This window comes from Pan paniscus, chromosome 5 (genome assembly GCF_029289425.2).
Source record: "Pan paniscus chromosome 5, NHGRI_mPanPan1-v2.0_pri, whole genome shotgun sequence".
Classification (NCBI taxonomy): Eukaryota; Metazoa; Chordata; class Mammalia; order Primates; family Hominidae; genus Pan; species Pan paniscus.
This window is the reverse complement of record NC_073254.2, coordinates 47563441-47633172: the sequence shown is the minus strand read 5'-3', so window position 1 is coordinate 47633172 and position 69732 is coordinate 47563441. Positions and strand designations below refer to the sequence as shown.

At 43.3% G+C, this 69732-nt stretch overlaps 2 protein-coding genes across 2 annotated transcripts in view; both read right to left on the bottom strand.

Annotated features, from left to right (window-relative positions):
* Positions 1–14017: 14017 nt before the first annotated feature.
* LOC100994561 (HLA class II histocompatibility antigen, DP beta 1 chain-like) lies at positions 14018–42431 on the bottom strand. Its single transcript, XM_055113460.1, has 4 exons — positions 42335–42431; positions 37679–37945; positions 21765–21808; positions 14018–14107 (listed from the first exon to the last, which is right to left on the bottom strand). Exons 1-3 carry the CDS (start codon positions 42429–42431, stop codon positions 21768–21770), a joined length of 405 nt encoding a protein of 134 aa, XP_054969435.1. The 3' UTR covers positions 14018–14107; positions 21765–21767.
* Positions 42432–67960: 25529 nt separating this feature from the next.
* LOC100995226 (HLA class II histocompatibility antigen, DP beta 1 chain) overlaps positions 67961–69732 on the bottom strand; it is a 10794-nt gene continuing 9022 nt past the window's right edge. The window contains exons 3-6 of the mRNA XM_003808595.5: positions 69504–69732; positions 68846–68956; positions 68493–68516; positions 67961–68196 (exon numbers count right to left, since the gene is read on the bottom strand). The exon at positions 69504–69732 is cut by the window's right edge and continues 53 nt beyond it. Coding sequence (XP_003808643.2) covers positions 68497–68516; positions 68846–68956; positions 69504–69732 — 360 coding nt within the window. The 3' untranslated portion in view covers positions 67961–68196; positions 68493–68496. The remainder of the gene's footprint in view (positions 68197–68492; positions 68517–68845; positions 68957–69503) is intronic.

Below are 69732 nucleotides of genomic sequence, written 5' to 3'. Positions count from 1 at the left end.
CAGTGAACCGAGATCATGCCACTGCACTCCAGTCTGGTAGACAGAATGAGACCCTGTCTCAAAAAAAAAAAGAAAAAGAAAAAGAAAAAAAGGAAATAAGCAAAGATGGCCGGGTGTGGTGCCTCACACCTGTAATACCAGCACTTTGAGAGGCTGAGGCGGGCGGGTCACCTGAGGTTAAGAGTTCGAGACCAGCCTGACCAACATGGAGAAGCCCCATCTCTACTAAAAATACAAAATTAGTCGGGCATGGTGGCACATGCCTGTAATCCCAGCTACTTAGGAGGCTGAGGCAGGAGAATCGCTTGAACTTGGGAGGCAGAGGTTGCGGTGAGCCAAGATCACGCCATTGCACTCCAGCCTGGGCAACGAGAGTGAAACTCTTGTCACAAAAAAAAAAAAAAAAAAAAGAAATAAGCAAAGGCACAGAGTGGGAAAGGCAACCAAATGCCCTAGGTCTGAAAGGGCCTCCTGGGACCTGCTGCATCCAGCAGAAATGCTTGCAAGTGCAGGCCCAGACAACTCGAAAAACAGGGGCTAAAATAAACAGGAATTCATTTTTCTCATAAGAAATCTGAGGATGACAGCTTCCAGCGTTGGTTTGAGCATTTAATGATGCCATCAGGGTTCCAGACTCTTCATATGTTTACACTCCACCCTCCTACAATGTTACCCTTACATATTTTCTTTGGCTAAACTATAAGCACGTTTTTCATAATAGCTGTTCCATTTACATCACTGTCAAACATGACATTCACCAATAAAGAAAAGACGCATGAGACGTGTTCGGCACCCCTTAGCTGTAGAAATGCCTGCCACCACTTTGCTGTCATGAAAGAGCCATTTTATGGCTATTGCAAATGCTTTGAAGATACTAAGACTTGTACCTGGCAGCTATAGATGCAGTGTGGGAAACTGGGAAGTATAATTGCCACTGAATTGTGTTATTGATTTATTACTGCAAATAAATCTATGCAGGTCCCTTCTGAAATTGAGATGGTTCTGAACTGAACAAATGTCTTATTGACATTCATAACAGTGGCTGGTATTCCTTCTTTATCCTGTTTGTCAGTTTTTGGAATTCACTGATTAGATAAATAAAAAGAATCTCACTTGCTCCTTACTAATGAGCTCCACGGAGGGGCATGATGTTGGAAAAGGCACCATGCAAGGCATGATTACTAAGAAGACAAAGGGCTTGTCGGGGAGCTGTTAGGGAGGGTCCTGAGCCAGGGCTTGGGAAAAACATCTCATCATTTTACTGTATCTGATGCTTGGAAGTGACATGTGCTTTGCAAACTCTAGTTTATGTTTTGATGACTTTGTGCTTGTTCTGCTTGGTTAGGATTAGCTTCAGCTGTGAGAAACAGAAAACCCTGAAAACAACAGTGTCTCCACCAAGATAGAAGTTCATTTCTCTCTCACATGCAACCCTAGGGCTGGTGTAGTGTTTAAGTGTCAGAGACTCAGGTTCCTTCTATCTATCTTTTTCTTCCACCAGCCTCAACATAGCTCTTCTCTCTCAGGTCCAATATGACTGCTTGAATTCCAGCTTTCATGTTTGTGTTCCAGTCAGCTGAAGGAGAAAGGGGAAATAAGGACAACCCCTCTTTTTTTTCTTTTTTTCTTTTTTTTTTTTTGAGAGGAAGTCTTGCTCTGTCACCCAGGCTGGAGTGCAGTAGTGGATCTCAGCTCACTGCAACCTCTGCTCCCCAGGTTCTAGTGATTCTCCTGCCTCAGCCTCCTGAGTAGCTGGGATTACAGGCATGTGCTACCATGCCTGGCTAATTTTTGTATTTTTAGTAGAGATGGGGTTTCATTGTGCTGGTCAGGCTGGTCTCAAACTCCTGACCTCAAGTGATCCACCCGCCTTGGCCAATACCTTTAGGCAAAGCATTATAGCAGGAGTCTAAAAACAAATGGGCTATTTTGTTTTGCTCGGAAATCTCTCCCAGAAGGATTGTTTTGTTTTTTGAAGTATTGAAGGCTGTTATAAGTATCTAGAGCTTGTGCTCATGGAGTAGCTGCCCCCTTTCCTCTTGAGGCCACCATTAGTTACCTTTCCATATATGTCTGCCTCTGAGGTGTCTGGCTGTCTGAGGAGGCCTCTGGCTTTGTTAGTACACCACTAGGATATTTGCAACGTGGATCAAGACTTTTTTATTTTATTTTATTTTATTTTTTTGAGACGGAGTCTCTCTCTGTCGCCCAGGTTGGAGTGCAGTGGCACAATCTCAGCTCACTGCAACCTCTGCCTCCCAGGTTCAAGCCATTCTTCTGCCTCAGCCTCCCAAGTAGCTAGGATTACAGGTGCCCGCCACCATGCCTGTTGCGGGAAGTCAGGGACCCCAAATGGAGGGACCAGCTGGAGCCGAGGCAGAGGAACATAAATTGTGAAGATTTCATTTTAATATGGATGTTTATCACTTCCCTAATAATACTCTTATAATTTCTTATGCTTGTCTTTACTTCAATCTCTGAACATAAACTGTGAAGATTTCATGGACATTTATCAGTTCCCAAGTAATACTCTTATAATTTCTTACTCCTGTCTTACTTTAATCTCTTAATCCTGTTATCTTCATAAGCTGAGGATGTACATCACCTCAGGGCCACTATTGTACAAATTGATTGTAAAACATGTGTGTTTGAACAATATGAAATCAGTGCACCTTGAAAATGAACAGAATAACAGCGATTTTAGGGAACAAGGAAAGACAACCACAAGGTCTGACTGCCTGCGGGGTTGGGCTAAAAGAGCCATATTTTTCTTCTTGCGGAGAGCCTATAAACAGACTTGCAAGTAGGAGAGATATCGCTAAATTCCTTTCCTAGCAAGGAATATTGATAATTAATACTCTGGGAGAATAATTACATTCCTGGGGGGAGGTCTATAAACGGCCGCTCTGGGAGTGTCTATTTTATGCGGTTGAGATAAGGACTGAAATACGACCTGGTCTCCTGCAGTACCCTCAGGCTCACTAGGGTGGGGAAAAACCCCAACCTGGTGAATTTGAGGTCAGACTGTTTCTCTGCTCTCGAACCCTGTTTTCTGTTGTTTAAGATGTTTATCAAGACAATACGTGTACAGCTGAACATAGACCCTCATCAGTAATTCTAATTTTGCCCTTTGCCTTGTGATCTTTGCTTTGTGTTTTGCCTTGTGATCTTTATTGCCCTTTGAAGCATGTGATCTTTGTGACCTACTCCCTGTTCGTACACCCCCTCCCCTTTTGAAGTCCTTAATACAAACCTGCTGGTTTTGTGGCTCAGGTGGACATCATGGACCTACTGATATGTGATGTCACTCCCGGTGGCCCAGCTGTAAAATTCTTCTCTTTGTACTCTTTCTCTTTATTTCTCAGACTGGCCGACACTTAGGGAAAATAGAAAGAACTTACATTAAAATATTGGGGGTGGGTTCCCCTGATACATGCCTGGCTAATTTTTTGTATTTTTGTAGAGACAGGGTTTTGCCACATTGGCTAGGCTGGTCTCAAATTCCTGACCTCAGGTGATCCACCCACCTCAGCCTCCCAAAATGCTGGGATTACAGGCATTAGCCACTGCGCCTGGCCATCTCAAGATAGTTTCAATGGTTAGAAATATCAGCCAATTGAATTTTCAGAGGCATATGCCACCTAATTTTGTATTCAATACTTAAGTCATTAAACTCCAGTGGTCTATATACCTGTTTGGCCTCTAAGACAGTTTGGCCTCTAAGTTTGTTAACACTTTCTGTGATGATGGAAATGTTCTACATTTATGCAATTTAATGTGGTGGCCACTATTCACATGTGGCTATCGAGCACTTGAAACATGGCTAGTGCACTAAGAAACTCAATTTGAAATTTAATTTTAATTTTAATTAATTTAAATGGCCACAGGTAGCTAGCTAGTGCCACCATATTAGACAGCACAGCTCTGAGGCTCTTTTAAGGACCCACATAATTCAATGAAGAGACCCAAGTTTAATACAGATGTGGGATATGCAGTCTTCAGAATTCAAACATGCCAATTAATTTCTGTTCCTCTTTTGCAAGTTGGGGGGTTTCAAGCACAAAGGCTTTTGCCTGGTCTCGGGCAGAATTTTTCTCCCCAAAATTTTACCAAAATTTATGCTCTTTTATAGTCTGTTCCTTTTAACTCATAAAATTAATAATGGAAGACAGAGGTTTTTGGATGCAGTTGCTTTAAAAAAAAATGAGGTTCAGGCCAGGCGCAGTGGCTCACACTTGTAATCCCAGCACTTTGGGAGGCTGACACGGGCAGATCTTCTGAGGTCAGGAGTTTGAGACCAGCCTGGCCAGCATGGTGAAACCCCATCTCTACTAAAAATACAAAAATTAGCTGGGCATGGTGGTATGTGTCTGTAATCCCAGCTACTTGGGGCTGAGGCAGGAGAATTGCTTGAACCTAGGAGGGGGAGGTTGCAGTGAGCTAAGATTGCACCACTGCACTCCAGCCTGGGTAACAGAGTGAGACTCCATCTCAAAAATAAATAAATAAATAAATAAATAAATAAATAAATTAAATAAAATCAGGTTTGCTGAGATATAATTTAAATACAGTGAAACCATAGCTGTACAGTTGTTTATGAGTTTTGACAAACATATTCATTGTGTAACTACTACTACAATGAAGATAATATTTCTATTACCCTAAAAACTTTCCTCATGGACACAGTTTTTTTCAAGTCACTCCTGGTTAATGTGTCATTAGGGTAATAAAACAATGTTAATTCTTGAATTGGATTTAGGCTGTTTAAATTTTGCTCAATGGATTGTACCTCAGGGATGGGAGAATTTACTCTGGCAACTTAGTAAAGGTTGGGGCTGCCAAGTGAAAGCAGACTGTTGGTGAATATAATTTATTGGGATTGAAAAGGATACATCAGCCAGATTGATGCATGAATGCTAATCAAGGGTTGATTTAGCAAGATCTTCTACTAAGGAAATAATATCATGTACAGTGCTAATCACATTTTATTTTTCATAATTGAGTTAAATATTTAAAGTGATTAGAATAGTCACTGCCACTACTTCAGAATTAGCTGCTTTTCTTAATATTGGTGTAATCCACAATTCACTTCCAAGCTCCACCTACCTTTTGGCTGGCCAAAATGAGTTGTTTAAAGAGTCCTACTGGTGGGATTATGTCAGATTTCTCTAACAATGTTATCATAATTGTTATTTTACATATTCTCCTAGAGATTTGTCACTATTTCATATTACGTTGTTTTGTGGGGAAGTGGAATTCCAGAGGTTCTTAAGAGCTTTTCCAGCTCCCAGAGTTGCAATCTTAAGTTCAGATAACATGCCCAGGGGCAGGAGAAATCACCGTAGAAATTTTCTTGGTTCTCTGTATCTCCCATTAACGTTTCATAACCTTCCACCTTGATACTTTCCTCTCCACATACCCCAGTATTCAAAATAGCCCTTCTTATTAGATTGGGTTTTCCTAATTAAAAGTTGCCATTGATGTTATATCCCAAAGTTTCTGGAATTCCTAAACATTGTCCTTTGTCTAAACTGTTTTAACATGAATGCAGAGTGTCTTCAGACACAGGCTGGAACAGATCTGAAGGGAAGAACATTGGGGCTGTTTGTCCCATCGTATGAAAGGATCTGGTTTTAGGGCAAAGCTCTTTAAGCTTGGAGAATGAATCAAAGGTGTGGAAGTGCCCTGTTTCTGTATGTACTAAGAGAAATGTGTTCTTAAAGTTTATAAGCTTTTTGTCTTGGCATTCTCCTTCGGTTCAGTTCCTAGCACTGTTAAATTGCATGAGTTGAGGGTTTGCCAAAACTACTGCTAAATTTGTAGCTTCTGTATCTGCTAAAATTGGACTATTTTTGATACTTCCTTTAACCTGTTTTGTAATCTTGTTAATTTTCTAATGATCCCATTGTGCTGTTGGGATTCTGATATCCCCAAATCTAATGAGCCATGACCATACACTTTAGCTCCATTCCCACTGGCTTCTCACATTCTTTTTCATTTTTCCAATCCTCTAGCACTTTCCCTTATAGGTGGTTCTGCCTTAATTTGAAATTAAATGAAAACTTCAGCCCCTTCGTCTCACCAGCTGCTAGCATTTTAAGTGCTCAAGAGCCACCTGTGGCTAGTGGCGGCTCGGTTGGATAGATACAGAACATTTCCCTAACAGCAGAACGTTGTATAGGACAGCACTGCTCAAGGGATTGCTCTCTGATGATCACACCCACTTTACAGATACTAGGACTGTCTAACTATGTACACTTTCTTTCTTGCAAATATGATGTCGAAGGCTTTCCCTCAGTTTGTAACTTTTAACAAATATTTTAGAATCTTTATTGATCAATCATACATCTGTGCAACAAAAATATATGTATTCATTTAATTCTTTGTTTAATTGACAAAAATTGAATCTCTTTATGGTATACAATATGATGTTTTGATATATGTATATATACACACACACACATTGTTTAATGGCTAAATCAAGCTAATTAATGTGTGCATTACCTTACATATTTTTTGTGTTGGGTGAGAACACTTAAAATTATTCACTTAGCAATATTCAAGTACACAGTACATTGTTATTAACTAGAGTCACCATGTTGTACAGTACATATCTTGAATTTATTCCTCCTGTCTAACTGAAATTTTGTATTCGCTGATGTTAGTTTGTTTTTACATTCAACTCATTAAAAACATAATTAGGTCACAGAGGTTAGGAGGTTTTGAAAAAAACAAAAAACCAAACAAAAAAATGTAATTAGGTTTGTTTGGCAATCTAGCAATGCTTAGTGTGCAATGCTTTTTACAGCTGCTGCTAAAAGCATAGCAAAACCATAGAAATCTATGTGCTGCCAAAACCTATGTATTTGGTCGTATTTATTTTGACTTGTGTTTTTTTGTGTGCTTAACTTTTTCTCTAACTTTTTTTTGTAAAGAATGCTGGAGTATTCCCAAATTGTTGACAAATTCCCTTGTTTCCTGTTCTAAGCCCAGATTTCAGTGTTGGCCACTAGGTGGGGATAGGATCCTATTTCTCTATAGCCTTAACATGATTTTGAATTTCGAGGCTTTGCAATGGATAATCTGGCTTTTTCCTCGAAAGCTTCAAAACATTTCTTTTGTGAATTCAAAACAACCCACAGTTTTAATTCTCTGTAGTTATCCAATAAAAAGGAATAGGAAACAAGTGCTAAATTATTTCCTTACAGTGTTTCTGTATGGAAATCCTTACCCCCAAGACAGCTGGCTTCACGGCTTGACTCAATGGTGAGAAATCTGAGTTGACACACAGCTTTCTGACAGTATTCTGATGGTACCATGTTAGGATAAATTCTTGGCCAAACAGAAAATCAAGGGAGACCTGCTTCTCCTTGTCAAACTCTAAATTAATCTACTAGTTCTTTTCATAAAGCAAAAGGTGAAATGTTGAGGACTCTGAGTCAGCGATCAATCGAAATGACTTTTAAACTAAGTCCCTTTTAATGATGACTGACGACAATATTACATTAATCACTGGGTATTATAAACACTGGTTTCTCAGTCCTCTGCTGATGAGATTTGCTTGTTTGTGTATTTCTTTCTTAAAATCCCAAATAGTGAAGTCTCTCTTAAGCAATGGAGGCTTATTCATAGTCAAATTCCTTGCATGTAAAATTCTCTGGGTACAAAGTAGATTGCCTCCCTCTTGTTTTTCTTTTTCTTGAGACAGGGTCTCACTCTGTTGTCTAGGCTGGAGTGCAGTGGCATTATCACGGCTCACTGAAGCCTTTACCTCCCAGGCTCAAGTGATCCTCCTGCCTCAGCTTCCTCAGTACCTGGGACTACATTTATTTTATGTTTTTTTTATTTTTTTGTAGAGACGGGATTTTGCCATGTTGCCCATGCTGGTCAAGCTATCTGCCCTCCTTGGCCTCCCAAAGTGCTGGGATTATAGGCATGAGCCACCAGGCCCAGCCTGCTTTCTTCTGTTTTACCAAGATGCTTGACAGTGGATATATAAAATGACAAATTCCCTTTCTCATGTGTGGCACTGAGAGATGGGCAGCCTCTATTTCCTACAAGAAATATAGAATAGAAAATGTGTAATTTCTCATGGTGTTCTGCAAAAATTAAAAATTTCACAGAACACTCATCTGAATCCCTGGTTTGTAACTTTGGCTTTCCAAAACTTGCCTATATGCTAATATGATTCATAAAACATTTGTAATAATAATTTCAAAATTAAAATTTTAAAATGAATTTAGTCCTATATCTTCTATAATAACCAATATTTCCAGAAAAGTAGGATTTAAGAGTATCTTCTGTACCAATATATGACTTTCTTTTTCTTTTTTTTTTTTTTTGGAGACAGAGTCTCACTCTGTTGCCCAGGCTGGAGTGCAGTGGTGTGATTTCAGCTCACTGCACCATTCAGTCGGCTGAAGGCCTGGATAGAACAAAAAGGCAGAAAAAAGGTGAATTCACTCTCTCTCTGTTTTGGAGTAGGGAGTCCTATATTCTCCTCCCCTTGGACATCAGATCTCCAGGTTCTCTGGCCTTCACACTCAGGGACTTGCACCAGCAGCCCCCCAGGTTTTTGGTCTTGGACTCAGAGTTACTCCACCAGCTCCCCCGGTTCTCAGCCCTTCAGACTTGGACTGAGCCATGCTACAGGCTCCCCTGTCTCAGCAGCTTGCAGAAGGCCTAACGTGGAACTCCTCAGCCTCCATAGTTGAGGGAGTGAATCCCCAGCATAAATCCCCACTCATCTATCTACCTATATATATCCAATAAACTCTGTTTCTCTGAAGAAGTCTGACTTCTTCAGCCCCCAAAGGCCCCCAAAGGCCCCCAAAGCCCCCAAAGGCCCTAGTGCTGGTCTGTTACGAACTTCCTGGTAGACGATATTTTACACATGGCATCCCAGCTCCTTGTGGGAGGAATTAAGTGTGTCCTGTGTGGCTCCAGGGGGACAGGATCCTTGGAAGCCTGAGCCTGGTTTTTCTTAGGCTTTGCCCCGTGTGCCTTTCCCTCTGCTGAGTTTGCTTTGCATCCTTCTACTGTAATGAATCAGAGCCCTGAGTAGGACCATATGATGAGCCCTGTGAGTCCTCCTAGGGCACCATCTCACCTGGGGTGGCTCTGAGGACCCCTAACATAGCTCTTCCTCTGGCATTGGTATCTGGTAATATATAAAATCCCCCAAAACTAACTTGTCATCATAATTTATGACCATATTTCATCAAAATTTTGTGTAGTCACATCCAAGAAGTTCAGTTAAGAAAGAAAAACTCTTTAAGCTTGGTTAAGGCTCTGCCATTTTTGAAAATTCGTATTAATCTAATAATATTGTAGCAACTATAAGTTTTCCTGATAACTTTTTTTTTTTTTGGGAGTGGGGGATGGAGTTTCGCTCTTGTTGCCCAGGCTGGAGTGCAATGGTGTGGTCTCAGCTCACTGCAACCTCCGCCTCCTGGGTTCAAGCGATTCTCCTGCCTCAGCCTCCCAAGTAGTTGGGATTACAGGCGCCCACCACCACACCCAGCTAATTTTTGTATTTTTAGTAGAGACAGGATTTCACCATATTGGTCAGGCTGGTCTTGAACTCCCGACCTCAGGTGATCTGCCTGCCTTGGCCTCCCAAAGTGCTGGGATTACAGGCGTGAGCCACTGTGCCCAGCCTCCTGATTACTATTATATAAAATTTGGACTTAGTGGCACATCATAACATGAAATGACTGGAGACAATATGACTTCTCTCTCAGTATTAAACATCAATTAAGATGAATTACAAAAATCATAGTAAACTGTATTCTAAAACCAAGCCTATGTCTGAAAAATCTGGTATACACACATCTTTTGAAACTAAGGATGTATTTTCACTGTACAACCTGCAAGAGGTGATCTGGTGAACATAGAGTTATGGAATAAGTGTGTATCTATAACTTACTACAAATAATATATAAAGAGAACGATAATGTATTATGTGGCTGGGCATGGTGGCTCACTTCTGCAATCCCAGCATTTTGGGAGGCTGAGGTGGGTGGATTACTTGAGCTCAGGAGTCCAAGACCAGCCTGGCCAACATGGTAAAACCTCATCTCTACCAAAAACAAAAAATTAGCTCTCAGGTACTCTAGAGACTGAGATGGGAGGATCGCCTGAACCCTGGAGGCAGAGGTTGTAGTAAGCTGAGATCATGCCATTGCATTTCAGCCTGGGTGATAGAGTGAGACTCCATCTCTAAATAAATAAAATAAAATATTATGCTATTATACCTGTTATTTAAAATTGGGATCTTATGTTGATTTCTACATTTGGGAAGCATATTCCTAAGAACTGACCTTTATCAGTCCTGTATTGTGTTCAGTGGCAAAGCCAGGCTTGGTGTCTGTTCCATCTGGGAACGCCAGGAGTAATGGTCCCACTCCTTGCTGCTGAGGGTACAGCATGAATTTGGGCAGCACCATGAAATAAAGCAAATGTAAGGAGATCCTCTATCAGTTGCACTCCTATTTAATAAGGAGACTTGATCATCATCAAGAAGTTAATTTCTCCATGCCTGGGTAAAACCACACTGACTCATCCTGAGGCTCTTCATTGGACCCAGTGATCACCAAATCCTTCAAGCATAAAATGGCCATGTGATTATCTCCTTCCTCTCAGGATGAAGGGCAGACAATAACATGTGATTTATGTTCCTCAGGAAAGGACATGCTATAAACTAGAGAACTTGGGAAAGAGGAAGTACATGAATTAACATGCAGGCACATAGTGGCATGTGCCTGTGGTGCCAGCTACTGGGCAGGCTGGCAGCATTGTTTGAGCCCAGGAGGTGGAGGCTACGGTGAACTGAGATCGTACTACTGCACTCCAGCCTGGTTAACAGAATGAGACCCTGTCTGTCTTTCTTTTTCTCTCTCTCTCTCTCTCTCTCTCTCTCACACACACACACATACACACAGAAAATAAAGGAGAAAAAGAAATTGTTCTTAAACATAAAATTTAAAGTGGGGTTCTTTGTATCACCACATTCTTTTTTTTTTTTTTGAGACGGAGTTTTGCTCTTGTTGCCCAGGCTGGACTGCAATGGTGTGATCTCGGCTCACTGCAACCTCCACCTCCTGGGTTCAAGTGATTCTCCTGCCTCAGCCCCCCGAGTATCTGGGATTACAGGCACGTGCCACCATGCCCAGCTAATTTTTGTATTTTTAGTAGAGATGGGGTTTCACCATGTTGGCCAGGCTGGTCTCTAACTACTGACTTCAGATGATCCACCCGCCTCAGCCTCCCAAAGTGCTGGGATTACAGGCATGAGCCACCGTGCCCAGCTGACTCTTTTAAATTTCATTCAGCTGTGCGCCCAGCCTCACCGCATTTTTACATGAAGAAGAAATAAAATAATAATTACTAATTAAATAATTAAATATTATTTCCTTCTCCTTATATGTTTGAAAACATCAAAGATTTTCTCCAAAATTATCGTAGCTATAAAAGAGTCAATATAATATCAAATGGTAACAAATTAATTCCTTTATGATGCAAAGAATCAATGTAAAATTATGAAGAAATATCATCCATTCACAGAAGTAACTACAAATAAAAAATCCCAACTTGCGTAATGTATTTCCTCATTAAGAAGAAGGCGATTATGATGTCCTAATTTTCGTTTTCTTCACTTACCCCTACACTCTGCAGTAGTCAGGGGCTTCCTGGGCTATGCTGGTGCCTGACAATTCTCCCACTTCCTCCCAGCAGCTCTAGCATCTTCCTTCCCCAGCCACAGAGGCGTCCCTTCTGATGTATTCTGGTTGGTTGAGCCCCATCAGGCTGTTTCATCTCCAGCCTTTCTCCCTGGACAGGCGTAGGGAAAGGAGTGCTGGATTCGGAGCTCCTCCGTCCCTGCGCTGCCTCATTTTCTCCTTGGGGTCTGGCGCACAGTGGCCATTGCAATACACCCTGAAGACTGAAGGAGGCAGCGCAGAGCCAGGATCCTCCGGCGAGCCATGGCCCTGGCTGCCCTGCTGAGCCTCTCGGAACCTGGGCCATCAGGGGTAAGTGCGCAGGTGGGCGAGGGAGGGTGGGAGCTCTGGGCGCTTCTGGAGCCCACAGATGCTGTTTCCTTTCCTGTTCTGTTTTCTCTGTTCTTTACTGTTTTGCCTGAGGCTCTCTTTTGCTTTCTCTCATTCTAACAATAATAACCACCATTTACTGAACACCTCCTAAGTGCCAAACCTCATGTCCTTCCTCACAACACCATTTTCAGAAAGGCTTTTATTAACACAATTTTAGAAATGAAAAGACTGAGACTCAAAGAGATTCATAAATGTCTCCTTTCCCCCACGTCCTCTCGCTGAAGAGAGAAGAGCCAGGGCTTGGCAACCTCCTCTGGAGTTTCTCTCGTAGATTGTAGAGGTCAGCTTCCTCAAATAGGAGTCTGCAGTGTGGGTTTTTTCCTTCCTTCCTTTTCTCCCTCCTCCTCCTCCTCTTCTTCTTCTTTTCTCTCTCTCTCTCCTCTCTCTCTCTCTCGACAGGGTCCTGCTCTGTTGCCCAGGCTGGAGTGCAATCACGTGATCACAGTTCACTGCAACCTTGAACTCCCAGGCTCAAAGGATCCTCACACCTCAGCCTCCTGGGTAACTGGGACTACAGGTGTCTGTCACTACACCTGGATAATTATATATATAGATATATATATATTTTTTTCCCCTCAGAGATGGAGTCTCACTGTATTTCCTAGGCTGGTCTCAAACTCCTGGCCTCAAGTGATCCTCCTGTTCAGCCTCTCACAGCACTAAGATTACAGGTGTGGGGCACCACACCCAGCCCGTTAGTGACTCTCTCTCATTTCATTCAGTCCTCAACCCACTGCATTCTCCCTTTTTCTTCCCCACATCTCTGATGCTGCTGTCAGGGTGACCTTTATACAACCCAAACCAGTGATCACTTCTCTGTCTCTATCTCTTGTGTGTCATGAGTGTGTTTGTGATACGTCCGCTCCTCTTTCCTGGATTTTTTCTCCTGTCTGTTGTCTTTTATGAACCCACTTCCTCTTTGTTTTCCTCCTACTTTCTAGTCTTCTCCTTTTCAGCCTCTTTTTTCGTGTCTGTGTTTGTCTGGATGCAGGAGCACACACTCAGACCCTTGCTATTCTGACTTTATGTACTTTTCTTGAGTGACCCGATCCAAATTTAGAACTTCACTTATAATGAACTCCCTTCCAGTCTGTGTCACTAACCTAGCGTAGCCTGGGACCCATCCATTTAGCTCACTATCCTCGGATTAACTCCATTTGTTCCCACAGAAATTCAAACTAAGCATGTTCCAAACAGAACATCTTACCTTCTCCCGATTATTTCATTTTTCATCACCTTTGCAGTCACTGATGCCCCAGTTCTCCACGTTGGGTATTCTGGACTCCTTCATATCCCTGCTTCCGGCACATGATTTAGTGATTCCTGTGGCTTTTCGTTTCATTATTGCCATTCAAACCCATCCGCTGTCCGCCTCACCCCTTGTTCCTGCCCCTGCCTACACCCTCATGACTTCCCATCTGATGGCTGAAGAGTCCTATTGGTCTTGCTTTCAAACCAGCCTCCTCCAACCCATCCTCCCTACTGCTGCCCCCTCCAAACACAAATCTCATCATGTTACTGTCCTGCTTAAGGTGCTTCACAACTTCCTATGTCCTGTGGGATAAAATGCAAACACCTGCCATCAGCACACAAGGCAGGTTACAGTGCCGCCCGGCCCACATCTCCCCTGGCTTCAGTCACACTGAAGAACTGCAGTTCTCCTTGCAACTTCATGCCTCTCTGCTCCTGAGCCTGCTTCTCCTGCTGGACATGTCATTTCCCCTTTCTCTGTTTTGCTAACCTCAGGTAAACACTATCCCTAGGAAACTTTCCTAAATCTCATTTTTCAAAAATGCCCTCTTTATGCTCCTGAGTGGCTCCAGTGTATATCTTATGGCACTCAGTGGTGATCAAAATAACCTATGGAAATAAAAAATTAAAAAACACAAAATAAAATACACATGTAGCAATCTTCTTTTCTTTGTCTCTTTGGATTTTGGATTTCAAGCAGCTTGAGGACAAGGCCCAGGTCTTCTGAGTTACATCCTTAGTGCCTAAAGAGTGAAAATTCACAATGAGTGTTTATTTAACAGAATGAAAATTAACATTTGAAGGTGGAATTTGCTTTAAAATGCACGGACCTTTAGTTTTAGGCTTTGTGAATATAATAAAAACAAAGTAACCTAAGGTGAACAAACGACATCTCTGTAGCACAGCTTGTATATCATGTTTTTCATCTGTTTTTTCTTTGGGCTTTGTTTCTGTAGGTGAGTAATTCTCTAGCCCATAAACTCAGTGGAGGACCCTCAGCATCCGTGTGTGACACTGAACTTGCCGTCACTTGACGCATCCAAGGAGAGGACTGGTTTTCCCCGTTTGGGCTTGGAGGGGAAATCCTTGCTTAGGACCAACAACCATGCAGTGTCATTTCGCTTCACTTCCTCTTCCAGGCTGGACTCCATGCTCTCTCATCTTTATTCTTTTACTGTAATAGTAATAGACTTTTTTGTTGTCAACCTTTTGCTGCGTCTTATACATCAGGTAAAGCTAAGATACTATCCCATAGGTGTTTCAAATGCAACAACTTTTATTTCCAGGTAGAACTACACTTGAAAATATACATTCAACAAGAACATTTTGTGAATGTTATGTGAATGACAACACTTTTAAATTTACTATGCCTTAAAATGAAAGTGTTTTGATAAAATTATATAAGGTACCATTTTTATTCTAACAGTAAGAACATAACTTGAAGTCTATAAATAGCACTAAGACTCTGGAGGTCTTTTCATGTCCTTCATTATTTTTTTCCCTGAAAGATTTTTATTTCATCTCCCTACTTTCCTGCCTTTCTCTGTGGCTATATCAGTATTTTGTATGTCTGGTCCTGTAGGGGTTCTGAGATCCTATGGGAATGGGGTAGGGGGACTACGCAATTTTGTTTCTACCAGGAGTTGTGTGACTTGGGTGAGTTACTTTACTTCTGTGGTCAGTTCCCCAATATGTAAAATAATTTCCTCTGTTAAATCAAGTTTAGCCTAAAGTTGCCTCCTTACATATTTTAAGTTTGGCCTAAAGGTTTCTCTGTACATCATGAACTATAACAAGTGGAGGTGTAAACAGACCGTAGCCTACACTTGTGCCAATCACTGAGTTTTGGCCAATCATATGTAGCTAACTGTTTGAACTGTGTTCAAGTTAGGCAAACATTGAGCTGTAACCAATCTGGCTGTTTCTGTACCTCACTTCTGTTTTCTGTATGTTACTTTTCTTTTTCTGTCCATAAACTTTCTTCCACCACGCAGCTGTGCTGGAGACTTTGAGCATACTCTGGCTTGGGAGGCTGCCCGATTTGTGAATTGTTTATTGCGCAATTAACCTCATTTAAAATTTATTCGGCTGAAGTTTTTCTTTTATCAGGTGGTGTCAGAAGTGGGGTTGGAAGTAGAGCTTCTAATGACCCCCAGAAGTGCTGAGTGACCTAGCGAGGTACCCTCCAGGCCCATTGTGTCTCTTTCTCTCTCGGAGCAGCTGGGGATCGTGGTAAGTTCTCTCGCAGATTCCGAAGCTCCACAGATTTGTGTGTTGAGCTCTCTGAGTTTCTTTGAGTAAATTTCTGATCCTGATTGGGTTTGAAAGTCGCGAAAGAAATTGAACTGAGTCCAGGATCGGATTGGCTCCAGTAATTAACTGGCTTGGATCCGGTTAGAGACCTCTTACATCTAACTGGATCAGAAAGAAACCAGTATTAAATGGCAATATTGCAGAGGTGTAAAATTTGGCTTTTGGAATTTCACAGGGATTTTTGTGTTCTACTCCTTTATTTTTCTTGTGCACTTAGGTACGAAAAAAAATCATTGGCTAAGTTGAACAAGGGACCTGAGAGCAAAGCCAGTATTTGAGGTAAAAAATGTGATACTGAATTTCTGAAGAACTGAGTTCCTTCTGGATTATACATGCATAAGTATTAGGCCCTGGAAGGAGCAATGTCTTACAGAAATTGTCCAGGCATGGTGGCTCACACCTGTAATCCCAGCACTTTGGGAGGCCAAGGTGAGTAGATTGCTTGAGGCTAGGAGTTTGAGACCAGGCTGGCCAACACTGTGAAACCCTGTCTGTACTAAAAATTAAAAAAAAATTAGCCAGGCATGGTGGCATGTGCCTGTAATTCCAGCTACTCGGGAGGCTGAGGCACAAGAATCACTTGAACCCAGGAGGTGGAGGCTGCCATGAGCTGAGATCATAATACTGCACTCCAGCCTGGGTGACAGAGACTGTGTCTCAAATAAAAAAAATTTTTTTTTTTTACTAAAGATAACTTGCAGTAGAACATTCCAAAAGAACAACACTGCACTGAAGTGCATTTGAAAATGAGGGCTCCCAAATTAGTCTCATGTACAGTCTCATGTAGGGATGCCTATTGATATGCAGAAGCTTCTAAAAAATTTCAATATTTGCATTCAAAGACTTTACAAAAAAGAATTAAAAAGCTTAAACAACTAATTGATTTAAAAAATTAAATCTGCCTTGCGCTTTTCGCTGATGGCTGTGTGTGACAGGATTAGGCATGTACAGGATCATGGGACATGGGGAACTTTTTTCTCCCCAAAGCAGGAAACTTGAGAGCTGATGAGACGGCTGGAAAAGATCCTTCATGACTGACAAGCAGCTGCCTGAACTTTTTTTTTTTGAAACGGAGTCTCACTCTGTCTCCCAGGCTGGAGTGCGGTGGCACAATCTCAGCTCACTGCAACCTCCGCCTCCCGGGTTCAAGTGATTCTTCTGCCTCAGCCTCCCGAGTAGCTGGGATTACGGGCGCCCACCACCATGCCCGGCTAATTTTTTGTATTTAGTAGAGACAGGGTTTCACCATGTTGGTCAGGCTGGTCTCGAACTCCTGACCTCAGGTGATCCGCCCACCTTGGCCTCCCAAAGTGCTGTGATTATAGGCATGAGCCACCGCACCCGGCCCTGAACTTTTAATTTAGTGTCACTGCAATAGGTGGGTCCTCCTCTGTCCTCCCTGAACTCTTTGCCTTCCCCACCCTGCTGCAGACATTGCTTTTCTTTCTCTCTTTCTCTTCTTTCCTCTTTCTTTCTTTCTTTCTTTTTTTTTTAGGCGGATTCTTGCTAGTCGCCCAGCCTGGAGTGCAGTGGTGCGATCTCGGCTCACTGCAAGCTCCGCCTCCCAGGTTCACGCCATTCTCCTGCCTCAGCCTCCGGAGTAGCTGGGACCACAGGCGCCCGCCACCACGCCTGGCTAATTTTTTTTTTTTTTTTTTTGTATTTTTAGTAGAGACGGGGTTTCACCGTCTTAGCCAGAATGGTCTCGATCTGCTGACTTCGTGATTTGCCCGCCTCAGCCTCCCAAAGTGCTGGGATTACAGGCGTGAGCCACCACACCCCGCCTCCTTTTTCTAGCTTTTTATTATATCTTGTCTAGAGATCACATGTTGAAACTTCTGGCTGGAGGCCATTCCACCCCACTTTGAATAGATTAAAGATAGCAGAGCCCCACCAGGGGCAAGTTTAAGCCTTACCAGTTCAATATTGGGCACTAAGCAGAGTGGCTAATGTCTATGTTTTGTCCCATGTATTTTGCTGTGGCTGGAAGGGAAAATGCTAATTCAGTTCCCTCATGCAATCTCTTGGGCAGCATCTTACAAAATTGAGAGGCTTTTGCCTATGGTTCCCTGAAATCAAAAAAGATGATTTTCCTTTGTGTTGTGGCTTGGCCCCCAGGCTATGTGCAGCTAACAGGGTCGCTAGGGCCACTCAGAAAGAGGGAACCCAGAAGCCTGGCATGCTGGCAAAAGGGTAAGAATTTCTTAGCAGTCAGACTTCTGGCCTCTCTCTCTGTGTGGAAACGGTTGTAGGAGTGGTAAAAATCACTGTCTCCTCTGCAAAGTTTTAATTAATGATAAAAAGGATTTGTGAGGCTGGGTGCGGTGGCTCACGCCTGTAATCCCAGCACTTTGGGTGGCCGAGGCGGGTGGATCACGAGGTCAGGAGATCAAGACCAACCTGGCTAACACAGTGAAACCCAGTCTCTACTAAAAATACAAAAAATTAGCCGGGCGAGGTGGCAGGCGCCTGTAGTCCCAGCTACTCGGGAGGCTGAGACAGGAGAATGGCGTGAACCCCGGGGGCGTAGTCTGCAGTGAGCCGAGATCGCGCCACTGCACTCCAGCCTGGGCGACAGCGAGACTCCGTCTCAAAATTAAAAAAAAAAAAAAAAGTATTTGTGAGCCAATCTTAAGCTGTAGCAAATCTGGTGTACTTTGTGCTATGAATTGGTCTTTCTGTGTCATTTGGTCATAAAAGGGGTTAAATAGGATAAAATGTGGGCCTAGGACTCCCAGAAGTCTGCTGTTCAAGCCAGCCTGGCAAACTGGTCAGTTACAAACTGCAGGTCCCTGAAACAAAAAAACACTGGATAAGGTTTCCCTGTCATCTTGTTTTATGTCATTGGGAGCTTGACCTTATAATCACATGATGGTACTTTTGGTCTCCACCCTCTGGAGGACAGGAATTTTGGAGTTCATGTCATAGTTAGCTCTAAAAATTATCTTGAGCAGTTAAAAGCCTTTGCAAGCTGAAAATTGGCTGCTCTTAGGCTCCTCCTTCTGGGAGGAACAATGGAAACCACCAATGGTGTAGCTTAATGGCTAAGCTTTGCCATCTTATGATGGCAGCCAGGCAGGGTTCAATTCCAGCTCAGGGAATGAGACCTGTTTGGTTTGATATCTTTCTGATCTTTGCTATTTGCTGATTCTCTTCCCCTCATGAACAACTTCTGACTCTCGTCTTGAATTTTCCTTTCTCTGAGCTACGTTTGGAAATTCTAGAGTTTGTAAAAATTGCTTGCTACCTTTTTGAAAATACTTCGTACACTTGTGGTTAAGTCATAACCTTGTTAAAGCTTATTGGTTTCACCTGGGAGATTACCTTTGGTAAAGTTCAAAAGCCAGACATATTGGCTGTTTGGCCTGGCTAAAGTCAAGTAATAAGAGATTTAAAATGATTATTTTAGGCTGGGCGCAGTGGTCCATGCCTGCAATCCCAGCGCTTTGGGAGGCCAAGGAGGGTGGATCACCTGAAGTCAGGAGTTCGAGACCAGCCTGACCAACATGGAGAAACCCTGTCTCTACTAAAAATACAAAAATTAGCTGGATGTGGTGGCTCGCACTGGTAGTCCCACCTATTCGGGAGGCTGAGGCAGGATAATCGCTTTAACCTGGGAGGCGGAGGTTGCAGTGAGCTGAGATTGAACCACTGCACTCCAGCCTGGGCAAGAGAGCAAGACTCCATCTCTAAAAACAAACAAATAATTTTTTTTTTTTTTTTTTTTAGAAAGAGCGCTATAGTTAAAAGTCAGCTTAATTAAAAGTGGATATCCAAGCTATAGGTATATTTAAAGGGCCTTTTGGTTTTTTCTCTTCTCGGATCTTTGTTTTTTTTTATTTATTTATTTTTTCTTTTTAGCCAACTGAATTGTTTTTCTCCATTTTGTCTTCTTGCCACTTTTGTTGCACACATGAGAGGACCTAAGGTAACTTCTAACAGCCTGGGACTCCTTGGGAAAAACAGAGGAGGCACTACGATCCTGCTTTGGGATATAACTCTGTTTTCCTCATGAAACACCAGGAATCAAAAGCAGATAGATCCCTCTCAAAATCTAAGGCTAAATATCCTTTTGGGGATGGCCAACAGGGTGAAACTCAGTCTCTACTAAAAATACAAAAATTAGCCTGGTGCAGTGCTGCACACCTGTAGTTCCAGCTACTGGAGAGTCTGAGGCATGAGAATTGCTTGAGCCTGGAAGGCGGAGTTGCAGTGAGCCGAGATTGCACCACTGCACTCCAACATGGGCGACAGAGTGATACTCTGTCTCAAAATAAAGGAAAGAAAGAAAGAGAGAGAGAGAGAGTGGAAGGAAGGAAGGAAGGAAGGAAGGAGGGAGGGAAGGAAGGGAAGGAAGGAGGGAAGGAAGGAAGGAAGGTCATTTCCACAGTTAATTGCTTAATGCTGGTGCAATTTCTGAAAACTTCACAAGTAGGCACAGTTCTAGAATATGGTGTCTTTCAGGAGGTTCCTGAAAGGATGGAAAGGACCCCAAAAAGTATTCTTGATTACAGGTTTCTGATAACTTTAGAATCATATCATTTTTACTGGGTAAGAATTCCTGGAGCTTTTTTTTTTTTTTTTTGAGACGGAGTTTCACTCTGTCGCCCAGGCTGGAGTGCAGTGGCACGATCTTGGCTCACTGCAAGCTCCGCCTCCCAGGTTCACGCCATTCTCCTGCTTCCTGGAGCTTAAAAGACTGACTGGTTTATAAAACTGCCATCCCAAGTAGAACACAAATTAATTGAATACCAAGAAAATACTTTGCAAGTCTTTCATGCTAAATCACCCAATACTGAAATTGTTTAGATACACAATTTGAATAAACTCTGTGGTCTAACTCAAATTACCTATGATAACCCATCAGTTATCAGTGCTATGCACCTCAATTGGAGAAACAACCGTGTCAAGCATGGACTCATGGAGAACCAAGGTGGCTGCCTTATCCTTCCTGAGCTTTTAAAGCTTTTATAATTTAAAGTTCTGCATTCCATGACTCATCATGGAAAAGATAAAATGATCCAAGTTAAATGCATATTGGTGTGGTGACTTCTAAATTGCTAAAATAGTTTATGACCAATGTTTGGTTTGCCAAACCCATATTCCTGGGAAGACAATCAAAGCTTCAGGTACATTCTGCTACCTCATGAGCCATTTAAACATTTATGAAGAGATTTCAGTCAATTGTCATTTTCAATGCATGTTTTCTGGTTGTGTAAAAGCTTTCCTATACAAGTGAACTGATGTTATAACAGTAGATTATTATTTCACAGTGTATTTTCACCAGGTAAAGAAAGCTTTTTATGGTTCACTGACTGAGGACAATCAACCCCTTCACAATCTAGAACCTGAAGATTGGATCTTCTGAGAACATCAGAGAAAGACTGCCCTTGCCATCCACACTGCAGTAAACATCAGAACCATGAACTTTGGCTTCATGATCTCACAACTGAGAAGGATCCCTCCACATTCTTGGAAATATACACCCATTGGAACCCGTAAGGTAAAGCTAACCAGGGAAGTTTCTCCCTAGAAGAAGATGGTATCCTTGATGTGAACAGCTTTCACCAAGATCACAGATCAAGACTTCTCTGCTATATGGAGGGTCTTATCTTTGAGTATTTTTTCCCTTGCTTATGCCTCTATGAACAGTAGAAGTGAAAAGGGGGTCTGATGTGTGCACTCATGGGGTAGGTATACTTTTATTGGTGAAGGGTTTTGCAGCCAGCCTTATACATGGATAACCTCACACCTTGATAGATGAAAGATGAAGGCCCAGTGTAGGTGAGAAATTTTAATGGTACATAGGTTGCCTCATAATCAGTCAGAAACAGAACATTGATTCACTCCCCTATTCCACATCATGGGTTAAAGAGAACATTGCCAGGAGGCCTTCAGTCTTCTAGAAGGGCATTTTTCCTTAGGTCCTTTTTACCATGATTTGGAGTAAAACAGGCAATGATTAGAAATGTATCCCTCATGATAGGCTCTAAACAGAGTCTACTGTAAGGGCTATGGTTACACAACAGATTTTACATTCTTTTGTGAAAGTTATGCTTAATAGTAGGATTGCTGTAGATTACTTACTGGCTAAACAGAGAAGTATCTGTGCAGCTGCTGGCACTTGTGGCCTATGGAGAAATACATCAGGTCAGGTATTACAGAGATTCAGTTGTAGGTAATTAATGAAGAGACTGCTTAAATGAGTAAACTCTTTATTTAGCTCATTCTTTGATCTATTTAATTTTGGGTGGTTTGGTTTATGGGGACCCTGTGTAAGGAGCATACTCCAAACTCTTGGTATTATCCTCCTGATAGTCATAATAGTAGTCTACCTGGTGCACTGTATTCTCTCGAAAGTTTTAAATGTTTGCATGCAGTCATCTCTAGAATGTCAAATTGTCTCTCTTCAACTAGAATGACAAGATTGAAAGAAATGTGTGACCATGATGGCATTTTAACCTATGAATGATGTGTCGAGACTGGAAACCCAAAATGATGGTAACAGAGTGGCGCTAAGGCCCTAAGCTTTGGTCACATTCTCACCTAAGTGAGAACCTGACCAAAAAGGGGACATTTTTAAACAAAATCATGGGAGGCCATTGTTTTGGACTTTAATGAAAGGCCAAATGCACTAAGCCCCAACAGACCAGACCAAACCAAAATGGAGTCACTTGTGCTAAATGTGACATGATTAAACTAAGACTTTAAGGAAACACATAGATCCTAAAACAGACCAGGTTTTGTTTTTTTCTCCTATAAACAGAATGTTCCAACAAAAGGAGGTACCCTGTAATCTAACCCTTACAAAACTAAAATTAAAATAAAATAAAATAACCTGAAATCCTTGTTCCCCCTTACAAAACTCATTGTTCTGCTATTTCCCAGGGGGTTTCAAGACCAAATAAGTACATTTACAATGGTGATAGTGGCATCGATGACTAAAGTTTTGGTAAATCTCTAAAAATTGAGAAGATTACCAAAAGAGGAAAATTGTTAAATCAAGTTTAGCCTAAAGCTGCCTCCTTACATATTTTAAGTTTGGCCTAAAGGTTTCTCTGTACATCGTGAACTATAACAAGTGGAGGTGTAAACAGCCTACACTTGTGTCAATCACCAAGTTTCGGCCAATCGTATGTAGCCAACTGTTCAAACTGTGTTCAAATAAGGATACACCCAGCTGTAACCAATTGGGTGTTTCTGTACCTCACTTCTGTTTTCTGTATGTCACTTTCCTTTTTCTGTCCATAAATCTTCCACCACATGCCTGCAATGGAGTCTCTGAGCCTACTCTGCCTCGGGGGGCTGCCTGATTCACGAATCGTTCATTGCTCAATTTGACTCTTTTAAATTGAATTCAGCTGAAGTTTTTCTTTTTTTCTTTTTTCTGTTTTTTTTTTCGAGACAGAGTCTCACTCCGTCACCCAGTCTGGAGTGCAGTGGCGCAATCTCAGCCCACTGTAACCTCCTCCTCCCGGTTCAAGTGAGTCTCCTGACTCAGCCTCCCAAGTAGCTGGGACTACAGACAGCATGCCTGGCTAATTTTTGTATCTTTAGTAGAGACAAAGAGGTTTAGTAGAGACAAAGGGGTTTCACCATGTTGGCCAGGCTGATCTTGAATTCCTGACCTCAAGTGAACCACCTGCCTCGGCCTCCCAAAGTGCTGGGATTACAGGCATGAGCCACCGTGCCTGGCCAGAAGTTTTTCTTTGAACACTTCTTTTTTTTTTTTTTTTTTTTTTTTGGGAAGGAGTCTCGCTCTATCTCCCAGACTGGAGTGCAGTGGCGCGATCTCAGCTCACTGCAAGTTCCACCTCCCGGGTTCACGCCGTTCTCCTGCCTCAGCCTCCTGAGTAGCTGGGACTACAGGCACCTGCCACCATGCCCGGCTGATTACAGGCGTGAGCCACCGCGCCCGGCCTTCTTTGAACACTTCTACGTGGAAGTGTGAGGATTCAATGAATAAGTTGAGCACATGGTACATGTTCAGTGAATATTTTCTGATTGTGTTCAGTGTTATCATTATTGGAATGATGTGAGGGTTGTGTAAGTCTTCAGAGACCAGGGAAACAACTGAAATCTTCTATGAGTCATTTCTATCATTGTTTATCCCCATTCCTTTTCTTTTCATTCATTTTTGCATTTCTCATTTTCTGTGTTATTCCCTTGCATTCTTAAAAACTTTCCCATTACCTGCTTGCTTCTTGTATTCTGTGTACTTTCCTATGTGTTCCTCATTCTGCAGTCTTCTTCCCCTTCATGCAGCAGACCATGTGTCAACGTATGCAGAGTTTGTGCAGACACACAGACCCTCTGGGGAGTATATGTTTGAATCTGATGAAGATGAGCAGTTATTTGTGCACCTGGACAAGAAGGAGATGGTCTGGCATCTGTGAGAGTTTATTCACACTGTGAGGGGCAGAAAATGAAGGGACCAGGGATGGAAAGGGATGGGGGACAAAACACTAAGCTGGCAGTCCTAACCCCACTGTGTTTATTCTACTCCAGGTGTCAAACTTTCTCAGTCAGAAGTTGACATAAGGAAGTCACCAGCTTCGGTCTCCTTTAAATCTCCAGGCCTAACTTTCTTTTGAATCTCTGCTCTTCAACCACAATGACTTATGTACCCCAAGACCCCTCTACCTCCTGGCTGCCTATTATCCTCCTGCACCTAGCACTCAGCAAAGGGTCTGACATTTAGATAGCACTCAATCAATATGAAGAATTTAAAGTGTAGTGACAAGGTGGTGCCCACACTGGATGGTCTGTATGCTGTGGTCTCATCAGGGACCTTTCTCTGCACTGCATTTTTCCTGAGAAATCCCCGAGTTCAATAAATACCTGTGTATGTCAGAGCTAGACACATCTGATGCCTTTCTGTGACTCCTTATATTCTCAGTTTCCTAGGAATGCATATCCTGGACCTGTAATTGTAGGATACAGGTGCATTATGGGTGCAGATACCTCAGTTTTGCATCCTGCAAGAGTTAGTCTGGAGATTGTTCACTCCACTCTGGGTACTGCTGACACCTACAGCATGCGTCCAGGGGACAAAAATGGAAGGAGATGACTCTGATTGGATAGTGAGAGGAACACAGGTAGCTCTGGGAAACTGACCAGGGATAGGTGCCCAGGGGCACACAAGGCCCAGACGCTGCTTGTGAGAAGTCAGGGAGAAGGAAGCCAACAACTGGATGTATCAGAGAGCCACTGAGTGCTCATCATGCGTATCAGGAGTTAAGAATCCATCCTCTACACGAAAAGGAAAGCTTACACCAAACATGTCTTCTACCTTGATTTACAGTAACTTAATATGAAATGCAAAACACATAAAAATTTTGGATTGTAAAAAAAAGATCAGTGTTTGAAAGAGTGCTACACCTATTGCTTTGCACTTTCAACAATGGGGAGGCGTTTCTCTCTGTATGAATTATTAGCTCAGGAGGTCTAGGCTGGTGAATGAATGCAGACTTAGAGGATAAATGTCGTCTACTTGATGCATTCAAAAGGCCAAGCAACATTTGGTTAAGGAGTATTTGTGATGGCATGCAAAGAAAGTGTTGAAAGTGTGTTAGATTATATTTATCGTTTTAAATTCTGATGCTTATTTAATTTCTTAACAGTAATGCTAAAACATGCTCTTAGTAAGTTATATGTTGAATCAGTGCTATGTTAATATGGGCCCTATAACACAGATTTGCAGTCTGTTCACCATTGAATAGCTAAGAATAGTGGTTTCAGACCTAAATGGATGAAGACACCAAACATGATGATGGGGCAGCTCACTGAAATATAGTAAATCCAGGAGAGGTCTATGTCCAACGGGCCACCTTATACAATAGTTTGGATGGATTTTCATGGTTTTCTTCTTTCTTATGTCTAAACCACAATGAACTTCTTTATTAACTCTTGCTGTTTGCCAAAACCCTCAAGAAAAAAAAGTGATGAGACATGACTTGGTATATATTCTTAACAGAAAACAATCATGTTGGGTTTTGATTATTCATGGCACTAAGGAGAAAGGAACTTGGTTGGAGGCCCCATGAGAGAAATCATGCATTGAATCCAGGAACAGAATGATAGAAACTGGCTTCAGTGCAACTACTCAGCAGCAGCATCCTCTTGGGAGGCTGGGGGTCTGTCCTTGAAGCAGATACTGGGACTAAAGAAACAGAACATGCTTGTTCCAAGGTACATTAGTCTTTTAGGCAAGGTCAGGAACCCTGTGGAGGTAAAAAACAGTAATCCCAGGTTGCTGGCCCCCTTCCTTTAAGTCCCAGGAGAGAAAAATAACGGTGAGAGGCTGAATCTCAGGCTGATAAAGAATAGAGTTGATCTGAGCTTCCTTTAGCAATGGAGCCATGCAATGCTCTTTCCCCACTCACCCCAGGGCTGAGGTTGAAACAGGGGTTCAGGCCTGAGACTCTCTTCCTAGAGAAGCCTCAGTGTCACAATGTACAGAAAGGACTTACGTCCTCCTGTAACTCCCCCAACAAGGAAATCAAAGCAGGAATATTGCCTGTTTATGCAGATCCTTGTTGAACTGAAATGAAAGGAGGAAAGAGAATGTATTCAGCTACTGAAACCACCTCAGACAATTAGAGAAACGTTTCCATCACACTTCCATTGCCCATCACTCAATGGACGCTCTGCAGGAGCCTGAGTAACTGGGACCTCATGCATCTGGCTGCATTAAGATGCCAGGCTGGGATTCCTCTCTCCTTAGAAGCTGTCTTTGTTTCCTGACTATGTGATTTCAGCAAGCTCTCTGGCATAGCTTTTTTGTCTCAGCCCCTCATCATGGAAGAAGGGTGAGCAAGTCAGGAGAAAGGTGGGTATCGGTCACCTCACAGGATTTCTCACCTTTCTTGTTCCTTCTGTGCGTGAAGATGCCCACTCCACAGATTATGAGCCCCAGCATGAAGCCCCTGGCTCCTGTCAGCATCTTGCTCTGCACAGAATCAGACTGTGCCTCTAGGAAGAACAGGCTCAGGTTCAGAGTCACCTCAAGCAGCTGCACCCCTGCTCATGTCCTGTCTGAGATCCTGCAGCCTGATGCAGAATATCGGCACGAAGAGAGTGAGGGGAATACATCTTGCATGACAGGAAATTGAGAAACAGTCACTCTCTCAATTCTGGAACAGAGGGTGTGACCTCAACAACAGACAAATTCAGATTCAATTAGTTGCCTCTCAAAATAACTTAGAATAAGCTAAAAGGCTGAAGGAAGACAACAGTTCCCATGTGTAAGGTCAGTTCAGGAAGGTGTCTGCATCCCTAGATTCTTGGACAAGGAGAGGAACTATGAATCCTTAGGACCTCCTAGGCCGGGGGCAGGCAAGTCTCCATTGTCCCCAGATTAAAACTACACTCAGGGTCTTGTATAGAAGAAAAATGGGGTCGGACATGGTCCCAGGGTATAGACACATAAAACCAGATGAGTGGACCCCAGAGCCAGAGAGTCCCCTGCTCTTCAGAGGTGGAGTCTAGAGGGTCATTAGACCCTCACTGCACTCCATGATGACAGGACTGTCCAGGCTGGGGTACTCCACTTGGCAGGTGTAGATGTTTCCCTGCTAGGGGGTCATTTCCAGCATCACCAGGATCTGGAAGGTCCAGTCTCCATTACGGATCAGGTTGGTGGACATGACCCCAGCTGTTTCCTCCTGTCCATTCAGGAAGCATTGGACTCAAATGCTGCCTGGGTAGAAATCTGTCACGTGGTAGACAAACAGGTCGTGGTGCTGCAGGGGCTCCTTCTTGGAGGGGGGATGTTCACCCTAGGCTGGACTAGGAGTGGGGAAGTGGAAAAGTGGAATAGCATTTGAGATTATTATTTCTTAGACGTGCTCATTATGGAATTGATTTCTAGATGTTGAAAATAGGAATGATGGCCAGGCGCAGTGGCTTACACCTGTAATCCCAGCACTTTGGGAGGCTGAGGCAGGTGGTTCGAGACCAGCCTGACTAACATGGAGAAACCCCGTCTCTACTAAAAATACAAAATTAGCTGGGTGTGGTGGTGCATGCCTGTAATCCCAGCTACTCAGGAGGCTGAGGCAGGAGAATCGCTTGAACCCCGGAGGCAGAGGTTGCATGAGCTAAGATCGCACCATTGCATTCCAGCCTGGACAACAAGAGTGAAACTCCGTCTCGGAAAAAAAAAAAAAAAGTAGGAATGATGTGATTAGGTCAGCGGATAAGGGGAGTACTGAAACTATAGAAATAGTATTGAGAAGAATAGGAGGCACACAAACTTACCAGTTCGTAGCACATTTAAAACAAATCTTATCTATCAGCCACTGATTAACAGCCTTTGGACAAAGAATATTTAATCAGCAGCGACACTACCTTATCTTTTGAGTGCTCTATCCTGATGCAAAAGATGAAAAATTTGCTCAAATAATTTCTTGAAATTAATATATATATAAATGACATTCTCATGGTCTATTAGTCCAATAACTATATTTCATAAATATATCAAGAAAATAAAGTGAGCTTGACATGACTTATTCTGCAAGTAACCTATGGATTTTTTGGCCTCGCCTACAAACACTCAAAATCGTCCTATTTACATAATATCCTGAGCCCCTACATGCTTAAATAGTAGAAATCCCATCCTTTTCCCTAAGTTCCTCCTCTGCACTGTGTTGTCACATCCATTGAGGTTCTCAGATAACCAGGTGTTGGCTGTGCCTTGGCACCTCTCTATTTTTGCCCCCTCTCTTTCTGCCGCTTACAGATCAATTTCCACGCTACCACCTGCAGCTTTTCCTTTGGACCTCAGCCACTAGTACCCTTTTCCTCCAGAGAAGGCAGAAAAGGGCCAACTGCCCCTAGAGAACAGCCCAATTACAGGAATGTTCCAAATCAGAGCTTCTAGTTCCTTATTTACTGTTCTTGAGAACACAAATACACTGACATGGGCCTGGACCAGGTAAATAAACAGTCTTGAACTAACCCACAACCCTTACTCCCTATGGTATTTTTGCCTTGTGTCCAGGATTATTCACATTCACAGCCTCTTCCCTCGATGTGATTTTATTTCAGAGGCACTTGGCTCTCGTTCTACTTCAACCACCTCCGTAAACTCAACATCCATCAGACTGGTCAACCCATGTCTCAATCCCAACTGTGGATTAAGTGGAACTTCTTTCCCGTAGGTGTCCTGGGAAGCACGAAAGTCATGGGATATATGGGTGTCTGTTTTAAGGTCCCAGAACATTCCATGAGAAGCACTTTGCTCCATCTTCTTTGACGGGAGCTGGTCAGCCTGGAGCACATCAGAGACCTCCAGGGGGCGCTGCAGCTAAGGCTTGATACCCAGTGGCCTCATTTCTGACCCAGTTCAAATATATTTCACCAAGGCAAGGATTCCTGTTTGTTCTAGTTGCCTTTGCTCAGTTACTTCTAGATTTGGGTGGGCATCCACACTGGAATGGCCAGAACTTCTATCCTCCTCCTTCCTCCGTCTCCCCTACCCCTGTGTTTTTCTCTATTCTAATTCATGCCCTTATTATGATTTCCCTGGACAATAATAGCAGTTTCTTATCTCATCTCCCTGCCTCTGGTTCGTGCTCTCTCCAACTGACTTCACAGTCTTCCGAAAACAGATTTCTAGTCTTGTCATTTTAAGATTTCTGAAGATTTTCAAAAATCTTCAGTGTTCTGACACTTATCTGGTTACATGGGAATCACTTGGGAGCTGATTAAAAACACAGATCTCCAGACCTCCCCACCCAGGGAATCTGAATCTCTAGGCAGTGAGTCTGGGGGAATCTTTGCTTCACAGAGGATCTCAAGGAGAGTCTTCTGAGCAGTGAGGTTGGGGACCTGCTGGCCTAGAGGAGAAATCCACACTCCTTAGTCTGGCATCAGGGGGCGGGTCTCTGCAATCTGGAAGCTGATTACCATGAAAGAAAATGCTGCCATGTCGCTGATTTGGGCCTCTATGAAGTCTTAGTGACAGATTTTGCAAACTGTATTACTTTTATTTGGACACCTCTCTCAACCAATTACGCCAGCAACTTTCCTAAACCCATGTCACTCTCCTCATCCTTACTTAATGTGTGCATCTTCTCCCTCTTATCAGATGACCTTCCCTTCAGTTTCCCAGGAACAGAGGGATCAATGGTGTGACCTTCTGAGCCTCCTCCTCCTCCCCCTTCATTCTTTCCTCTTTCTCTAGGACAAAGGTCCTTGTTTAGTGAGAGGCTCACTAGTGCTTTTTGGTCTCGTTCACAGGATTTCTCTCTTGGCCAAATTAATACACGAGTTATTAAGAGATTATTTTTAGGCAGCTAAAAAGGGTAAAAGTTCTTGGTGGAATTTTCCTTTAATAAAAAGCAGCCCCAAACCATTTTTTCTCTAACAGAAAGCAGCCTGAAAACTCAGGCATAGATATGCAAACTAAAGCTTTTATGTAAATGCTGGCAGCTGTTCCTGGAAGCCAGATAATTCAATATGGCTGTTCTCACCCTCTTTTCCTTCTACGTTCACAGGTGTCAAGGCAGCCTCCAGGTTAAAGCACGGGTACAGGTATCATGGCCTCCACCAGGTGGAGGCCGCATTTGTATAATAAAATACTAGGGTGGGAGGGCCAGTCTTTTTGCAGGTTATGTAAATGACACACCTGGTCAAACCAATCCCCTGAGCCCTACGTAAATCAATCACTGCCTCCTCAAGCCTCTGTACAAAACCAATTGCTTTCCACCAGAAACAGGAGACCCTCCCTTGGGCGACCTGCCTTATCAGCATTAGGAAGCTTTTCCTCTCACTCCTCTTTTCTATTAAACTTTCCGCTCCTAAACCCACTCCTTGTGTGTGTCCGTGCTGTGAATTCTTTTTCGGCTATGGTAAAGAACCAGGGTATATACCCTAGACAGTGGAGCTGTTTCATTTTGGGAGCTCATCCGGGATCCAAATCAGAATGGAAGATAGAAACATCGGAGTGGTGAGTATAGAGCAAACGTCAAATCTGTTCTTTAATCTCAAGGATCTCTTCATACCAGTTTCCTTTCATGGAGAACTTCACCATCGCATGAGGCTGGGAAAAGTCTTGGGGCAACTGAAAATTTCTGGCCAGGGCACACCCTGGTGTTATTCAAAGGCTTCTGGACTGAACCCAGCCTCCGACAGCCTGTCCAGGTGTTGGTAATGGATCTCCAGCTATCCCGTTGCAAAATTTTCCTTTCCTTTGTATCCGTGGTCACTATGTCTCCTGTCCTCTCTCTCTCTGTGTGCAATTTGCGGGAAGTTTTACAGTTCAGGGAAACACTCCTGTTAGGGAAGATGGGCAAATGCCACAGGCAGTAACTGTTACTCTCTATCCTCTCTGGCGAGCACATGGTAGTGCTAAGCCAACAGCACCACCTAGTGGAAATAGAAATCCTCTTCATCAGGCACCTTGCGGTTTTTTACCGTAACACTGCAGCTTCCAAATTCTTTCGTGCCGCTAGAAAAGCCTCTTCTGTGAACGAGAAAGCACTGTCTTCAACAGTTAGGAGTAAAATGTCCTCTGTAGTGAAATTTTAGTTCTGATACTGTCTCATCAGCAGGAAAAACAGCCATTAGGTTCCTACGTTCATTTCTGTCTCCAATTAGGATAGTACTTAATTAGCAAGGGGATTTTAGGTTCGGAAGTTAACCAGAGCCATTTTGCTAAGGGTAAATGTTTTAGCATGGGCCGTAATGGCAGGCAATCTAGCACACTGCCTCCGTTAAAGGAGCCTACCCAAAGATGACATAGTCTCTCTGGAGATCCATTTTTCTGGGAGCCAGGCAGATCACACAAATTTAGGACGTCAAAGGGGATCACATAAGGTGGATAAACGAAGGTTGTGTGGGTAAAGTATGGTTAATCCCATCACTTAGTTTATCCAGTTCCACGGCTTGGAGGACCACGCCTACAACCATGGGTGGTACATTTAACACGTTGCCAGGACCCAGGAACCAAGGAGAGAAAACAGTAGGGAGGACACTTCCACTGTCTTCTCCTCCACCCTGGGTCACAATGAAAGAATGGGGACGAAAGGATACGTTTATTCTCACTTCTTTTTCTAGATGGGTGACAGACCAGCTTCAGCTTGCACCCCTCTGGAGTGCACTCTGAAACACTGGAACTCCTTTAACCTCAGGACTTTGAAGAGAAAAGTGACTCATTTTCTTTTGCACAAGGGCATGGCTTTTTTACTAAACCTTTGCAAGCATTGTAAGATCAGCCCAGCTTTTTAAATAGTCATATCAGGTAGGCCTATAGAAAATAATCCCCCAGAATTAGAAAGGCAGTTTCCAAGGGAACCATCTGAGAATTCCCCTTATTTAGGGTTGCCAATATGGGGGAAGTAAAGAGAAATCAGACTGTTGCTGTGTCTATGTAGAAAAAGGAAGACATAAGAAACTCCATTTTGATCTGTACTAAGAAAAATTCTTCTGCCTTGACATGCTGTTAATCTGTAACCCTAGCCCCAACCCTGTGCTCGCAGAAAACCTGTGCTGTATTGACTCAAGGTTTAATGGATTTAGGGCTGTGCAGGGTGTGCTTTGTTAAAAATGTGTTTGTAGGCAGTATGCTTGGTGAAAGTCATCGCCATTCTCCAGTCTTGAGTACCCAGGGACACAATGCACTGTGGAAGGCCGCAGGGACCTCTGCCCAAGAAAGCCTGGGTATTGTCCAAGGGTTCCCCCCACTGAGAGAGACAGCCTGAGACATGGCCTTGTGGGAAGGGACCTGACCTGACCTGACTGTCCCCAAGGCTGACACCCATAAAGGGTCTGTGCTGAGGAGGATTAGTGAAAGAGGAAGGCCTCTTTGCAGTTGAGATAAGAGGAAGGCATCTGGCTCCTGCTCATCCCTGGGAATGGAATGTCTCGGTGTAAAACCCGATCATACATTCTATTTACTGAGATAGGAGAAAGCCGTCTTATGGCTGGAGGTGAGACATGCTGGTGGCAATACTGCTCTTTACTGCACTGAGATGTTTGTGTAAAGTCAAACATAAATCTGGCCTATGTGCACATCCAGGCACAGCACCTTTCCTTAAACTTATTTATGACACAGAGTCCTTTGCTCACATGTTTTCCTGCTGACCCTCTCCCCACCATTACCCTATAGTCCTGCCACATCCCCCTCACCGAGATGATAGAGATAGTGATCAATAAATACAGAAGGAACTCAGAGACCAGAGCCGGCACAGGTCCTCTGTATGCTGAGCACCGGTCCCCTGGGCACACTGTTCTTTCTCTATACTTTGTCTCTGTGTCTTATTTCTTTTCTCAGTCTCTCGTCCCACCTGATGAGAAATACCCACAGGTGTGGAGGGGCTGGCCCCCTTCAACCTCAAGCTCCCTTTTCATTACAGGACCTTAGGCAAACAAAGGAAGACTTATGCTAATTTTCTGACAACCCCAATAGGTATATAGAAGCTTTCCAGAATTTAACTCAGGTGTTTCACCTCGCATGGAAGGATGTTATGCTGCTCCTAAACAAATCTCTAACCGCAGTTGAAAAGCAGGCAGCTCTGCAGGCAGCAGATAATTTTGGAGATGAGCAACATGTCTCCTATAATACACCAAAAGGGAAGAAAAGAGATAGGGAAAGTGAAAAAAATAGCAGAAACACCATTCCCAGTAGGAAGGGAAGCAGTTCCTCTCGACAACCCCAATTGGGACCCCAATAGCTCTGCAAATGAATAGAAATGGAAGCATTTAAAAAATATGCATATTAGAGGGTCTATGAAGAACTAAGGCCTGACCTCTTAATTCCTCTCAACTGTCTATGATAGACCAAAAGCCAGATGGGAATCCTGCAGCTTTTATGGAAAGGCTGAGAGAGGCACAAATAGAGCACACTTCCTTAGCCCCTAATTCAGTCAAGGGATGGCTCATTCTAAAGGACAAGTTTATTACACAGGCAGCTCTTGATATTAGAAGAAAAGTGTAGAAGCAAGCTATAGGACCAGATAGCACCTTGGAGAACCTCCTGAGGGTGGCCACTTATAATAGGGACCAGGAGGAGGCCCCCCAGAAAGAGAGAAAGCTCAGGAGAAAGACAGAGGCTCTAGTAGCAGCTTTGCAGGCTTGCAAAGTCCAAGATTTCTGAGGTGCATCCGCTAGTTGCTATCAGTGTGGCAAGCCAGGGCATTTTAAAAAGGAGTGCCCAAACAGCAAGAGGAAGCCACCTCAACCCTATCCAGCCTGTGGTGGAGACCACTGGAAATCAAACTACCCCCGGAGACGGAGGTCACTGGAGTCAGAACCAGTCTCACAGATGGTCCAGCAGGACTGATGGGTCCCGGGGCTCAAACCCCAGCTCCAGTGGCTCAAACTGCCATTACAGCACCGGAGCCGCCAGGTGATTCTGGAAATTGAAGGAAGGAAAGTAGGCCTCCTTCTAAACACTCGAGCCAGTCTCTCTCTCTTTTCTCCTCTTTAATCCAGGCCTCTCTTCTTCCCATAGCGTGAGTGTAAGGGATGTCTCAGGAAAAACTCTATTCCAATATTTTTCTCAACCTCCTAATTGCAGTTAGGAGGACCTATTGTTTACACATGCTTCCAAGCCATTGCCACTGTGGCTCTACTAGTCAAAAAAGCCTCCAAATTAACTCTAGGAAATAATTTAACTGTTTACACCCCACATAATGTAGCAGGATTACTGTCCTCTAGGGGAGCCTTTAGCTAACAAACAGCAGGTAAAGCAAGAAATACATAAGGCAGGACAAGCAATAGTCACTCTAATGTCTCTCCCCAGACACAAGCACTCAATTAGCTGAACTAATAGTTCTTGCAAGAGCACTTAAATTAAGCAGGGGAAAGATAGCTAACATTTCCACTGACTCCAAGTATGCTTTCTTAGTTCTCCATTCTCATGCTGCTATTTAAAAGGAAAGACATTCTTTTACCACTAAATCATCTCCTATAAAATATCACCAGGAAATTAACAGGTTATTATCCTCAGTTTTCCTTTCACGAAAAATAGCAGTAATGCATTATAGGGAACATCAAAGGGGAACAGATGAAGTAGCCAAAGGAAATAGGTTAGCTGAGCAGGGAGCTAAGCAGGCGGCAGGGAAGCCTCAAGGCATTAACACACTTCAAGCCCTTTTAATCTCGGAAGCCTCCATAAAAGAAATTAAACCTCAGTATTCCCCTGCAGAAATAAAATAAGCCACTTCTCAAGGGTATTCCAGCCCTGAGGATGACAAACTCCATTTACCGGCCTCCAGTCAATGGAAAGTCCTTAAAATCCTTCACCAAGCTTTTTCACGTAGGAAAGGATAAAACTTATCATCAACGTGCTCAGAGATTGTTTTCAGGCAGAAAACCTCTAAGTTGTTTAAAAATGTAACCTCTCTAGCTCACTTCCAACAGAAATTGACACAACTGGCAAAAGGCCAACCCCAGGAAATTGGACCACCTTTACTTGGCCAGAAAATTTGGTATTGGTGAAAACTCATCTCTCTCTCCTTCCCTAAGCCAAGCTGGGAAGGGCCCTACACAGTTCTTCTTTCAACGCCCCCAGCAGTAAAAGTTACAAGTATCAACTTCTGAATATATCACACTCAAGTCAAAGCCTGAAAAGCTGAGGGAGCAACCTTTGACAGCCCAGAGGAACATCCTGAATATCAATGTGGAGATATAGAAGATCTTAAGCTGAAAATCATAAAAGGTAAGTAAATGAGTGAGGGCTACTCGCCTTAGCGCCATTCCTACCTCACCAGGTACTCTTTATCATTTCTACCTTTCCTCTCAAAATTCACTGCTCAGCATTAGAACTTATTTTTAATGCATATTTGCAGAGAGATTTTAATTATATATGGGACTGCATTTGTTACTTTGTAAATCCCCAAAGGGAAACATTATATCTTGGCAAGTAAAGTTTTAAATGGAAATTATTTACTATGTCACTTCTGTGGGAATTGTTATAGTCATGCTGTTATTTGCAATAGAACTGTATACTGTGGCACCCACAATGTGGAATTCTGGTTGTAAAATTCTAATTCCTGTAATATTTTGCCTAATTATCATCTTTATGACAGAATTAATAATTGCAGGAAGAATTTGGTCAAGTTTGTTTTGCTTATAGCAGGAGTAATAGTTACAGACAAGAAGTAAGCATGAAAATTTTACTATCACTAAGTTTGATAGGACTTTTTTATTGAAGATTGGTAAATGGTGCACTCTAAGCTATCGAAAGAAGGTTACAAATAAAGGGATTTTATATAAGAAAGGATCTTGTATAGCAAATTCTTGTCCTAAAAGGAAATGGCTGGTTGTTTAAGACAAGTCAGAAAGTTGAGTACATTGTAAGAGGGTCTGTGAAAGTCATGAAAGAATTTAATAATTAAGAAATTTAATAATTAAAGGAAAGGAATTGCCAAGATTAACACCAAAGTTATTTTAGCCACCCAATAACGTTTTTCTCCCAATCATATCATCAGTTATAAAGAATGGCCTAAGCCAAAAATTATGCCCTAATAGCAAGTCAAGGGGGAAACATGTTTTTCTCAAAGGAAATGATGCTTTTATATTAACGTTTCTGGTAATGTACAGCGACATCTAGTGGAGACAAACCAGTATTACAATCCATTGGTGTAACAGGTATCAAACTCTACTGTCATAGTTACAGTCTATAGGTGGTAATCTTAATACTCATACGGTAACCCTATATTTTAAACCTTCTTGTAAAATTTATCTCTTTTTGCCTAGAAGCAATCAAACTTCAAATGGTGCTGCAAACAAAGCCACACATGGACATGCCATTCTTCCAAGAAGCCTTAGATCAACCTCAGGAGGAGCCCCAACTGCAGCCCCCCAACACGACGCCCCTTTTCAGCAGGAAGTAAATAATACAGGAGTTATTAAGAAATTATTTTTAGGCAGCTAGAAAGGGTAAAAATTCTCAGTGGAATTTTCCTTTAATAAAAAGCAGCCCCAAACCATTTCTTCTCTAACAGAAAGCAGCCTGAAAACTCAGGCATAGATATGCAAACTAGAAGCTTTTATATGTAAATGCTGGCAGCTGTACCTGGAAGTCAGGTACATCCAATATGGCGGTTCCCACTCTCTTTTCCTTGTCACCACGTTTACAGGTGTCATGGCAGCCTCCAGGTAAAACCACATGTACAGGTATCCTGTCCACCACCAGTTAGAGACCGTATTTGAATAATAAAAGACTAGGGTGGGAGAGTCAGTCTTTTCGTGGGCTATGTAAATGACACAACTGGTCAAACCAATTCCCTGAGCGCTGTGTAAATCAATCACCGCCTCCTCAACCTCTGTACAAAACCGACTGCATTCCACCACAAACCGCAGACCCTCTTTTGGGCAACCCACTTTCTGAGCATGAGGAAGGATTTTTTCTCTCTCTTCTTTTCTATTAAACTTTCCACTCCCAAACCCACTCCTCATGTGTGTCTGTGTTGTGAATTTTCTCGGCCATGACAAAGAACCAGGGTATATACCCCAGACAATGAAGCCGTTACAAAATCACAATGTCCAGTTCCCAGGATCCAGTCCTATGCTCCTCCTGATGGGTCCCCTCTCCCTGGGTGGTCTCATGTAGGCCAGGCCCCTCCCCCGCTGCAAACTCTTCTCTCACCTGCCCATCAGACCACCCATCTGGCCCCTCAAGCACCTCAAACCCGGCCATCTCCCTGCAGGTTTCTTCTCTGCGTGGCCTGCTGTGCCATCTCCACCTTCATCTCCACACCGCACCCCTGCACGATGTCCTGTGGCCTTGTTTCCCCTCACCCCACATGCAGTCAGCTGCCAGGCCTGATGAAGTCCCAGGGGTCTCTCTCCCTCCATCCTCCTCACTCCATGCTCAGCCCAATCTCCGTGCTCACCCTCCTGACAAGCTCCGGTTGGGCTCCTCCCATCAATCCCCAGCTCAAAGTCCCCTTCCCTCCTGGCACTAAGGTCCCTTAGGCCGGCCCGGCTGCCCCTACTCCCTGGGCCCGGCCCCCACGGCTGCCCCAGGAGCCCTGGTCCACAGCCCTCACCTCGGCGCTGCCGGATGAGTGGCTCCATCAGCTCGTACTTGTGTCTGCACACCTTGTCCACCTCGGCTCGCTTCCGTTCCATAAAGTCCTTCTGGCTATTGAAGTACTCGCCTATGGGCCGCCCCAGCTCCATCACTGCTAGGAACTCCCCCACTGCGCTGTCAAAATGCACGTATTCCTCCCGGTTGTAGATGAGCCCGTCCACAACGCGCTGAGTCCCATTGAACGCATAGCATTCCTGCCGTTCCTGGTAGACGGAATTCTCTGTGAAGAGCAGGGAGAGATGGGGGTGGTGCCACTCCCAACAACACCCCCCTCCTCAATATTAGCTATTTCCTCAAATCTTCCCACTCAGGACTGGATTTAAAAATGCGATTTTTCCTACTACCGAGTTCTGTGGTCCTAGGCAGGTCACAGACTCCAGGCATCAGTTTTCTCACCACGCAGCGAGAGGATTTACTGAAAAGAATGAGACTCACTGCTCAGGATGGCTGAGTGATCATTAGGGAGGGGCGCACGCTGAAGGGAAAGCAGCCCCTTCTGCTGGCGGCTGGAGGAGGAGGGGGAGACATTTCACGTGGAGTCTCAGGGAGGAGCAGAATCTCATCAGGGGGAGGGTCCCTCAGGCAGAGAAACAGTAGGGATGGGAGGAGTTGGGGACCTGGAGGGCAGAGCTGCTCCCCTTATCCAACTCCCTGCCTGACATTTCCATCCTGATGTCAGTCCTGGCTCAAATGCCACCTCCTCCAGGAAGCCCTCCATTCCTTCTTTCCCTTTCTACAGCTAGGTTCTCTCTCTTCTCTGCCAGTTTCTTGAGAATACCTCAAGTTGCTCTTGCTGTTCTGCATGCTGGACATCTCTGCATGCTGGAAATGCAGAAATGCATTTCCATGCATTCCTCCCTCCCTCCCTCCCTCCCTCCCTCCCTCCCTCCCTTCCTTCCTTCCTTCCTTCCTTCCTTCCTTCCTTCCTTCCTTCTTTCTTCTTTCAATGGAGTATCCTTCCCTCCCTCCCTTCCTTCCTTCCTTTCTTTCTACAGAGTATCACTCTGTCGCCCAGGCTGGAGTCCAGTGGTGCAATCTCAGCTCACTGCAACCTCCGCCTCCCGGGTTCAAGCAGTTTTCCTGCCTCAGCCTCCTGAGTAGCTGGGATTACAGGTGTGCGCCACCACGCCCAGATAATTTTTGTATGTTTCGTGGAGACGGGGTTTCACCATGTTGGCCAGGCTGGTCTCGAACTCCTGACCTCGAGATCTGCCTTCCTCGGCCACCCAAAGTGCTGAGATTACAGGCGTGAGCCACCGCACTTGGCCAGAAATGCATTTCTTAAAACTTCTTGAAGTTTGCCATAAGAAAGACAATATAGCCTGAAAGTTAATTTTCACTTTTCAAACATGACTGTAGAAAGACTTGATCTCAAAACACCTGGAAAATATCTTAATCAATGAAAATCACCAGAACAACCAGAAAACTAAGTGACCAGACTCCTTTAGGTTTAGAGGCATTGATGGTGTCATTTTTACATAAAGAAATGTGGCAGCCTTTTCCACCTGCAGTTCTTCCTAGGGAGCACCATGGGCAGTGTCTGGCAGGTGCATGTGTATACAGAAGTAGCAATGACCCAGCACATGTCTGAGCCTCTTCAGACCTGATCTGTTCCTGGTCACAGTGGGGAAATTAAGGTGCTGTGATTTGCACACAGCAAATTAAGGTTTGTTTTGGACACCTGTTTCATGTTCTACAAATTAGCAACTCATGTTTATTAACCTCACCCCTCATAGAAGATGCACAGCTGGTGGCAGAGGACAGTAGAGAAGGGGTGGGGCTGGGCACAGCGGCACCATAGACTGGGCCTGTAGTTTCCAGTGTCATCTCTAAGGCAAGATCCCAGGACTTTAGATATCTTAACCTGCCTCTTCTCCTGGTGCCTTGGGCTCCAGCCCCCTAAACACCCAGGCCCATCGCCCCCAGCCCCTTTAGTCTGCCCCTCCCTATTCAAGTGCCCCACTCTGAGTGTGTATCCTCTCATTTTAATTTGTTAGTCTTTGTTCCTCTTCCTCATTCACCAATAAGAGAACATGTTTTAGTCAAGAGTAAGAATTTCAAAACTTTCTTTTGCAACATTTAACTTTTTAAATGGAATTTTACCTGCAAAGCAGATATAAGTGATGAGTATATGGTGGAATTTGAAACTTCAATTTTTTTTTTTTTTTTTGTATATGGAAAACTTTATCCTGTTTGCGGAATCTTTGACAATTGAGTTACCCAGAGCACAATTTGAAAACCAATGATCTGAGTGAATTCATCTCTCACTCAGAATAGGATATATTAAAATATAATTGCAGAAAGATATAATGGAGGCCATATGGGTAAGAAAAGGAACATGTCACAGGTAGGGATTCCAGTTCTTGCACTACGACTGATTACTAAGTTATCTTGGACAAGAAACAACCTTCTAACTCTCCATTTCTTGAAAGGCAAAATAGTAATAATACTATTTACCTTGCAAAACTGCTGTGAGAACCAAATGAGCTCACATATGTCAAATACATAGTATTGTATCTGTTACTGCTCAATCTATGTTAGTTCCCTTCCTCTTTTCACTGTGTGACCTGTTTGAATAGGAGCAAAATTCTAAATAAATGCATATGAAAGAGGAACTGGATCAGCTTATGAGCTACTGGAAAACCTCAAGAAGACTTTCCATGGGCACCAGATCTTAATGGTTGAAAAGTGTTTGTTGGCTGTTTGCTGACTGGATCTTCCCCCCTCTCTTTTGTGCTAGGGATTTTATTTGAGGAGTTAGATTAACAGAAGAGTGAGTACCCAAAGACTCAAATGCACAATGAGCTTCTGCAAGTGCCAAGCTGGTGTGACAGGAGGACTTGGGAGTGTGGCCCTAATGCTTGGGGTAGTGGGTGGGGTGAGGTAAGAAACTCAGCTGTAAAAAGCCCATTTTAAAGCTTGTCAGAGACAAAAGGGTGTTGCCTCCAGGAGTCTGGTTTTTTCACCTGCCGTGTCATCTCCTGCTCCCTAGGTGTTGTCTCAGCCAAGCTTTTCTCCACCCTCCCCTCTCTCACTTTAAGCCACAGCCTGGCTCCTTGTGCCTTTCCTCTTGTGCTCTGAGGATGGAGATGTGTGTGGAGTTGGAAGAGCAAGCAGGGAATTGTGGAATTGGCCCTGCCCACTCTACCCACTCCCCTATGGCTCCAGCTCTCCCTCCAGCAGGTTTTGATTGGACATTCATTCTACACAGGGAGCTCTGGTAACCCACCCTCGGTTCCTGTCACATGGCTCCACTGCCTCATCTCATTTCCCCTACCAACCTCAACCCAGTCTTTGCCCGTCCACCTGTTCACTGCCCACCATCATCACGCTCCTTCCTGTGCTTTCTGCTACCCCGCACCTTGAGGGTTTCCATGGCGTTTCCCAACACCACCCCTCATCCTACAAACAACTCTGCCTATGGACACTGTTGCTATGGACCTCCTGCTGGACACTGTTCAGTGTCACCAGCGCTGCTCCAGCCTCCTCTCTCCCCAACCTCACCCCTCTCCAGTTCCCAGGGCTGAGCCATTCTGCTGGTTAGTTCTCAGCACCCCTGTGACTACAAGTGCAGTTTCTCCACCCTTTCCCGGACAATGAACCTGAGGTAATAGGTGAGGGGCTTTGGGGCTTGAGGGGCTGTCCTCAGGAGATTCGAATACTGTTACCCTGGAAAATGAGGAGGTGACATGAGAACAGTACTTTCTAGGGGTGTCCTAGGTGGATGTGGAAGGGTCTCAGAGGAAGGGTGTATGCAGAAAGGTGGAAGTCAGTGGAAAACTAAGACACCTACTTTGCAGTCCTTCCTCTCAGGGTGTTGGTGTAAATTTGGATCAGAAAGGTAAGAACAGCCTGAGAGAAAAACAATGGGTCATAGAAGCCATAATATTACACCAGCCACAAGGAGACAGCAGGAGACAGAGGTTTTTCCCTTGGTTGCTGCCTTCTTGGCTGTCTGATAACCTACACTCAATCTCTTTCACGTACTCACACATCCTTATCTCATTCTTCTGGCAGGTTTCAACCCATCCTAATACTCCAACCAAGTTCTGGGGAGGCTGGGAGAAATACCTTCAACAAGAGTGCCTTTAGGGGCTCGAACCTGTCCCCCTCCCTCCCATCTTGCCTTCATTGTCCAAGGAGCATTGGCTCCTGCTCCACCCTGGAGAATGAGAGGCATTCTCTGTGAGCACTGAATCCTCAGTGATCCTTGTAGTCTGGACACACCAGCTAAGGGCTCTCTGCCTGAGTCCCCTCAAGGTTGGATGCAGATGTGAGCACACCCAGGAGTCTGCACTTGCCAACCTCTCTCTCTGAAACCTTGTCTGTCCAAGGTTATCCTGAACCTCTTGGCCCCATTTCCCCATAGACAAGCAACTTGACCCCTGAGCACCTCCCCTTATTTACTGTGTCCATGTTCCTGGAGAGAGAATAGACCTGGTGGATAGCAACCTATCCTATAGGAGGTGAGTTTGATTCTCCAGCTGTGATAGAAGGACACTAGGCAGGAGCCCCACATGCTGTCTCAGAGTCTGGTTCCATAAAGAGAAAGTCCCCTAGGAATTGTTCCCTGAACCAGACCCTCCAGGAATAGCAGCTCTGCTCTTATCTGGAGTGGCCCTGCTCTGGACCACAGATATGCACAGCACCATCAGTAATGCTGTCAGAGCCACTGTCCAGGGGCCCCCTGAAACCTGCAGGATCATCATGGAGTTGGAAAAGGTTGGCAGAATGAAGAGAGCTGCAGTCAGGAAAACAAGAACTGATTAAAGGGAGCTCCTGTCTGAAATATTAGAGACCATGAACCCAAGCAGTCTTCTGTGACCCTGGGATTGGACAGAGTCTGAGAGAAGAACCAATCGGCACTGAGCTTTGTATGAGTCATTGCTCACTGGGCAGAAAGTTAGTATTAAAGATCTGACAATATAGAGCCAGTGACGCTGTTAAGATGACAGATGGAGAACACTGACACTCATTTTAACCAGTCAGAGTCATGAGTTTTGGGGAGATGATGTGTTTTCTTTGCTCTGAAGGTGATCTCAGATATTCTGCTGGCCTGCCTACAGGGATTATCATTTCCCCAATTCTGCCACACCTCACACACTCACAGGACATGGCCTGGTGTGGAAGAAATGCTATCTCAGTGTGTAAAAGGTCATTCAGTGGCATGATTTAGAGAGATTAGAGTACCCATCCAAGAACTGAAAATGAGGCCTGGAGTCTGTTTTGCCTTTGTTCAAGGCCGTGCTTCAGATTAGTGCACATTCATATTTTCTTCCTCCCACATGTCTGTGAGTCCTGAGATGTGCAGGGGATACTGGCTCCTTCCATAGGACTGTCATCAGGGTCAGCAGGGCTCAGTCTAGGGGCCTGACACCTGGGAGCATGGACACACCACCTACACTACCATGGAAGTATGCAGCTTGAAGGACACTGCCTATCTTGGACTTCAGTTCTTTGTCTTCAATATGGGGATGATATGACCTGCCTTTACAGCAGAGCTCTTAAGGTCAAATTAGATCAACTGATCTGTAATTGCTTTGGAAAAATGAGACTAAAAATTATACAGTGAATGAGGAAGAAATGAAAAAATGTCATAAAAGACCCTACATTTTCCAAAACATCTGATTCTGTGGTGTTTATACTGAATAGTTTCATAAACTTTCAAAGAATATTACTCCTTAATTTAAAGACCTATAAATGTGATCCTGTACGACCTCCTAATCTAATAAAGAAAATGTAAAAGTGGCATCATTTGTTTATATAAATGTTAAAATGTAAATAGAAGACTAGCATGTAAAATTCAAGAGAAGAAAATAATTATGCAGTAGAAGGAGCCAGTATAGGATTGCGGGGAAAAAGCTCACGTTCCCTGCCATAGTCACCAAGACAGCATGGTACTGGTATAAAAATAGGCACATAGACAAAGGGAACAGAATAGAGAACCCAGGGATAAACCCAAATACTTACAGCCAACTGATCTTCGACAAAGCGAACAAAAACATATGGTGGGGAAAGACACCCTTTTCAACAAATGGTGCTGGGATAATTGGCTATCCACATGTAGGAGAACGAAACCGGGTCCTCATCTCTCACCTTATACAAAAATCAACTCAAGATGGATTAAGGACTTAAACCTGAGACCTGAGACTATAAAAGCTCTAGAAGATCACATCGGAAAAACCCTTCTAGACATTGGCTTAGGCAGGGATTTCATGGCCAAGAACCCAAAAGCAAATTCAATAAAAACAAGGATAAATAGTTGAGACTTAATTAAACTAAAGAGCTTTTGCACAGCAAGAGGAACCATCAGCAGAATAAACAGACAACCCACAGAGTAGTCACAATCTATACATCTGACAAAGGACTAATATCCAGAATCTACAATGAACACAGGCAAATCAGTAAGAAAAAACAAACAACCCCATCAAAAATTGGGCTAAGGACTTGCATAGACAATTCTCAAAAGAAGATATACAAATGGCCAAGAAACATAAGAAAATGCTCAACATCACTAATGATCAGGGAAATGCAAATCAAAACCACAATGTGATACCACCTTACTCCTGCAAGAATGGCCATGATAAAAAAATAAAAAAACAGTAGATATTGGTGTGGATGTGGTGATCAGGGAACTCTTCTACCCTGCTGGTGGGAATGTAAACTAGTACAGCCACTGTGGAAAACAGTGAGGAGATTCCTTAAAGAACTAAAAGTGGAACTATAATTTGATCCAACAATCCCACTACTGGGTATCTACCCAGAGGAAAATAAGTCATTATATGAAAAAGATATTTGCACATACGTGTTTATAGCAGCACAATTCACAATCACAAATCATGGAACCAACCCAAATGCCCATCAATCAACGAGTGGGTAAAGAAACTGTGATATATATATGATGGAATACTACTCAGCCATAAAAAGGAATGAGTTAATGGCATTTGCAGCGACCTAGATGAGATTGGAGACCATTATTCTAAGTGATCTAACTCAGGAATGGAAAACTAAACATATATTCTCACTGATATGTGGGAGCTAAGCTAAGAGGATGAAAAGGCATAAGAATGATACAATGGACTTTGGGGACCTGAGAGGAAAGGTGGGAGGGGGCAAGGGATACTTCTCAGGTGATAGGTGCACCAAAATCTCACAAATCATCACTAAAGAACTTACTCATGTAACCAAATACTACCTGTACCACTATAACCTACGGGGGAAAAAACAACATAACCATGAACCAACTAATAAAAAACAACCTTGCCTTCAGTCTGCATCCTACCCTAGAGACACTCTCTCTGTGTCCTCACACTTGGAGCTAAGCTTCTGACTTTTGTCTCCAGCCCCTGAGGATCCTCTCATCACGGCCATCAGAAACCTCTGTAGAAGGTCAAATCCAGTGGGTTCTTGTCAGTGCCTCTGACTTGAGTTACTGATAATAGTTGCACCATAATCCACTTCTTTCTAATGAGCTACTCTGTCCTTATTTTTCTCCTATTTACTGAATCCTCCTTATCATCCTTTGAAATCTCCTCAATTATTATGTTCTCCCATCATACCCTGTGATCCCTGCATTTCTGATTTTTGGCACTCTTCCTGGAAAAGCTCATCTAACCTGCACCTATGCTTGATGACTCTCAGTTCTCTGGCTTAAACTCCTCTACTGAGACTACCCATCATACAAAAATGTTTACATATTATTTTTCCTTAGATAACTTTTAGATATTCTAAGTGCAATAGCCCCACACTGAACTCAGTGTCTTCTCTCAGTCAGGCTGTTTTCTCTCATTACCCTTTTTAATGAATGGAATCAAGATGTTTGCATTGGGTTGGGGAGATGTTGGTCAAAGGACACATCCATTTCATTTCATTTAGGATACATTTCAAAAGATACATTTCATTTAGATTGGAGGAATGATTTTAAGAGTTTTATTGTATAACATGAACTATAGTTGCTAACAATGTATTGTTGAAAATTGCTAAAAGGGTGGATTTTAAGTGTTCTCACCACAAAAAATAAGTATGTGAGGTGAGCCATAAGTTCTTTAGCTTGATGTAGCCGATCCATGATGTACATACATTTCAAAACAACATATTATACATGATAAATATAAACAAGTTTTGTCAATCAAAATAATTTAGAAAAGTGACACACACTTACACACACACACACACACACACACACACACACACACACACACACACAAAAGAGATGATTGCATTGGCCAGTCTAGGAATAAGAGTTATCTGGGAGTTTTCCAAGTCGGATACCACTGACATCACTCACCAATAATCCCTTTAATGTCAATCAAATTAAGTCCTCTTCTTCCATCATTTTACTCCTATGCCCATTTCCTCGCTCTTTGTTCAGGCACTATTAGTCTTGCCTCTTGAACCAACTTCTTTCACTCATGCTGCCCATTGTTGCCGTAGTGATCTTCCTAAATTGCGAATGTGCCATCACTCTCCTGCTTAAAATCCTTCAATGATTCCTTATGACTTCCAGGACAGAGTAACCACTCCTGAGCGTTGCATGTAACATCTGTCATGATCCAGCCCCTGCCTGTCTATTTTTCCTTTTTTCTTGCTGTTGTTCCACATCCAAAGCTGGCTCCATTCATACTGAAGCAGCTGAAGTTCTTCAGATATGTCATTGCCACACTGAGCCCACACTTTTGAATCTGCTTCCTCCTGTGTGAGAAGTGGCTTCTGCCCTGTTTTTGGACTGCCTACATTGAAGCCATCTGTTCCCCAGGAAGCCTTCCCTGATGCCTTGACAGCAGCATCTTGTGCATGCCCCATATCTGCACTTATCCATCTGGGCCTGCTGTTGTCTTGTCACTTGTGTTCTCTTCTGTGAACTGTAAACATCAGGAGGACAAGACCTATGTCTTACTTTTATTTGAATATTTAGCATCTAACAGTATTCGACATATAGTAGGCTTTTAATACTTTTTTTTACTATGACATTGTAGTATATGTTAATATCCAGTAGGACATAGGATATATTCTCTCTGTTTTCAATTTTTCATTGTTTACACACATTTATAATTCTATCTATAAGGATTTACAATTACTTACATGAAATGAATAGAGAATGTTAGATATTAAGAGACAGTGTGGAAAGCCAGGCTGGGACTAGGGATGCACTTACCTTAGGTACAAAATCTAGGAGGATACCAAAAGAACTCAGTAATAAAAGTCAATCATATTTTAATGAAATATCTTAAGAAATCTAAATTAATGGAAAATATATAATGAACAAAATGTCAGAAGAGAACTATTCAAAGAAAATGGAGAAGCAGAGAGGCAGAAGAATTAGTAGAATATATGGCACATAAGCCAAGGAAGTAAAGATTTCCAGGAAGGAGGAAGTAGAGTGGAGTCAGAAGTTCAACAGAAGTCATTTCAGAAATCTTACCTTGGTTTTGAAATCCTTTCAGAGAGCAGTTTTACATAATGTGAGCAATTATTTCTCCTTCATCCCCATCATTCCAGAATTGAGCTTCTTCTCTGGCTTCAGAAATGTGGCCCTTCCCCTTGTCAGCATATGTTGGAGACACGATGCATGCGGATGCCCTCAAAGTCAGCTGGGGTTTGGCAGTGAAATTAATTGACTTTAGGGAACTTGAATTCTAAGTTCTGTTCACCTGGAGGACCAGAGAGGGCACAGAGATGACCACCTAGCTTCTGCCTGGGACCTAAACAGGGCAGAGAAATAGGAGGATCAGGTATAAAGGGAGTGGGGAAGATGGGTCTGGGCTTACAGTACTGAACCCAGGGATGACAGTAACTGTATGTGTCTCGAGGCAGGTGACAAAATATGTGAAAGTAAGAGGACTTAGGAGAGATCTGAATTCCAGCTGTTTTACAAGCTCTATCTCAGCTTTCTTTCTCAATTCATGTGCTCTCTACCCCAAAAGCTGATGGAATTGCTGACCCTTCAAGTTCTCTTCTCATCTGCAACCCTTCCCTCCTGCTGCACACTGTTCAGCGACATCACACACTTCTCCAGCCTCCTCTCTTCCTAGTCTCACCCCTTCCCAATTCCCATAACTGAACTGTCCTGTTGAGGAGTTCTTAGCAGCCCTCTGTGACCACAAGTGCAAGTTGCACTCCCTTCTAAGACAAAGTCCCCCATTTATTCCCTCCTGAGGGCATGTCCCTTCCCCTGACCCTTATGGACTCTCCCAGGTGCACCCCCTGTGGATTTGCTCCTGGGCCTGAGGTTCCCCTCCTTCCCTGATGGTATCTGGAGGGCAAGGGGTATCTGTCTATTGACTGAGTGTCATAAACTGCCCAACTCAGCACACCCACCCTCTACCTCTTCCTAAGTGTAGTGACACAGTGAGGGAGGTAATGGGGTGGGGTCTGGAATCAGACACCAGGAGGAAAGGGGTTGTGGCTCTCTTTGCCTCTCACTTTGTGTGTATTTCTCTCGGGTACCAGGAGGATTTCCTAAAGATTTCTTTCTCCTGACTGTTTTCTGGACCCGTCCTGGTCTCCAAGCTCCCCTCCTGATTCTCTGCAGTGCCCAGGTGTCCAACAGTTGAGTCTGGAGCCGGGCCAACTTGTCCGCTTCCTGTATGAGGATCAGACTGGACGACTTCAACCTCCTGCTCAGCCGGTCTTCTGAGGCCTCACCCTGGTAGTTGGCAAGTAAGTCTATTTGCTCGGCCCACACTTTTGGGAGAAAGTGCCCTAGAACCTGTACACTCTAAACTGTGAAACCCTGTTCCTTCTTTTGGCCACACCACACCTATGCACTGCCCAAAATTCAGTCACTTCTAGCCCAGAGTTTGGGCTTACAGTGCATCCTTCTCTGCAAGTTGTGTTAGTCTGTACCTTGGGCAAGTTACTTAAATTTTTTGAGCCTCAGTTTCTACATCTTAGGATGGACAGTAAATAGAATTGGCACAAACAAGTGAGAAAGTGATGGCACAGTGTTTGGTGCACTGTAAGCACTCGATAAATGGCAGCTATTGTGATTACTGCTCTCATCATCATTGGTTTCAGCTCTCATCAACTGATCTCCAACCCTGTTGACACCCCTGCTTCAGTCAGTCACTTGAACCTCTCACTCCATGACCAGGTGGCACCGTGTGGCTATGGCCATGAAGGGCCATTCTGTCACCCTTATTGTTGACTGCAAGATGTGAGTCACCCGGCCTCTCCCCTGAAGCACTAGTCCACTGTTGGACACCTGTGGGGTGATAATCGTTGGTGCCTGTATCCCAGATGAAGAAAGTCTTTGAGGTAACCACAGAAATCAGAGAAAGGAGTGACTTCTGGTCCCTTATTTTGTGCCCACTCCTCTTCTGGCCCCAGTATGCAATGTTCCTATTTCCTAAGCCTTCATTTTTTTCTTGTGAATTTTGATTTGCATTTCCTATCTTCAGGACTGCTGATCTCTGCAGAATAACTAGATGTCCACTTATGTGGCAGGACTGTCCACAGCCACTTATTCTATCCTTCAGTCTTCATCTCTCCATCTATCCATCCCTTGAACCTATCTCTCTCCTCATCCACCCCACCCCTTCACTCATTCACCAGTCCACCTACGCACACATCCACCACCCACTCCCCCAACCATTTACCCACCTATGCATCACACACTTACCCATCTACTCATGCATGAAGGCTTATATCCACTCACCTGTCCATCCTCCCCCTGCTTAATGACTCTCCCCTTCTTTACACACATCTACTCAACTATGCTTTTGTTCATCTGTCCTCTTCAACTTATCCATCCATCTATTCACTCACCCACCCACTCACACACCCCATCTACCCATGCATACAAGGATGCATGCATCTGTTCAGCCACCCATCTATCCATTATCCTTCCTGGAACTCAACCACTCTCTCCTTCAATACACTCATGCACCCATCTCCTCACTCACTCACTTCACATCCAACCGTTCATTCAACCACATATTCAATTCCACCCATCTATCTATTCACTCATCTGATTCCATCTACTCTGTACCTCCCGCTCATCTCCCCACTAAGCCTTGCATGCATAATTCCCTCTGCAGGAGTCCCATTGTGCCTGTTTTGTGCCTTTCTTTTCACTCTGGGTCATGGTAGCCATATTGTTGAAGGTTCACTTCCCAGATCCTCTTTTCTTGGCTGCTTCCTGTCTGTACAGCCATTTCCTGTTTGTCCAGTTTGTTTTGTGGCCATCTTGGCCATGTTTAATTTTCCTTGGCCCTGGCATCACTCTTGCATCCAAGTGTTTGTCATTTTATTTTGTGTCCCTTAGTTGTTCTCATATCTTCCAGTATTCTCTGTCAGTTGGACTGCTTCCTGTCTACTCTGCTACATCTTCTGCCTGCCTTGCAGTTATGGCTGCCTTTTCTACCCTGCTGCTGCATCCCACACCTCCTGCTCTTGGCACCTGTGAGCTTCTGCTGCCTTTCCTTTATGCTGCTGTCTGGGTCTTTGGGGTTGATGTGGGATATGGGAGAATTTTGAAACGGATCATTGCTGTCAGGATGAAGGTGGAGAGGGGCATTCTGAAGATCTTTGTTTCGGGGAGTTGGGGTGGTGGTGAATGTTTCACCTTCTCCCTACCCTTATCTTGGTTATGGCCTGGATTTGGGAACAGGCATCTGAATGGAGGTGTGCAAGGGAGGGAACTGGTTGGCTTGGAGTGTACATGAGGGCCAGAGGAAGGGCAAAGCATCCTTGCTGGGAGAGGAACTGTGGGGTGTATTGTAGGGGGCTGCTCTGGGGCTTGGATAACTGAGCCCAAGAACTATACGTTTTGCAAAAGGCAGTTATGAGGCCTCAGTTTGGAATATCTCTGGGGAATGCTCTCCAAATTTACTTGGAGTATGGATACTTAACCTGTGCAGGGTTTTTACATTTTTGAACTCCTTCAAATTCTAAATAAAATTTTGTGCATAAGGGCATATACCTTTTCTTTTCTGGAGAAAGACTGAAAGACTCAAAGTCCTCTTTCTGAAAGAGGCTCTTCGGGATTTGGAGAGGTTGTGTTTGCTGAGGTGGGACTGGGAACTGGAGTGCAGGGAACCCTGAGGTCTCCTTGGCAGGCATGAGAGTTTTGTGAACAGAAGTATTTAGAGGAGGCCTGTGGGGCTTGTGGGTAGGGCTGGTCTGGTCTCCAGAGGACCCAGAATCAAGGTTGGAGTTGAGATGGGGGCAGGCCTGGTGTCCTGGCTGCTCATGGGCCCCACTGGGGTTACATGTGTGTCTCCCTCAGGCTGCCCATGGGCCCCGGGGGCTGAAGGGAGAGAAGAGAGAGCCTGCAGTGCTGGAACCTGTAAGTTATGCTGGTCACAGGGCTGAGGTGGTGGAAAGAGGAGAAGCAAGTGGGGTTTAGTGTGCTGGCCCTGTCACCTGTGAGTTTTAACCTTTGACTCCACAGGGTATGCTCGTGAAGGGGACCCCTGGTTTAGAAGGCCCTGTGGTGAGTCTAGCAGTGACCTGGTGGACATTGTTTTCTTAGAGATCCCTCCTATGTGTTCATCTGTGCCTTCCCCACATATGCTCAGGCCTCCTCCTCAGAACTCCGGAGGGTCCTTCCAATAAAAGTTTTTTAAAAAATTATTTCAAAAAATTAATAATAGTTTTTGGGGAGCAGGTGGTGTTTGGTTATATGGATAAGTTCTTTAGTGGTGATTTCTGAGGTTTTGGTGCGCCCATCACCTGAGGAATGTACACTGTATCCAGTGTGCAGTCTTTTATCCCTTACCCAGCTCCTACTGGTACCTTGAAGTCCTCAAAGTCCATTATATAATTCTTATGCCTTTGTGTCTTCATAGCTTAGCTCCCACTTATAAGTGAGAACATACAATATTTGGTTTTCCATTCTTGAGTTACTTCCCTTAAAACAATGGTCTCTAATTCCCCCTAGGTTGCTGCAAATGTTATTATTTCATTCTTTCTTATGGCTGAGTAGTATTCTAAGGTATATAGATCACGTATGTATCATATATATATATATCTCACATTTTCTTCATTCACCCATTAAGTGATAGGCATTTGAGGTGGTTCCATATTTTTGCAATTGTGAATCATGGTGCTGTAAACATGTGTGTGCAAGTGTCTTTTTCATACAATGACTTTTTTCCTCCAGTAGTGGGATTGCTGGATCAAATGGTAGATCTATTTCTAGTTCTTTAAGGCATCTCTGTACTGTTTTCCATAGTGGTTGTACTAGTTTAATTTCCCACCAGTAGTGTAGAAGTGTTCTCTTTTCATCACACCTACCCCAATGTCTATTTTTTTTTTATTTTTAAATTATGACCATTATTGCAGGAGTAAGTTGGTATCACATAGTGGTTTTGATTTGCATTTCCCTGATAATTAGTGATGTAGAGCATTTTTTCATATGTTTGTCAACCATTTGTATATTTTCTTTTGAGAATTGTCTGTTCCTCTGCTTAGCCCACTTTTTGATGGGAGTATTTGTTTATTCCTTGCTGATTTGTTTGAGTTTTTTGTAGATTCTGGATATTAGTCCTTTTTTGTATGTATAGCTTGCGAACATTTTCTCTTACTCTGTGGGCTGTTTACTCTGATGATTATTTCTTTTCCTTTGAAGAAACTTTTTAGTTTAATTAGGTCCCATCTATTTATCTTGTTTCTTTTGCATTTGCTTTTGGGTTCTTGGTCATGAACTCTTTGCCTATGCCAACGTCTAGAAGAGCTTTTCCAATGTTCTAGAATTTTTATGGTTTCAGGTCTTAGATTTAAGTCTTTGATCTATCTTGAGTTGATTTTTGTATAAGGTGAGAGATGAGGATCCAGTTTAATTCTTCCGCATGTGGATTGCCAATTTCCCCAGTACCATCTGTTGAATATGATGTCCTTTCCCCACTTCATGTTTTTGTTTGATCAGTTGGCTGTAAGTATTTGGTTTTATTTCTGGGACTTCTATTCTGTTCAATTTGTCTATGTGCCTGTTTTTATGCCATTCCTATGCTGTTTTGGTGACTATAGCCTTGCAGTATATTTTGAAGTCAGGTAATGTGATGCCTCCAGATTTATTCTTTTTGCTTAATCTTGCTTTGGCTATGTGGGCTCTTTTGTAGTTCCGTATGAATTTTAGGATTGCTTTTTCTAGCTCTGTAAAGAATGATGATGGCATTTTGATGGGAACTGCACTGAATTTGTAGGTTGCTTTTGGCAGTATGGTCATTTTCACAATGTTGATTCTACCCTTCCATGAGCACGGGATGTGGTTCTACTTGTTTGTGTCATCTATAATTTCTTTCAGCAGTGTTTTTAATTTTCCTTGTACAGGTGTTTAACCTCTATTGTGGGAAGCCAGGGACCCCGAACAGAGGGACTGGCTGAAGCCACAGTGGAAGAACATAAATTGTGAAGATTTCATGGACATTTATCACTTCCCCAATCAATACTCTTATAACTTCCTATGCCTGTCTTTACTTTAATCTCTTAATCCTGTCATCTTTGTAAGCTGAGGATGTTTGTCGCCTCAGGACCCTGTGATGATTGTGTTAACTGCACAAATTGTTTGTAAAGCATGTGTGTTTGAACAATATGAAATCTGGGCACCTTGAAAAGAACAGGATAACAGCAATTTTCAGGGAACAAGGGAGATAACCATAAGGTCTGACTGCCTGCAGGGCCGGGCAGAACAGAGTCATATTTCTCTTCCTGCAAAAGCAAATAGGAGAAATATCGCTGAATTCTTTTCTCAGCAAGGAATAGCCATGGGAAAAGAATGCATTCCTGGGGGAGGTCTCTAAAATGGCCGCTCTGGGAGTGTCTGTCTAATGCAGTTGAAGATAAGGGATGAAATACGCCCTGGTCTCCAGCAGCACCCTCAGGCTTGCTAGGATTAGGAAATTCCAGCCTGGCAAATTCTAGTCATACCGGTTCTCTGCTCTCAAACCCTGTTTCCTGTTAAGATGTTTATCAATGACAATGCTTGCCCAGTGGGACATGGAACTTCATCAGTGATTCTAGTTTTGCCCTCTGCCTTGTGATCTTTTATTGCCCTCTGAAGCATGTGATCCCTGTGACCCATTCCCTATTTGTAGACCCCCGCCCCTTTTGAAATCCATAATAAAAACTTGTTAGTTTTGTGGCTCAGGTGGGCATCATGGAACCTGCTGACATGTGATATCACCCCCGGAGACCCAGCTGTAAATTTCTCTCTTTTGTGCTCTTTCTCTGTATTTCTCAGACTGGCCCACACTTAGGGAAAATAGAAAAGAACCTACTTTGAAATATTGGGGGCTGGTTCCCCCAGTAAACCTCCTTGGTTAGGTATATTCATAAGTATTTTATTTTTTTGCAGCTACTGTAAAAGGGGTTGAGTTCTTGATTTAATTCTCAGCTTGCTCACTTCTGGTATATGGCAGTGCTACTGATTTGTGTACATTGATTTTGTATCCTGAAACTTTACTGAATTCATTTATCAGATATAGGAGCTTTTTGGATAAGTATTTATGGTTTTCTAGGTAAACAATCATATCTTTGGTGAACAGCAACAGTCTGACTTCCTATTTACTGATTTGTCTGATTGCTCTGGCTAGGATTTCCAGTACTATGTTGAATAGAAGTGGTGAGAGTGGGCATCCTTGTCTTGTTCCAGGTCTCAATGGGAATGCTTTCAACTTTTCCCCATTCAGTATAAGGTTGGCTGTGGGTTTGTCATAGATGGTTTTTATTACCTTAAGGTATGATCTTTGTATGTCAAGTTTGCTGAGGGTTTTAATCATAAAGTGATGATGGATTTTGTCAAATGCTTTTTCTGCCTCTATTGAGATGATCATATGATTTTTGTTTTCAAACCTGTTTATGTGATCTATCACATTTATTGACTTGTGTATATTAAATCATCCTTGCATCCCTGGCATGAAACCCAATTGATCACCATGTATGATCTTTTTGATATGCTGTTGGATTATGTTAGCTTGTATTTTGTTGAGGATTTTTTGCATCTATTTTCATCAGAGGTATTGGTCTGTAGTTTTCTTTTTTATTATGTCCTTTCCTGGTTTTGGTATTAGGGCAATCCTTACTTCATAGAATAATTTAGGGAGGATTCTCTCTTTCTCTGTTTTGGAATAGTTTCAGTAGGATTGGTACCAATTCTCTTCTTTGAATGTCTGATTGAATTCAGCTGTGAGTCCATGTGAGCCTGTGATTTTTTATCGTTGGCAGTTTTAAAAAAATTACCATTTCAATCTTTCTGCTTTTTATTGGTCTGTTCAGAGTTTCTATTTCTTCCTGATTTATTCTAGGAAGGTTGTATATTTCCAGGAATCTATCTCCTCTAGGTTTTTCAGTTTGTGCCTGTGAATGTGTTCATAGTAGCCTTGAATGATATTTTATATTTCTGTAATATCAGTGGTATTTTCTTCCATTTTGTTTCTAATTGAGGTTATTTGGATCTTCTCTTTTCTGGGTTAATCTCACTAATGGTCTATCAATTTTGTTTATTGTTTCAAAGAATCAGCTTCATGTTTCATTTATCTTTTGTATTTTTTTGTTTCAATTCCATTTACTTCTGCTCTCTTTGCTACTTCTTTTCTTCTGCTAGGTTTGGGTTTGGTTTGTTCTTGTTTCTCTAGTTCCTTGAGGTGTGACTTTACATTTTGTATTTGTGCTCTTTCAGATTTTTTTGATGTAGGCATTTAATGCTATGAACTTTCCTCTTAGGACTGTTTTTACTCTGTCCAAGTGGTTTTCACAAGTTGTGTCACTACTATCGTTCAGTTCAAAGAATTTTGCATCTTGATTTCATTGTTGACCCAAAGATCATTCAGGAGCAGATTTTTTAATTTCCGTGTATTTGTATAGTTTTGAGGGTTTCTTTTGGAGTTAATTTCCAATTTTATTCTACTCTGGTCTGAAAGGGTACTTGATATAATTCTGATTATCTTAAGTTTATTGAGACTTGTTTTGTGGCCTATTATGTGGTCTATCTTGGAGGATGTTTCATGTGCTGATGAGAATAATGTATATTCTACAGTTGTTGAGTAGAATGTTCTGTAAATATCTGCTAAGTTTATTTCTTCTAGTGTAACTTAAGTCCATTGTTTCATTGTTGACTTTCTGTCTTGATGACTTTCTAGTACTGTCAGTGGAGTATTGAAGTCCCCACTATTATTGTGTTGCTGACTATCTCATTTCTCATGTCTAGTAATAATTGCTTTATAAATTTGGAAGCTCCCATGTTAGGTGCATATATGTTTAGGATTGTGATATTTTCCTGTTGGAGTTATCCTTTTATCATTGTATAATGTCCCTCTTTGTCTTTTTTAACTGTTGTTGCTTTAAAGTCTGTTTTGACTGATATAAGAATAGCTACTCCTGCTTGCTTTTGTTTTCCATTTGTATGGAATATCTTTTTCCATTCCTTTACCTTAAGTTTTTGTGAGTTTTTACACATTAGATGACTCTTGAAGACTGAAGATACTTGGTTGGTGAATTTTTATCCTTTCTGCCATTCTGTATCTTTTAAGTGGAGAGTTTAGGCCATTTACATTCAGTGTTAATATTGAGATGTGAGGTACTGTTCTATTTCTCATGCTAGTTGTTGCCTGAATTCCTTATTTTTTTCCTTTGCATTGCTGTTTTATAGACCCTGTGAGATTTATGTTTTAAGGAGGTTCTATTTTGGTATATTTTGGAGTTTTGTTTGAAGACTTAGAAGTCCTTTTAGCATTTTGTGTAGTGCTGGCTTGGTAGTGGTGAAGTCTCTCAACATTTGTTTGTCTGAAAAAGACTTTCTCTCTCCTTCATTTATGAAGCTTAGTTTTGCTGGATACAAAATTCTTGCCTGGAAATTATTTTGTTTGAGGAGGCTAAAGATAGGACCCCTATCCTTTCTGGCGTATAGGCTGCTGTTAATCTGATAGGTTTTCCTTTATAGGTTACCTGATGCTTTTGCCTCACAGCTCTTAAGATTCTTTCCTTTGTCCTGACTTTAGATAATCTGATGACTATGTGCCTGGGAGATAATCTTTTTGTGATAAATTTCCCAGGTGGTCTTTGAGCTTCTTGTATTTGGTTGTGTAGATCTCTAGTGAGGCCAGGGAAGTTTTCCTTGATTATTCCCTCAAATATGTTTTCCAAACTTTTAGATTTTTGTTCTTCCTCAAGAATGCCAATTGTTCTTAGGTCATTTAACATAATCCCAAATTTCTTGGAGGCTTTGTTTATTTATTAAAGTTCTTTTTTCTTTGTCTTTGTCTGACTGGGTTAATTCAAAAGCCTTGTTGTTTGAGCTATGAATTTCTTTCTTCTACTTGTTTGATCCTGTTGTTGAAACTTTCCAGTGCATTTTGTATTTCCCTAAGTGTGTCTTTCATTTCCAGAAGTTGGATTGTTTCTTCTTTATGATATCTACGTCCCTGGAGCATTTTTATCCATATCCTGTGTTTTTAAAAAATTTCTTTAAGTTGTTTTTCACCTTTCTCTGGTATCTTTTTGAGTAGCTTGAAATCAACCTTCTGAATTCTCTATCTAGCAATTCAGAGATTTCTTCTTAGTTTGGATCTATTGCTGGGGTCCAGTGTGGAGGTGGTAGGGGAGTGAAGTAGACTCTGTGAGAGTCCTTGGTTGTAGATAGACTTAGTGTGGTGGCTTTCTCAAATGCTGGTTATGCTAGCAGTGCAGTTGTCATGTGGACTGACCGAGGACCACTGGTTAGTCAGGATCTTTCAGGCAGTGGAATTAGCTATTTTCTCCTTTCTTAGAGCAGTTATTCTGTCATGAATTGTTGTAATGTCCTGAGTTGGTTGGCCTCCAGCCAGGATGTGGTGCTTTCAAGAGAGCACCAGCTACAATAGTAGAAGGGGGATATAAGCTTGCCCTAAGTTGGCCAAGATGAATATTCGGTTTCTCAGGCAATGGGTGGTGTCATAAAGCTCCCAAGAGTTTATGTCTTTTGTGATTGGCTACCAAGTGGGTAGAGAAATGCCCTCAGGTGTGGGCAGGGTTAGGCAGGTCTGAGCTCAGACTGTCCTTGGGTGGGGGGCTTGCTGCAGCCACTGTGAGGGATGGGGTGGGGGGTTTTTCTCCAGCCAATTGAATTATGTTCCAGAGGGCATTATGGCTGCCTCTGTCACCAGAGAAGTAGGGGAAACCTGGTAGCAATAGGCTTCACCCAACTCCCATGCAGTTGGCAAGGCAGGTCTTGCTCCTGCTGTGCCACACCAACAGCATTGAGTTTATCTCCCTGCAGCCTTCAGGAGGGACTCAGACCTCACTCCAGGTTATAAGTTTCCTATTGAGAAAGCAAGCACAGCTTTCAGGCCATGTGCCTCCCTGTCTGCCCACAATGTTGGCAGTAACTTCTGCTCTTTCTCCAGCAGTTCCCGTTTGCCCCCAGATTCTGCTCCAGAGGATTTGTGCCCAGTCAAAATTATAACAAATTCCAGTTGGACGCTTCTTTCACACTGTGACCCCTTCCAAATTTTGCCGTCTGCCTTTCCCCAAGGCCCTTGTGAGATATAGTCAGGGATGGCTTCCCTGGGCTTGAGCTAAAGACTGGGCGTGCCTACAAGGCTCTTCCCACTGCTGCATCTACTTTTTTTTTTCGAGACTGAGTCTCGCTCTGTTGCCCAGGCTGGAGTGCAGTGGCGCGATCTTGGTTCACTGCAGGCTCCGCCTCCCGGGTTTACGCCATTCTCCTGCCTCGGCCTTCCTGGTAGCTGGGACTACAGGCGCCTGCCACCACGCTCGGCTAATTTTTTTGTATTTTCAGTAGAGACGTGGTTTCACCGTGTTAGCCAGGATGGTCTCAATCTCCTGACCTCGTGATCTGCTCGCCTTGGCCTCCCAAAGTGCCGGGATTACAGGTGTGAGCCGCAGCGCCCGGCCTGCTTTTATATTTCATGCTAAATCTGTTTCAGGTCTAAGTAAAGTTAAATCCTTTTCTTGTAATCTGGATTTTCGGGTTCCCCAGTGGGGACATGAGTTCGGAGGCAGGTTTTTCCCCTCTCACGCTTTGGGAACGCACAGTTTTTCACCTATCTGGTGGAGTTTGCAGTGGCCCCTCCCTTCTTTAAACGGATCTGTGAATTCTTTCTATTTTCTGGGTATTCTCCTGCAGTGGTTCCTTTCTTGAGGGATCTGTGAAGTGAGTTCCTCAAGATATTTCTTGTCAGGTGAACAGTCTGTGGTCTCTGTAGGGCCTGTACCACCCCGGGCACTGTTTGCCCCACAGAGTGGGCCTCTCCTGTGCAGGGCCTGGGAAGAGGCTGATTATAATCTGGTGTCTGAGGCCTGGCAGCACCAGACTCTCTTCAGTGAGTCAGGCTCAAGTCTGAGCACATCTGCAGAGCTTATGTTTGCTGTGTTGCTCATGGAAGGCAGGGAATCCAAAATTGTTTTCTTAGAGATGGACTCTCACTATGTTTCCTAGGCTGCTTTCAAACTCCTGGCCTCAAGTGATCCTCCTGTCTCGGCCTCTCAAATCACTGAGATTACAGGTATGGGCCACTGTGCCCAGCCTATTATCGATTTTCTCCCATTTCATTCAGTCCTCAACCCAATGCACTCTCTCTTTTTCTTTCCCTCATCTCTGATGCTCCTCTCAGGGTGGCAACTAACGACTTTTATACAACTCAAGCCAGTGGTCACTGTTCTGTTTCTGTCTTATGTGTGTCATTAGTGTGTTTGAGATGCATCCTCTCCTCTTTCCTGGAAGTTTTCTCCTGTCTGTTTTCTTTTATGAACCCACTTCCTCTCTGTTTTCCTACCACTTTCTAGTCCTCTGCTTTTCAGCCTCTTTCTTCATGTCTGTGTTTGTCTGGATGCAGGAGCACACACTCAGATCCCTGCTATCCTGACTTTGTGTACTTTTCTTGAGTGACCTGACCCAAAATTAGAACTTCACCCACCATGAACCTCCTTCCAGTTTATGTCACTAACCTAGTGTAGCATGACACTCATCCATTTATTTCACTGCCTTCAAATCAACTGTATTTGTTCCCCTAGAAGTTTAAATTCAGTATGTCTCAAACAGAAAATTTTACCTTCTCTCAATCACTTAATTATCACCTTTGCAGTCACGGATGCCACAATTCTCCACGTTGCGTGGTTATTCTCGACTTCTTCATATCCCTACTTCTGGCACGTGATTTAGTGATTCCTGTGACCTCTCATGTCATTACTGCCATCAAATCCATCTGCTGTCCTCCTCACCCCATGTTCCTGCCCTGGCCTACGCCCTCATTACTTCCCACCAGAGGGCTTAAAATTCCTACTGGTCTTGCCTTGAGTCCAGCCTCCTCCAGCCCATCCTTCCTACAGGTGCCCCATCCAAACACAAATCTGACCGTGTTACTCTCCTGCTTAAGATACTTCACAATCTCCTGTGTCCTGTGAGATAAAATGCAAACACCTGCCATCAGCACACAAGGCAGGTTACAGTGCCGCCTGGCCCACATCTCCCCTGGCTTCAGTCACACTGAAGAACTGCAGTTCTCCTTGCAACTTCATGCCTCTCTGCTCCTGAGCCTGCTTCTCCTGCTGGAAATGCCATTTCCCCTTTCTCTGTTTTGCTATCTGCAGGTGAACACTGTCCCTAGGAACCTTTCCTAAATCGTATTTTAATTTTGCTCCTGAGTAGCTCTTGTGTATACCTTGTGATACTCAGTGGTGATCAAACCACACATGTAGCAATCATCTTTTCTTTGTCTGTTTTATTCTTGAATTTCAAGTAGATTAAGGACAAAGTTCCCATCTTTAGAGTGTCATCCTTATTACCTAGAGAGTGAAAGTTCACAAAAAGTATGTATTAACTGAATGAAAATTAACATTTGAAGTGTGGAATTTGCTTCAAAATGTGCCAACCTTCAGTTTTCAGATTTTGTGAATATAATAAATACAAAGTAGCCTAAGCTAAACCAATTACATCTGTGTAGCCCAGTCTATACACCATGTATTTTTCTTTTTCCTTTGGGATTCATTTCTGTAGGTGAGTAATTCTCTAGACCCTAAACTCAGTGGAGGACCCTACCATCCGTGTGCGGCACTGAACCTGCTGTCACTCTATCCATCTAAGTAGAGGACTGGTTCTCCCCGTGTTGGGCTGGGAGGGGAAATCCTCACTTAGGGACCACCAACCATGCAGTGTCATTTCACTTCACTTCCTCTTCCAGGCTGAACCCCAAACTCTCTGTAATTCACTGTAATAATAATTCACTTTTTGTTATCAACCAGTTGCTGCTTCTTATGTATCAGGTAAAGCTAAGATACTATCCCATAGGTCTTTCAAGTGCAACAACTTGTATTTCCAGGTGAAACTACACTTGAAAACTACACTCCACAAGACAATTTTGTGAATGTTATGTGAATGATAATACTTTTAAATTTACTCTGCTAAAATGTAAGTGTTGTGGATAAAATTATAGAAGGTATCATTTTTCTTCTAAAAGTAAGAATGTAACTTGAAGTCTATAAATGTCACTAAGACTCTGGAGATATTTTCACGTCCTTCATGATTTTGTTCCACTCTGAAATATTTATTCCATCCTTCCACTTCCCTGCCTTGCTTTATGGCTGTATCAGTAATTTTTAATGTATTGTTCTGTAGGGTTTCTGAGATCCTATGGGAATGGGGTAGGAGGACTACTCAATATTGTTTCTACCAGGAGTTGTGTGACTTGGACAAGTTACTTTACCTCGGGGTCAGTTCCCTATTATGGAAAATAATTTCTTCTACATGGGGGTGTGAAGATTCAATGAGTAAGTTTAGCACATAGTAAGTGCCCAATAAATATTATCTTATTGTATTCAGCATTACCATTATTGTAGATGGATGTTAAGTCTTCGGGGACAAGGGAAACAACCTATATCATCCATGGGTCATTTCTGTCTTTGTTTCTTCTCACTCCTTTTCTTTTCTTTCGTTTGCATTTCTCATTTTCTGTGTTATTCCTTCATGTTCCCAATAACCTTCCTGTTACCTGTTTGCTTCCTGCATTCTGTGTAGCATCCTACATATTCAACCATTCTCCATCTTCTCCTTCATGTAGCAGACCATGTGTCAACATATGCAGAGTTTGTGCAGATGCACAGACCCTCTGGGGAGTATATGCTTGAATTTGATGAGGAGGAGCAGTTCTACATGAACCTGGATGAGGAGATGGTCTGGCCTCTACCAGAGTTTATTCATACCTTTGACTTTGGTGCTCAGAGGGGTATTGCTGGCATCGCCAAGGCAAGGAAGCACTTGAACACCGGGATCAATGGTCCAAACAGGCTTGGGCCACAAATAGCACTGCCTATAGCTGCCTGTTCCTCTACAGTCCAGCTGGAGGGATGGGAGGGCCTCTCTGCCACACAGAGAACTAGAGGCCATGATGCCAACTTATGAATGAGCCCCTTCCCTGAGAGCGAGCAATGTTGGGTCCACACAGCTGGGTTCTTAGGACAGCAGAGGAGGAGGCATTTTCTTCTTGCTCAAGAGAAAGGCTGGGCTGAGGGGGTCAGGTCAGGAGCATGAGAAGCTGTGACCCTGTCCAGGAGCCCTGGGGGAGCAGGAGGATGGGCCTGGGAGAGGTAACCCCTAATCTGGTGAATATAGGGCTTGGGGTGGTGGAACCTTTAAGAATCAGCCAATGGCAGTAGGCTCCTTGGGTTCTATCCCCTTTTGGAGCCCCCACCGAGGTGACCGTCTTTCCCAAGGAGCCTGTGGAGCTGGGCCAGCCCAACACCCTTGTCTGCCATGTTGACAATTTCTTCCCACCAGTGCTGAACATCATGTGGCTGCGCAATGGGGAGCCAGTCATTGAGGGTCTTGCAGAGACCATCTTCCTGCCCAGCAACAAACTCAGATTCCACAGGTTCCACTACCTGACCCTCGTTCCCATGGCCGAGGACACCTGTGACCTCCAGGAGGAGCACTAGGGTCTGCACCAGCCTCTCCTCAGGCACTGGGGTATGGAGCGCCCTCCCTCTGCCATCACGGCCTTGGCACCACCTTTATTTCCTGGACCCATTGCCCCTCAGCACTGCCTTCCTCAATCCCATGTTTTATGGTCACTTTATCCAAATTTCACCATCTCATGGTTTCGAATACCCAACACCTCCCACACCCAAGGCCAGCCCTTGCTCTCTGTACCTTATAACTCTGTCTTCCCTTGGTGCCCCAGAGGTCCAGGAACTAATCCAGGTACCTGAGACCATGGAGATGCTGATCTGTGCCCTGAGCCTGCTGGTGGGCCTGGCGGGGGTCCTCAATGGCACCATCGTCTCAAAGACCAAGCGATCTGACAGCATCCCTGGGTCCAGGGGCTCCTATGAGTCATCCTAGAGGTGTATTAGGGACAGAGTGGAAAAGACGAGGTAACAAGTTAGGGGTGAAGAGTGGGAAAGAGAAACACTTCACCAGGGGCTCTTTGAGCATTGATGTTTTAGTGCCACTGGGCTGGATAAAAACATTAACAAATGTAATGAGAAATGACATTCGTTGAGTTGCTTACTATGTTCCAGGCACTATTCTAAGTGCTTCTCATGTGTTCACTTATTTACATGTGGAGGTTGGTTCTTATTTATTTCATGTTACAGAGGGGGAATCACACCGGGAGAGGTGAAGACCACACAGCTTCAAAGTGCAAAGCTTGGATTTAAACCCAGGCTTTGGGCCTGCACTGGCTGCAGTCTTGTCCAGTATTTAGATTATTTCATCTGCAGTCATGGTCTTCCTACATTTTGCACAGCCTTAATTTTCTTCTGCCCACAGAGTGATGTTCAGAACTTCCAATGCTATGTTAAACATTTCCAGCAACGAAGGGACATCTTATCTTTTGCACAATCTCAAAGGCAATCCACCTCATTTCTTTGAAATATATATGCTATAGATTTTTGGTTCACTACCTTTAACATGTCATGAAATTGATTAAATTCTGTCTATGTCTTGAGCTGAATTCAGTTTAAATTAATATGAATTTTGCGGAGTCCACTAATGTGTTAACCACATTATATATTTTCTGACACTGAAGAATCTTTGCATTCCTAGAATAAATCTAAATTGGTCAAAATTGATTGTTTTTGTAATGTACCGTTGGATTCAGTGACATGGCTAAAATTAGTCCACAATCCTGTTCTCTTGTACTATTCTTAGCTGGCTCTGGAAATATAAATGAACCAACCTCATACAATGATCTCAAAAATTTTGTTCCATTCTATGTTCTAGAATCACACGTGTAAGAGGCATGATCTGCCCCTGGAAATGTGGGAGGACGCCCTTATCTGCAATATGATCAGGACAGGGCCCTTTGGAAGGCGATTCTTTGCTTCCCGTGACAATTTCTTTGATATTCTCTACTCTATTTTAGTTTTCTATTTCTTCCTGTAGTTTTGACCTTTATATCTTTCTAGAAATGTATCCATTTTATCTAAATTTTCAAATTTATACATAAGAGTTGGTCATAAGATTTTGCATTTTAAAATGTGTGTATAAATAGTGATTTACCCTTTTCATTCTGAATCTCCTGTATTTTCCTTAGGAGTCTTGCCAGAGGTCTCATTAAAGTTTTCATTGCCTCAAAATTTGATTTCCTTTGTCTTCCCTATTTTTATATTTCATTGAATTCAGCTTTTGTCCTTATTGTTTACATGTATTTTCTTTTTGCTGTTTTTCTACTTTTCCATCCTCTTAATTCACATAATTAGCTCATTTGTTTATAGTCATTTTACTCTAACAAAATTGTTTAACAAATAGTCTGACATTCTATGCAGCATTTTGAATGAACTTATTTCATCTTTCTATAAAGACTAAACATCTATTATGTTTTCAGTTATTTCCTCTTCCTCCACTATTTCCCTGACTTTCTAGATGTCTAATTATCAAGATGTCAGATGTCTGTTTCTATCCTTCATTTCTCTTCACTTGTCCTTTATATTTTCTATTGTTTACTCTATCATATTGTCCTTGGGACAGTTTCTCAGTTTGGCTTTTTGTTTATTAATTACACTTCAGTTGCAAAAGTCCTATTTCTTGTCTCATTTATTATGTTTCTTATTCCAATCTTTATCAAAGCTCAATATTTGTGTTTGATTCAGTGGCTTCTTGCTTTTGCTTCAAATTCCCAACTTCTCTTTTACTTCTCTATTTAAGCCCTTTTTATTGTGAACTAGGGGACTTTTGGAAGAAACACACAAACCAATAGAATGTACATTGAATGATTATCACTGCAAGCACCCATGTAACTAGTACCTGGGTGAATATGTAGACTGTTGCCAGCATCCCTGTGCCCCTCCTTAGGCCAGGAGGTAGTATGTAAGCTTTTCAGGAGCCACTGCTGATATCCATAATGCCTAGCATTGCTCCTGGTACACAGTAGGTCCTCCATAAATATCTCTTGTAGAAGTATTTTATTATTTATTTAGTATGTACTTCTTAAATGTTTTCCACCTTCAAGTATTCCCACTCATTTGAAGTTAATTGCAGCCATATGATTTACACTGGAAAATGAAATGCGAGAAGTGTGTTCTTTCTAGGAGGGATCATTAAGAGCCAGTGAATAAATTCTTAGGTTCCCTTCATTCTGCTGGGGAGGTTCTGGGAGCAGATGTGCAGGAGAAAGCCTGTCAGCCTGGCTTCCTGAGTACGATGATGAGCAGAGCTTCCTGCACGACTTACTTTGGACGTGTAGCATGAGCCAAACCTGGATATCTGGGTATTTGTTAGTTTCGCACAGCTGATCCTATTCTTACCGTGTAAAAGGAATTGAAGAGAAGGTGCTCAATGAGACTTCAAAGAAGCTGAGAGACAAGAGAACTAGGAGGATGTTTCATCCCATAAGCCAAGTGCACAGGAATTTCAGGGACAGTTTAGAATGCAACATGCTCAAAAGGCATCAACTATGGTAAGTGTTCACTGGCCTGGTAGCAAGTGGTTATTAAAACCCCTTTAAAGAGCATCTTCACACCCGATGCCCAACTCCCACCTCCTTCCACTTTCACCATCCCCTGGCTCGGCCTCACTGCTACTTGACAAATGGGGACAAAGAGAGGGTGAGATGATTTCTTCTTAGGGTACCCCTTGATAACCATCTGAGGCAGCAGCATCTGTTGGGTGGACCACCTTCTCGTTAGGGGATTGTGAGGGGTAGAAAATGAAGGGACCAGGTGGAAAGGGATGGAGGATACAACACTCAGCTGGGAGTCCTAAGCCCGCCGGGTTTGTTCTTCTGCAGGTATCAATTTTTCTGAGTCAGAGGTTGAGTCACCCACTTCACATCTCCTTTAAAGCTCCAGTTCCAGCTTTCCTTTGAATCTCTGCTCTTCAACTCCAATGACTGATGTACCTCAAGACTCCTCTACCTCCTGGCTGCCTTTGATCCTGCTGCACATAGCACTCAGCAAAGGGCCTGACTCTTAGAAAACACTCTATAAATATTGAAAATTTGAAGTCTAGTGACAAGGTGGTCCCCAGTTTGGATGGTCTCTCAGCTCTTGTCTCCTCTGGGACCTCTCTCTGCACTGCATCCTTCCTTAGAAATCCCAGAGTTTCATAAACACCTGCATATGTCAGAGTGAGACACACCTGATACCTTCTTTCTGTGACTCCAGGGACTTTCCTCATCTCCTGACACCCTCAGTTCCCTAGGAGCACATATCCTGTTCCTGTAATGTGGGTGCAGATACCTCAGCTTCTGATCCTGCCAAGTGTTAGTCCAGAGATTGTTCACTCCACTCTGGGTACTGCCCTAACCTGTAAGATGAGTACAGGCGACAAGCAGCAAAGAGAGTGACTCTGATTGGATATGGTTTGTAATGTTAACTGCTCAGTGGCTCTGAGGGTAGGATTTATGTGCTCTGGGTCTGAGGATTTCATAATGATCTCGATTTGAAGACTTTCTGCTATTCTCATGACCTCCTTCCATCGTTGAATCCCTGGATTGAGATCATATTAATTTTATGCTGCATAGGTTTCTCACAAGTTTCCTGTGAAGCCAAAACGGAAAATAAGACAGATAAAGGTCCTTATTTACTATATACTGTCTTCCTTAGCTTATTATGTGACAGCTGAAATCACTACACAAAAACAAGTCAGCAGCATTTTCCTTTATAGTTTTTGAGGAAATGAGGCTGATCAGGGATAAAGATGTTTTAAAAAGAAAAAATGATTCTGTCCTATTCCCTAGGTTAAGAGGATTATGAGAAACATGACTGGTTGTCCTTGTGTGTGGCTTCTCTTTCCTGACTCCCTGACTCAGTCCAGCCTCTCTGCAGACTCCAGCTGTATTTACTTATATCTGTGCCAGTGACGCCCAAGTCTGTGCCTTCAGCCCCATCTCTCCTGGAATTGGAGGAAGCCGGTCCCCAGATGGAGGATATTATTTGCAAGGGGAGATGGGCAAGAGGAGCACAGTAGCTTTCGGGAATTGACCAGGGACAGGCGCCCAGGGACACACAAGGCCCAGAAGATGCTTGTAAGAAGCCAGGGAGACTGAAGGCATCAACTGGATGTATCAGAGAGCTGCTGTGCACTGATTGTGTGTATCAGGAGTGAAGAATCCATCCTCTACACGAAAAAGAAAGCTTACAACAAACATGTCCTCTACCTTGACCAAAAGGTGTCAATATGAGACGCAAAACACATAACAATGTTGGATTGTTTAAAAAAAAAAAAAAAAAGACCAGTGTTTGAAAAAGAGTGCTACACGTATTGCTTTGCTCTTTCCCCAGTGGGGAGTCATCTCTGTCTGTATGAAAATTAAGACAGGAGGCCTAGGCTGGTGGATGAATGCAGACTTAGACGACAAATGACGTCTATTGGATGCATTCAAAAGTCCAAGCCGTATTTGGTTAAGGAGTATTTGTGATGGCACACAAAGAAAATGGTTAAAGTATATTAGATTACATTTATGATTTTAAATTCTGATGTTCATTTAACTTCTTAATGGCAATGATAAAACATGCTCTCAGTAAGCTATATGTTGAATTAGTGCTGTGGGAATATGGGTTCTATCAGGCAGATTTGCAGTCTGCTCACCATTGAATAGTTAAGAATAGTGGTCTGAGACATAAATGGATGAGGGCACTAAACTTGATTTGGGGGCAGCTCACTGACATACAGCCAATTCAGAAGAGTGTCATGTGTAACAGGCCCCATTATACAATAGTTAACATATCCCCATTTTCATGGTTCTCTTCTTTCCTATGTGTAAACCAAAATGAACTTCTTTATTAACTCCTACTGTCTACTAAAACCCTCAGAGAAAAGTGATGAGAGATGATTTGGTGCATATTTTTAAAGGAAAACAAACAGTCATGTTGGGTTTTGATTATTTGTGGTGCTAAGAAGAAGGGAACATGGTTGGAGGCCCAGTGAGAGAAACAGTGCTTTGAATCAAAGAGCAGAATGATAGAAACTGACTTCAGAGCAACTTCTTGGCAGCAGTATCCTCTTTGGAAGTTGAAGGTCTGTCCTGGAGCCAGATGCTAACGAAACACAGCAAATGCTTTTTCTAAGGCACAATAGTCTTTTCGGTGAGCTCAGGAACCCTGTGGGGGTAAAGGACAAGTTATCCCAGGTTGCCAGCCTCCTTCCTGTAAGTCCAGGAGAGAAAAATTATGGTGAGAGGCTGCGTCTCAGGCTGATAAATAACAGAGTTGATCTCTGCTTCCTTCAGCAATGGAGCCAAGCAATGCTCTTTCCCCACTTGCCTGAAGGCTGACATTGAAAGAGGGGTTCATGCCTGAGATTCCCTTCCTGGAGGAGCCTCAGTGTTACAATGCACAGAAAGGACTCATATCCTCCTGCAACCCACCCCACAAGGAAATCAAAGCAGGAATATTACCTGTTTATGCAGATCCTCGTTGAACTGAAACGAAAGAGGAAAGGTTATATAATCAGCCGTTGAAACCACCTCAGATAATTAGAGAAACATTTCCATCCCACCAAATTCCATTGCCCATCACTCAATGGACGCTCCGCAGGAGCCTGAGTACTTGGGACCTCATGCATCTGGCTGCATTAAGATCCCAGCCTGGGATCCCTCTCTCGCTATAGGTCATGTTTGTTCCCCGATTATCTGATATTAGTGGCCTCTAGAGCTTTCTGACATTTCTTTTCTGTCAAACCCCTCATCGTGGAATAAGTGTGAATATGCCAGGGGAAGGCAAGTCCCGTTCACCCTGCAGGCTTTCTCACCTTTCTTGCTCCTCCTGTGCATGAAGATGCCCACTCCACAGATGATGAGCCCCAGCACGAAGCCCCCAGCTCCCGTCAATGTCTTACTCCGGGCAGAATCAGACTGTGCCTCTGGGAAGGACAGACACAGGTTTAGTGTCACCTCCACCAGCTGCATCCCTACTCATGTCCTGTCTGAGATTCTGGAGCCTGATGCAGCATATCGGGATGAGGACAGTGCAGCGGAAAAAGCTTGCTAAGAGGAAATTCAGAAAGAGCCACCCTCATATCTGGAACAGGGGTGTGACCTCAACAAGGTGGCAAATGCTGATTCTGGAAGTTGCCTCTCAAAATGCCTGAGAAGAGGCTAAAATGCTGAAGGAAGAGAACTGTTCCTATGTGTGAGGTCAGTTCCTAAGTGTGAGGGTTTCGAGACCAGTCAGTGTCCCTAGATTCTCTGACAAGGGGGAGAACTATGAATCTTCAGGAACCCCTAAGCCAAGGTCAGGAAGTCTCCATTGCCCTGGCTTCAGACTATGCTCAGGAGCTGGTATAGAAGAAAGATGGGGTTTGGACATGGCCCCAGGGTATAGATGCAGAAGATAAGATGAGTGGACCCCAGAGCCAGAGAGTCCCCTGCTTTTCAGAGGTGGGGTCTAGAGGGTCATCAGAGACTCACTCCACTCCACGGTGACAGGACTGTCCAGGCTGGTGTGCTCCACTTGGCAGGTGTAGACGTCTCCCTGCTGGGGGGTCATTTCCAGCATCACCAGGATCTGGAAGGTCCAGTCTCCATTACGGATCAGGTTGGTGGACACGACCCCAGCTGTTTCCTCCCGTCCATTCAGGAACCATCGGACTTGAATGCTGCCTGGGTAGAAATCCGTCACGTGGCAGACAAGCAGGTT

Excerpts from the sequence above, each read along its gene's own strand:
- LOC100994561 (XM_055113460.1), bottom strand. The coding sequence starts at position 42,431 with ATGATGATCCTGCAGGTTTCAGGGGGCCCCTGGACAGTGGCTCTGACA. Across the intron at positions 37,946-42,334 it reads GGTCCAGAGCAGGGCCACTC|CAGAGAATTCCGTCTACCAG; the intron begins CAGATAAGAGCA and ends CCCTGCTCTTCA. Across the intron at positions 21,809-37,678 it reads ACTCATCCGGCAGCGCCGAG|GCCACAAGTGCCAGCAGCTG; the intron begins GTGAGGGCTGTG and ends ATTTCTCCATAG.